At 39.1% G+C, this 70,782-nt stretch overlaps 13 protein-coding genes across 13 annotated transcripts in view; 9 read left to right on the top strand and 4 right to left on the bottom strand.

Moving 5' to 3' along the window:
- The window catches only part of LOC117057766 (vomeronasal type-2 receptor 26-like), a 17,079-nt gene extending 11,008 nt beyond the window's left edge, over nt 1-6,071 (bottom strand). Inside the window, exons 1-3 of the mRNA XM_033168605.1 lie at nt 5,914-6,071; nt 4,460-4,751; nt 575-1,426 (exon numbers count right to left, since the gene is read on the bottom strand). Coding sequence (XP_033024496.1) covers nt 575-1,426; nt 4,460-4,751; nt 5,914-6,071 — 1,302 coding nt within the window. The remainder of the gene's footprint in view (nt 1-574; nt 1,427-4,459; nt 4,752-5,913) is intronic.
- A 1,306-nt stretch (nt 6,072-7,377) lies between these two features.
- On the bottom strand, nt 7,378-8,331 carry LOC117057765 (olfactory receptor 6C65-like). The gene has a single exon (XM_033168604.1). The coding sequence runs from the start codon at nt 8,329-8,331 to the stop codon at nt 7,378-7,380; it is 954 nt and encodes a 317-aa protein (XP_033024495.1).
- A 2,737-nt stretch (nt 8,332-11,068) lies between these two features.
- Nucleotides 11,069-12,021, bottom strand: LOC117057763 (olfactory receptor 6M1-like). Its single transcript, XM_033168603.1, has one exon. The coding sequence runs from the start codon at nt 12,011-12,013 to the stop codon at nt 11,069-11,071; it is 945 nt and encodes a 314-aa protein (XP_033024494.1). The 5' UTR covers nt 12,014-12,021.
- Nucleotides 12,022-15,921: 3,900 nt separating this feature from the next.
- Nucleotides 15,922-17,931, bottom strand: LOC117057762 (major histocompatibility complex class I-related gene protein-like; the record flags this gene model as incomplete). Its single annotated transcript, XM_033168602.1, is given in 3 exon segments — nt 15,922-15,980; nt 17,390-17,697; nt 17,699-17,931. Coding segments are annotated over 3 exon segments (600 nt in total), but the record flags the coding sequence as incomplete, so codon positions are not given.
- Nucleotides 17,932-19,627: 1,696 nt separating this feature from the next.
- Nucleotides 19,628-20,575, top strand: LOC117057761 (olfactory receptor 6M1-like). Its single transcript, XM_033168601.1, has one exon. The coding sequence runs from the start codon at nt 19,628-19,630 to the stop codon at nt 20,573-20,575; it is 948 nt and encodes a 315-aa protein (XP_033024492.1).
- Nucleotides 20,576-26,509: 5,934 nt separating this feature from the next.
- On the top strand, nt 26,510-27,448 carry LOC117057760 (olfactory receptor 2G3-like). Its single transcript, XM_033168600.1, has one exon. It carries the CDS (start codon nt 26,510-26,512, stop codon nt 27,446-27,448), a length of 939 nt encoding a protein of 312 aa, XP_033024491.1.
- A 3,562-nt stretch (nt 27,449-31,010) lies between these two features.
- LOC117057759 (vomeronasal type-2 receptor 116-like) lies at nt 31,011-34,266 on the top strand. The gene is made up of 3 exons (XM_033168599.1): nt 31,011-31,208; nt 32,364-33,260; nt 34,018-34,266. Exons 1-3 carry the CDS (start codon nt 31,011-31,013, stop codon nt 34,264-34,266), a joined length of 1,344 nt encoding a protein of 447 aa, XP_033024490.1.
- A 42-nt stretch (nt 34,267-34,308) lies between these two features.
- On the top strand, nt 34,309-36,598 carry LOC117057758 (vomeronasal type-2 receptor 26-like). The gene is made up of 2 exons (XM_033168598.1): nt 34,309-34,321; nt 35,694-36,598. Exons 1-2 carry the CDS (start codon nt 34,309-34,311, stop codon nt 36,596-36,598), a joined length of 918 nt encoding a protein of 305 aa, XP_033024489.1.
- Nucleotides 36,599-39,367: 2,769 nt separating this feature from the next.
- On the top strand, nt 39,368-40,372 carry LOC117058690 (olfactory receptor 6M1-like). Its single transcript, XM_033170024.1, has one exon. It carries the CDS (start codon nt 39,370-39,372, stop codon nt 40,324-40,326), a length of 957 nt encoding a protein of 318 aa, XP_033025915.1. The 5' UTR covers nt 39,368-39,369; the 3' UTR covers nt 40,327-40,372.
- A 4,257-nt stretch (nt 40,373-44,629) lies between these two features.
- Nucleotides 44,630-45,577, top strand: LOC117057757 (olfactory receptor 4D1-like). The gene has a single exon (XM_033168597.1). The coding sequence runs from the start codon at nt 44,630-44,632 to the stop codon at nt 45,575-45,577; it is 948 nt and encodes a 315-aa protein (XP_033024488.1).
- Nucleotides 45,578-49,803: 4,226 nt separating this feature from the next.
- Nucleotides 49,804-50,769, top strand: LOC117057756 (olfactory receptor 4D1-like). The gene has a single exon (XM_033168595.1). It carries the CDS (start codon nt 49,804-49,806, stop codon nt 50,767-50,769), a length of 966 nt encoding a protein of 321 aa, XP_033024486.1.
- Nucleotides 50,770-54,408: 3,639 nt separating this feature from the next.
- Nucleotides 54,409-55,341, top strand: LOC117057755 (olfactory receptor 4D1-like). The gene has a single exon (XM_033168594.1). The coding sequence runs from the start codon at nt 54,409-54,411 to the stop codon at nt 55,339-55,341; it is 933 nt and encodes a 310-aa protein (XP_033024485.1).
- A 4,427-nt stretch (nt 55,342-59,768) lies between these two features.
- On the top strand, nt 59,769-60,761 carry LOC117057754 (olfactory receptor 6M1-like). The gene has a single exon (XM_033168593.1). The coding sequence runs from the start codon at nt 59,769-59,771 to the stop codon at nt 60,759-60,761; it is 993 nt and encodes a 330-aa protein (XP_033024484.1).
- The last annotated feature ends 10,021 nt before the right edge of the window (nt 60,762-70,782 follow it).

Genomic DNA, 70,782 nt, shown 5'->3' with positions numbered 1-70,782 from the left:
AACACCTAGAGGGCACCCTGTTGGCTATACAATGGTGAAGACAAATTGGTATAGCCCTATCTACATATCAAGATTTTGGGTGGGTGACTAGAGTACAAATTATATAAAACCTTAAAATTAATATTTTGAATGGCTGCTTTCATTGCCCTTTCAGTCTTCTGGGTACTTAATATTAATATTAATATTATTTATTTATTTATTTATTTATTTATTTATTTATTTATTTATTTATTTATTTATTTCTACCCCACTCATCTGGCTGGGTTTCCCCAGCCACTCTGGGCAGCTTCCAAAAGAAGGTTAAAAATACATTAAAACATCAGTCATTGAAAACTTCCCTAAACAGGGCTGCCTTCAGATGTCTTCAAGCTGCTTATAGTCATTTTCAAAGTCCTAATTTCTCCTATAGCCCCAACTAGCCTGGACAATGATCGAGGATGAATTGATTTTCAGTTCAAATTAGGGAGGGCATCAAGCTGGGCAAGGCTGCTGTAAATTGACTTTGGTCACATCATCACCATCAGGATCAGGATCATCAATCAATAAAAGAATAATAAATATTGAATCATGTTACCTGCTGCTGCACATTCCTCAGTTCCAATCTGCCTCTTTCCCCCGACTTTATGTGCTTGGAGGTGGATAAGTGCATTTCATGTAAAACATGTGCTATGACATGAACAGCATTGTAGGCACTATAGCTCTGACCAGACATGCTCATTTCAAACACAGCTCCTGGCAGAGACTCCAGGTGTTCCTCTGTTGAACATCTTATCTCACTGGTCCTATCAGAGTAGATAACTCCACAGTGAAATACTTTCTTGTAGAATTCTTTCATGAACGCGTCTTTTGGATGATAACGCTGAGGATTAAAGGCCTTAAGAAAATCTTGGAAACCTGGCACAACAGTTGTGTGAATTGTGAAAGCCAGAGCACCATGGAAATGTTTTAGAGACCAGAAACCCTGAGAGTCCACTGCAGTAAAGTCCCACTGGGCATTCATGATCCAAACTTTCCCTACGAGAGCCATTTGAGCACCTTGATAATTCGAATCTATCCAGAAAGTAAATAGCATTAGGGATTGGGAATCCCCACATACAACAACCACATTGGCTTTGGTTTGAGAGAATGTGTGATACATTTTTGCCTCTTCCTTTCCTATATCTGTGCTAGTGGCAGAGGTTATCATCAAGATACTTTGAGTGAAAGCCATGCAAAGATTATGCTGAGTGAGCAATCCCTTCAGAGTCTGCACAAATGTTTCTCCACTGTGATCATCTGGAGCAACGAGACCAACCCATTTCCATGAGAAATGTAGGAGTAACTGGATTACCCCTTTAATCTGCATGACTTCATTGGGTACCATCCGATAGAAGAAAGGGAATCGGGTTTTATCACTTAGCACTGGATCAAATGAACCATAACTGAGCTGGGGGAGAACACAGGGCACATGTTAGGTGTTGATTTAAAATTCTTTATCTGCAGTCCTTCCAGAAACAGTATTTCCCATCCAAATAACTGTAAGGCAAAACTAGATGAGGTGCTCAAGATCTGTATTAGCAGAATGAGGGTTTATCACTTCTCTCCTCATCTCCACTATCTAGAAGTTGCTGTTAGCATTTATGAAAATATATAGGGTTTCTATTGTGTATGAAGAGCATTTTTAAGAGTGGGGGGCGGGGTTAGAAAAGTAGAAGCAGGAAAGGTGCAGTAACTGGGAAGCGCCAAGAAAGACATGTACTGGGATCAGAATATCTGTCTTGTGCTTTACCATATTAGAATGGGCTTTAGGACATGTATTCAAGTCTACCATGTGCTCATTGCTTTCTTTTTAGTGTGGGGGGGGCACTTGCAAAATTAAATGTGATTTCCTCTTCAGTTAGACAGAAGCCAACCGATTATTGGTAACATTAATGACTCACAGCAGCAATCCATAGATGTCCCTGAAGTGTTTTGAGAGTAAGGTAGGCATTAGAAAAGTAGAAGCAGGAAAAGTGCAGTAACTGGGAATGGGAAACAGCAATTATTTAGGATCCCGTTGATTCATTTTGCCTAGCTTATTTCTGACTTCATTATTGGCTAAAACCCCACGAGGTAGCAGCAGCCTGGTTGCCTCACAAAAATTGTCGAGAAGGATACCTGAACATTTTGTTTTCAATGAGGACTAGAGACTTGCATTTTCCCCCAAATGAAATCTCAGGGACGGCTTTTTTGCCACTTGGTCTAATTTTATTTTATACACAAATGCAGTGGCTCAGAAGCATCAGGTACCACAGGTCTATGTCAGTGTCGGCACTGGCTACAGTTCAAGATTACTTTTTACATTCTTTTTAGAAATAACAACAACAACAACAACAACAACAACAACAACAACATGTTTTCACTTAGACCATGGAACCCTTTGTAATTATGGGCCACACATTCTTTGCCACTCAGTATGAGTAGTTACTGACTCAGTAGATCACATAGCTGCATTATGTGACAATTGTGTCAACTAATCTTTTTGAAACATTTTTTTTTATTTCACTTATTCCTTTTATATTTGCCTGTCATTATTAAAACCCAACAAAAGTGTTTGGAAAGGAAGGAAGGAAGGAAGGCTCAAGTGCATCCATGGGCACTGGGTTGGTGATCCCTGTATTAGACATTACTAGTGAATACCCATAGATGAAGCATACTACATTGACAGCTTTGGAGTTACTATAGGTTTGTCCACAACCACTCACTAGTAAAGCCTTATTTGTAACCACAGAGAAAGTTAGCCACATAAACACATTCACTACTGGAACTGGAAAATACTAAAGTGAATTGGGTTGGTGCTATATTTAACAAAATCTAATATACAGTATTTAAATATTTATAAATGTAAAATATGGTTGGCAAAGATTCACAGGTTCAAAAGGCTTTTCTGAATAATACCATGTTTAGAAGATGCCTGAAAGCAAACTGAGATTACTGTACATCTGCCAATCCTCTGTTTCAAAGGAGTTCCACAGGGCCATTTCGATGTGTTTGATGGTATATAGTCACTGAATGTTCAAAAGGTACCATCCTCAGTCCTGGGCATCTAAAGTTCAAGTGACTCATGACAAACACCTCTTTAAGAATTTGCTGAGCTGCTGCCACTCAGAATAGACACAAAAGATCAATAGCTGGTTCACTATATACACATGGCATTCACAGGAATTTTGAGCGGGAGACTAGATTGGGGAAGCAATGCTGGAAAAAAGGATAAAGCTAATTTCTCACACAAAGGGAGAATCGTGTCTACATTTTGTTTCACATCTCAGGTTCTAAAAATACTAGAAACTAACTCTCTCTCTCTCTCTCTCTCTCTCTCTCTCTCTCTCTCTCTCTCTCTCTCAACAAAGGGCTCATTGAGAATTGATCTCGCCGTATCACTTTCCCCTGGAGAAAACTTGATCTTTATCACTCAACTGGAGCAAATGTCAGACAGGTTTTCTCTGGATTAACATTTGCTCCAATTTATCTCTAGAGAGTGGGTTTTCCCAGCGAAAGTGGTAAAGCAAGGGCAAAACCACTCACACCTGTGCCTAGAAAGCATGGGACAAGCGGAAAACCACTCAAACTCATGATTTCTTGGCACATGACAAGTGGAAGTTTGGATGAGTGGAAAGCTGGGAATCTGAGGATAATACTTTACAATGGAGGAGGGATTGTCCCCTGTGGACATTTATGTGCATAAGAATGACACATTGCTCATAAATCAAGAAACCATACTCGGGGGGGGGGGGGAGTTCTCACCCACAGCTAGCACCCCGAGTCCAAGTAGGGGCTTAAATTGCAAGACATAGAAGACCATGAATCCCAGTGTTAACTTCTGTTGACTCAAAATGGTAAGGAAACAAAAAAATTGTGAAACTGGCCCTTTGATCTCTAATGTAATAATGTATGTTGCTAATTTCAAAGGGGTTTGATTTTGTGCAGTTCCATGGCACTTGGTTTTGCCTTTGACAAAAGTCTAGCTAGCTGTCTATCTATCTCCATGTATCCATCTCTGTCACTAATCTTTTGGAAGGTCTGTTAAGGTAATTACAAGCACAACATATATATAGCTGCAATGAATCATGTGAAAAGAGCTGAAACATCCAGGACGGGGGAGGGAAATATAGTGAAAATTTTGCCAATGTTCTTGAAAGACTTGCAGGTTGTTTGCTTACATGAAATTCTGTTTCAGCCAATATAAACAATATAAGCAAAGCCATGTGTTTGTGTGTATACATACAATTAGCAGCAACACATATAAAATGTGTACAAAGAAATGAGGCTGAATGCTTATTATCTTGCCATCAGAATGAATGCTCAATTATGACTGCAAATCTAACTATTACAGTGCTTTGTCTAAGCAAATCAGGATGAATGTTTAATAAATGAATCATTTTGATGAATGAATAGTTCTCTAAAAGTACATTACCCCTCTTCCCAATCCAAAAATCCATACCTGAGCCATTTTGTAGGTGCTTGCAATATTTGATATTTCAATGGAGTTTTCAGATGCAAGTCCCCCAACAATGGCAAACACACTGTTCTTTGTATCACAGTTATAATTATTGGTCCTAAAACCTCCTGATGTGAGCAACTGCATTGTTGTGAAATAAGTGAGTCTTCCATTGCAGAAGTTGTCAAGTAGACGGAAACCCAGAGTGATGTTAGGTAAAAGCTTTGGATTCTTGTTGACTTCAATAATGGCATACCAAAAAGCCAGGAAATGTTGGAGATTCTTAGGTAGTATCCTACAACATGGATTGGACTGATAGTTACAAATTTTTCAGCTGGTAACTACTTTAAGAAAAAAACATGAGACATGACAGTATTTCTAATATGTGTTTCCAATGAAAGAGCCAGAACTAACAAGATGAGATTACATTGACCATGCAACCTTAATTGCATTCAAATGTGAACATCTGAGTGTAATGACATTTGCATACGTATATAGTTCTGAGTTACTGAATTGCTAGTATAAGTATTCAATAAACAATGAACCATACAAGAGAGCCAGTGTGGTGTAGTGATTAAGAGCGGTAGACTCGTTATCTGGGGAACCGGGTTCGCGTCTCCGCTCCTCCACATGCAGCTGCTGGGTGACCTTGGGCTAGTCACACTTCTTTGAAGTCTCTCAGCCCCACTCACCTCACAGAGTGTTTGTTGTGGGGGAGGAAGGGAAAGGAGAATGTTAGCCGCTTTGAGACTCCTTCGGGTAGTGAAAAGCGGGATATCAAATCCAAACTCTTCTTCTTCTACAAAATTATATTTTCTTATTCATTGCAAAAACACTAAGTCCAAAGTCTCAAAATTTAACAAAAACAAACAAACAAACCCCAAAGTAAATGCTTTTCTAGGGTTCAGTTTCCTTGGAATGGATGTCAGCAGAGACTGTATTGTCTTTGAGATATACACATAACAAGCAATATGAACATAGGAGTGAGGGGCTCAAAGCATTAACAACCAAAAACATATTGCTCCTTCCATTGTTACAGCTTCTTTGGATCCAGCTCAGACAGCAGCATAGCAACCCCTGCCAGTGCCCGGGGTGGAGTTTTTTTTTTTTTTTTTTAAGAGATCAGCCAAAGTGGTTTAGCTTTTTGAGGGATGGTCAGTGGCTCTGCCATTATCTTTTTGAGAATATCTGCATATAGATTTTGGCATACTCTCTGAGTCAGCAAGCATATTAAAATGATTTCTATTTCATTTTTTAAAAAATGAACCAGAGTATGACAGGGCATCTTCTTGTGATTAAGCCCTTTGGAAATAAAATAGATTTTAAAAATGGATACCAATTTTTGAAACACCTGTGCAAGTGGGGGGTGAGGGGCTTCTTTTGTATTTATTCAAATGTAGCCAATGACATATTTTTAATGTTATTTTTTTTTAATAAAAAAAATGCACAGTCCTTACCTTGTCAGATAAATACCAGCATCAACAGCAGGTTCCTGAAAGTTGTTGAATTCAAATGCAGCTGAACGGAATGAAAAAACACCACCAATGGTATGACCCCCTCGCTCATATTTCTCAACCATTAGCAAATCTCTTTTTGAAGTGTGGCCACATATCATACTTTGCTGAACTGTGTGAGGAGTTAGGAGTAGCAACAGAAGGAGTAGCATAACTGTTTTGTAGGCCAGCAAAGCACTTCACCCAACAATGGCCAAAATTGGATAGAAGTCGCTAGCACATAGAATTACAACCTAAGCTACAGCAGACGTCACAGAAAGAAGTCTTTTCCCCTTCCAAGCTGAACTTACTTACTGTATTTCTTGAAACTGGTGCCTCATTTAGCCTAACGCCATGACCTATGGACTGCACAGCACTTTTTCCTTCAGTAAACTAGCTACAGGAGTGAGGTTAATAGATCATTTAATTGCAGCACAGCACCAAAGTCAAAGCAAGTAATAGTCTACCAATATCTGCAACAGTGTAGTCAAACTTAGACACACACGCCTCCACCCAATACAGTACTGGTTCTTTTTAGGCCACAGAAATCTTAGATTTACAGTATCAACACTGTCTATTCCGATAGTCTTGACAATGTATTTCAAATGCCTTATTTATACAAGTTAACAGTTGGCAGGTATTGTATCAAATACACACAAAATATTTTGCAAGTAGCATCTGTGTATCCACAGGTCTCAGAAAGCAGGTGGCGCGGAGAGAAGCAATTATTTCAATAATTGCAGGGGTGGTAATACTCTCCCAACAATTGTGCTTCCAGGTGTAGCAATGTAGCTGGAAAACTATCTGCAAAATCTCAGCTGTACTTTTTTGTTTTGAAAGGGGGGGAAGTAGTGTAAGACATAGGATTGGTCTTGTGAAGGGAAGCCGAGAAAGACATGTCCTGGGATCAGAATATCTGTCTTGTGCTTTACCATATTAGAATGGGCTTTAGGACATGTATCCAAGTCTACCTCAGATTTTTTGAATTTCATACATAGGCATTTCAAAATATTTGAAATAAATAAATAGTGGTAACTATTGATCACAGTTATAATATTTATTTATTTATTTATTTTATTTTATTTATAAAAGCATTTATGTACAGCTAAATCACAAAACATATCAAAGTGATTTACAACATGAGAAAGGTAAAAACAATACAGTACAATAAATGCATTTTTAATTAAAAGAAAATAGAGGGTCGTGAAATATCTGTAATCTAATCTGAAGTTTTCAGTAGTCTAAATTATGTAGTGCACGAAGATCTCCCCCCTCTAAGTGAATAAGTTACACATGAACCCCTAATTAATATAAACTATACCTGAAAAGTTGAAATCTTGTGGATTATCTAATAACAACAGACAATTGAAAGGAAACTCCCTCCCCCTTTCATTTAATTTCACCCTTATGTTTTCTATTTGAAAACCATTATCCCAAGTTTGGGTTATTCTTTGAGTAGACTGCATGCTTAATAAAAAGTGACTTGAGGGCAGCTTTCACCTGCTGATTTCTCAGACTGAAGATGAATGGACTCATCAGGGGTGTCAGCACTGTATTGATCAAAGATACCATTTTATTAATTGATGGGTTGCTGCCTGAGGGCCGTACATACATGAAGATGCAGCTGCCGTAGCCAAGACTGACAATAATAAAGTGGGAGGAACAGGTGGAGAATGCCTTGTGGCGCCCAGAGACAGACGGGATCCTGAGAATGGTTTTTATTATGTAAATGTAGGACACCACTGTGAAAATAAAGGATCCCATCACGGTGACTGAGGATGAGAAGAAACTCAGTAGCTCCACAAGACTAGTGTCAGCACAAGCCAGCTTCATCAAGGCCACACTGTCACAGAAAAAGTGATCAATATGATTGTTGTTACAGAAAGGTAGATTTATAACCAGGATGGTAGGAAGGATGGTAGCCAAAAAGGCAACAGTACAAGATCCAATAACTAGCCATGGACAGAGCTGAGTACTCATAATTGATGTGTAGCGCAATGGGTTGCAAATGGCCACATAGCGGTCGTATGACATGACTGCTAATAGGACAAAGTCACTGCTTCCCAAGAAGAAGAAGAAATAGCACTGAGAAAGGCAAGCTGGGTACGAAATTGTTGTGAAGCCTAGCAAAAGACTAACCAGCACCTTTGGCACTACAGTGGTTGTAATTAGAATCTCTAAGCAGGAAAGATTCCATAAGAAGAAGTACATGGGTGTGTGTAGGTGATGATCATGAATGATAATCATGATGATCATGAGGTTTCCAGATAAGGTGAGCAGATAGCATGTAAGGAGGATGACTCCCATGAGATGTTCCAGTCGATGCAGTTCTGGAAAGTTAAGGAAGATGAAGTCTGTAATAACAGTTTGATTCTCTGTCATGGTTTCAAGGGTTCCTGAGAGAAGGAAGTAGAATTGGTGGGTGGGAGCATTAATTATTCATTGACTACATTGATATAAGGCTTCACAAAAGTAAAATGATACAAAACCACAAATAAAAAAAATATCATGGAATGAAATGCAATATCATATAATAACATAAAATGACAACTTGAAATTTATTTTTTTCTGGCACATAGAAATATAGCAAGGGATAAAAAAGACAAAGAGAAGTAGGCCTGGTGACAGGACACACCCAAGGAAACACAACATAATCATATGTTCATGTTCATGTTTGTTATTAAAGAATCATATTTAAAATTAATATTATTGGAAGGCAAAATGAATATGTATGTTTCTGTGTACATGTGTGTGTTGTTGTTGGTTTGGTGTGTGTGTGTGTTTAATCTATTGGTTCCTATTTCTTCCAAGAGGGGAAAAATTGGAGCAGTAAGACGAGGCAAATGGAGAAAAAGAAGGTGAGTTGAATAACGAAAAAGGGAAAGCTGAGAAGCATATAAAAACAGTGTTATATTGAACTATTAGGGTAGGGGTACAGCTCAGTGGTAGACCAAATGTTTTGCATGCATTATGTCCTAGATGCAATCCCTGGAATCTTAAATAGATTTGAGAAAGACACCTGCCTGAAATGCTGGAGAGACACTGTGATCCAGTGTAAAGGTTGGTGGTGGGTTTTTTTGTTTTTTGTTTTGTAAGAATATGCAAGTTCCTGAATCAGTCACTGCGAGTTGATACGATTTTGCTACCTGTAGTGGACCCAAAGGCTCTCCTCCTGCTAGCCTTGTTTTACCTTTGAGACCTATCTCCCCACTGTGGAAGGATGTGTGGAATTGGCCTCCACGGTCACTTACGAACTCACTGTTAAGACTGTGTCCATGGAAGACAATCTTACTTGACTATGAGTGATCAGCAAAGAAGGAGGAGGAGGAGAACGAGAACAAGAACGAGAACAAGACCTTTGAGACATTCATTGCTGTCCTTATGTATCCATATCCTTTATCAATGCTGCCCTTATCTTCATCCCTGCAATATGTTATTTTATCCTGCTGTATGGAGGCTACATAGGCGTCTTCCTGCTAGAGGATTCCAAAATTTTCTATTCAGATCAAAAAAACTGAACTCTCAACACCCAACCCACTTTGCTAAAAAATATTTAAAAAATAAATGTATTTGTAACTGACATGATATCATAGATTTTAATTGTTATAAAGCATTTTGTATTTTAAAGGTATTTTAATATTTGATGGAAGCTGCCCAGATGGGCGGGGTACAAATAATAAATTATTATTATTATTATTATTATTATTATTATTATTATTATTATTATTATTATTTTGTGACTCACATAAATCATGCTTTGTGCTTCGCAGATGTTCCTTTACCATTAAACCAAATCTTCAGGAAAAAAGATCAGCTGCATTTCCAGGCGATACATTCTACAGATGTTGGGGGCACAGAGAGATCAGAGGAATATTCATTTGTGTTCCTGCCGTTGGTGTTGTAGAATTGGATTTGATCTTTTTGGAACCTCTCACATTTCAGAGGTACTTCAGATTAAGCTGTTTTAGTAGCTTATTCAGTCAATAGAAAATAGCTTGTTCAGATGACCTCCCTGGTGCACATATGATAACTGACCTACAAAGGTTTCATATTCTTTCTAAGAGTAATTTCAGATGGTGCTAAACATTTTCTTGCTTTCACTCAGCTACTACAGCTCACCAAATGATCCTTTAACAACTATACCCTTCCAGCTGATTAAATAAAATTTGTTCATAAAATGATTCTCATGAGTCTGTCAGAATCACCACAGGGACTAAATAAAATGTTATGCAATACACTAAGAGCTGATGTGCAACATGTTCCATTAAAATCAATAGGATTTTAACAGCATAGTCCTATATATGTCTAATTAGAGATAAGCCCATAGGAATGTGCATGGCAGGGATAGGGGACATTTTTCAGTGTGAGGGCCACATTATCTTCTGAGCAACTTTCCAGAGGCTACATGCTGAATTAGTTGGTTCTGAATCAGCTGATTTCAGTTCAGGATTTGGGCTTTGGCTGAAGCCAATACAGAACCCTACAATAAACAGGTCATCTGAAAGCAACCTTAGTCCTAAAATATTCATTTAATTTTGACTTGGATTTAACATTACAATCCCGCCACATTTTTTCTGGTATTTTCCCCTCTCTTGGAGTTTTAAAAATTAATATACTGTATTTAAAGTACTTCTCATATTTCCATGGCTGCTAACACAATAAGATCCAACCAAGAATTTATTAATTGATTTATTGTGGCTAAAAATATATTGTCTTCAACATTTCTACCCTTAATCTTGATTTTAAACAAAAATACAAGAGATGCTTTACAAATTGTCATCTTTTTGTTGGATGGTTCCATTATTACAGATTCTACAGAACATCTAAAAACAAATTTGAGGGAATATAGACATAAAAATTTTAATAATTTGAAATATGTTTTGTTTGTTGTAAAGTCTAGGATGCTGTGATGAAGAAACTTGGGTAAAATCCATGATCAGTCATAAAGCACATTGGGCAGCCTCAGGCCATTTACAATTTCTCAACCTAAACTACACCACAAGACTACTGGGGGTGGGTGGAGGGATTAAACTGAAAACCTTGTATCCTACAATTATCACCTTGAAGAAAATTAAGGAATGTGGGTGGAATAAATGTAAATTTACAGCCCTTTTCAATCTCATTCTTTTCTTTTCTTTATGTACTTGTTAACCGAGTCCCTAAAAACTTCCTGGACTTTCTGGTTTCTAAATGTAAAGATAATGGGGTTGAGCAAGGGTGTGACTGCCGTTGTGACCAGAGAGGCAATTTTGTTGAAGCTCATAGAATTGGCTTGGGAAGGCCGAACATAAATGAAGACAGAGGTGCCATAGCCAATTGTAACCACGGTGAAATGGGAGGCACAAGTTGAGAATGCCTTCTGCCTTCCTGTTGCAGAAGGAATCCTGAGAATGGTGCTTATAATATAAAAGTAAGAGATGAGTGTCAGTAAAAGAGAACCCAGAAGAATGGGAAGTGAGACAAGGAAGTCAATAAACTCCACAAGGCTGATGTCAGTACAGGCTAAGTGGAGCAAAGGGGCACTGTCACAGAAAAAGTGATCGATCACATTAGGGCCGCAGTAAGGCAAGCCCAACTTCATCACCGTGGGAACAAGTATGGAGAAGAATCCACTCATCCAAGAACCTACAACAAGATTGATACAAACCTTCCCACTCATGATTGTGCTGTAGCGAAGTGGGTAGCATATAGCTGCGTATCGATCATAGGACATCATAGCCAGTAGAACATATTCAGAGGTGCCAAACAAGAAATAGAAATATGACTGACCCAGGCACCCATAGAAAGAGATGGATTTCCTTTCCAGTAGGAAGTTCTGCATCATTTTGGGCACCACTGTCAGAGTTGCAAAAATTTCAATAATAGACAAGTTGCAGAGGAAGAAATACATGGGGGAATGTAGGCGGTAATCAATTATTATAAGAGTTATGATTATGGTGTTCCCAATCATTGTTGCCATCAGAATGATGAAGAATATCAGAAAGAGGAGGATCTCTATCTCCCAAGGATTTGGAAAACCAGTTAGGATGAACTCAGTTACATGTGTTGCATTTTTCCTTTCCATGTTTCATCATATTTATCTCTCCACCTAGATAAAGAGAAAGCATCTTGTTACAAATGGTATCGGAACCACAGTGCTACATCTCAGATGCCTCCAGACTGCCACCATTTTGCAGGACAGCCAGCTGACTGATTTCCTGGACCTGACTTTTACTGGCTTTTTCCTGCTTTGCTGTATGAGAGAAAATAAATAGCTTAAGGATGGAGAACCTCTGGCTTTCCAGAAGTTTCACTCCAACATCCAATAGCCATGCCCATCATAACCAATAGGGATAATGGGAACTGTTGTCCAACAACAACTGTTGGGGGGTCAGTCATTCCCCATCCCTACCTTATCTTATGCTTGGTTCCCAGAAGTATATTCCTCAGTTGCTTACAGCATTTAGGAATGTCTTGAGTCACTTATAAGGGACATAATGTCACAGAATGATCCAATTATTAAATGTATATTTTGACTTTTCTCCAAAGAGCTCAAGGTGATGAACATCCTCCCCCCCCCTTTATCTTCACAGTCACTTTTAGACATAGATTAGGCTGTAAAATGGTTACTTGCCTCAATGCCAACCCAATAAGCTTTGTGGCTGAACAGGAATTTAAATGCAGATCTCCCTTGTCTAAATCCAATACTAACCACCAAACTTCCAGATATTATATTTAGTGTACACATTCAGTTAATAGTCATCAATACATTTGTTCATGCAAACATACACATTGCTTCATTGATCTACATTTAATTGCTGCTTAATTGATGACTAGTAGCTGGACATGTCATTTGGAAAACATTGCACTGGGGTGATGTTAGGGCATACATTCCCCCCCCCCCTGTTGCAATATGTTTAAACATGAAAGTCACTCATTAGAGATGTGAATATTGGGTGAGGAGTTTATATGTGTGTTAGCTGGCTCCAAGTGTACATTACTTGTATAACGTACACATGCACATTAAATCAAGCTTAATTTGTAAACCAGTCATCAAATTTCCCTGTTTGTGCATTTGATCCTGTGTACTATTATTTCTCTATTTATTGTGATATAGATAATGAAAGTGTCTGGACAACAAGTGCTTAATGCACACACAGTTCCAGTTTATAATGTTGCTCCAACACTAACTTATCTGATGCATATGAAACACTGTAACAAAATGTCCTGATGTATGTGTATATGCACTAGCAGCGTTTGTACATATAAGGCTAGAGAGGGCAAATTTCATATATTTGTGCTATAAGTTTTTAATATCAGAGTTTGCTTGCTGTTAAGTGGGTATAAAATTACACACTAGGACACAGGTTTTAACACTGCAGAGGTTCCCAAAACTTGAGAAAAGCATTAACTTCCTTTGGAAACCTCTTTACTTTTGCAGTGAGTTCTTCCGATCCAGATATCTCCCTAACCTCAAATAAACAGGCAGTAGTGACATGTGAGTCACATGAAGAAGGATGGGCAGCTACCATTTCGATCAACCAAACCTTTCCTTCTGACATCTACATTAAGACATCAACCCCACACTACAGGATGCTAGTGCCTCTTACATTTACTTAGTTGGGAGACAAGGAAGCCCAGTAATTTTGATGGGTTTTACCTCCAACTACTTGTCTACATGATGGCAGTCTGCCAGAGACTGAATCTTAGAATATTTACATGGAAATCATGTGGTCTGCCACTGAGCTATATCACCTCATATGCTAGTATGAGCATCAGATAGAGAAAGAGACAGAGAGACAAAGAGACAGAGATAGATGATAGATTTTTGTAATTACTCACTTTATTGTCGACTGAGTCATCCATTCTTACATGTCCATCAAAGATGAAAAATAAAATTGTTTGCAGTATGATGGCTACTGCCAGACCATTACGGACCATTTCTTGTAAGGAAAATCATGTGTTAAGGGTTTCCTATAGGTTCTGTAATAACAGGTACATGAACAAGTTAAGCACACAATAAAAAGGACAATAAAATAAGTCTGGAATTTAGCATGTCTGTATTTCTTGTTGAAACATGGACAGTTAAGTGGCATAAATGCATGAGTTCTGTGTGGAAAGGAGCACTAAAGTTCATCTAGGTTTAACATATTTTTTTATCCACTAGCAATCTAAAACCCCATGTGTCTAGCAATGAATCCTGCTAAGAGTAAAGTCTGCTCTGACCTCCACAAAGCACTAGAGCACCTTGCTAAAAAGACTGGTTCCAACACCAACTGTTTTGAAAAACTAACCTATTTGATTTTAAAATTAGTTCCTGCAACGGCAAGGAAAATGGCAACCTCAGCCCTTCTTCCTGTCTCTCTATGTGCATCAAAAGATGTCTATTCAACCCCCACACAACCTGAATAAATAAACAAACTAATTAATAAAAGTCATTGGAGGCCCAGTTAGTATGGATATTACTCTTGGGGCGATGCTGGGGTGTGTGATGCATACTTCAAAATATTCTAGACTAGAGTTATGAAGTGGGAAGCATAACAAGGCCATCAATGCTGACCAAGGGTGACCAAGATAGGGAGTTAGTGGCAAGAATGTGGTCTCCTGAGTCTAAGGCATCATCAGCATTCAGAAGGTATCATTGCGTGACCAGCCCCCAGGGATCATAAAAAAGAAATAAAGACTCTGACAAGGTTATGGAATTAAAAAATCAGGCCACAACTTTATTAAACTTCTGAATGTAGGAAGACCTTGGCTTAGGCCTTGGGTGTGTATCCCTCCCAGCCCCTCAGCTGGGGGGAACTGGGGCTCATCAGGGTAAATGGGATATGGGGGCACTCTGTGAGATGTTAGTGTAGCAGGCAGCCAAGCCCATATCCCACGCAGGGTAGTTCACTGACGACTTTTCAGTGTATGGCCAGTGATACCTATTATATAACCCCTTTAAGAGAGGACCCTGGAATCACCGCTGCAGGGGGGTGAATCACCACTTCAACCCCCCACCCCCATTATAGGGAAGAAAAGACTAAAGGATTCCACCCAAGGCCATAACCACCAAAGTTGTGACGAATTGCTACAGCGAAGACAAAACATACCAATGCAGGAAAATTTCTTCCCAGTCCTTCAACAGCAACCAGTCAAAGACCATGGCAGTGCCCACTAAACAGGAAGAAAAAGTTAACTTGCAAACGAGAAAACATTAAACAAAGGGAGGGTAGGGAGGGTGAATCTCCAGAGCCGACTGCCTGGCTATCGCCGGCTCCACCCCCTAATTATAAATGGGGCTGGACCCACCTCCCAGCAAGAAACTTGATTACTGAGGCTGGGCGTGAACCTCCAAATAGTAACACTGAGAGGCATGCCAGCCCCCTCTCTACTAGAAAGTTCCCTGGGAACTTTAGCACCACACGCAATCCCGCAAAGTCCTCCCACATTATAAAATGTGAATGCTCATTTCATCTGAGTTACACAGACCTCATGAAGGAGTTTTAGCTCGTTGCAAGCAGATTCTTTTGCATGCAAGGAAGCTCCTCATGAAGGAACAGCACCATTTAGAATTGGACAGCTGCTAAGTGATAGAATCAGATTCAGCACAGTGTTGGTGGATTTCCTCCTGGCTTTTTTATATGGTTGTAAAAACAAAACAAAACAAACCTTTAATGTAACCCAAATGGCTTTGGGGATGGATTTTGGGTGAAGTGGGTGGACTCCAAACTAGACCAAGGCAAATCAGCCCAATCTTGGAGGAGGAAGGGCATAGACAAGGGCTTCAGGGCAGATTGAATTTTTTGTGCACAGCTCTAGCATGCAGCACCCATTTGTTTGCAAAATTCCCTGTCCCAACAGACAATCAGAAGTCTGTTTCTGCTTGCATGTAGTCCCTAATTGCTATTAGGATCCTTGCCCCGTGTTGCAGTCATGGGATTGTTTTTTTTATCACATGACGCTGTATGTTTTCATTCCACATAGTGGGAAGTGACAGAGGCAGGATGTTTATATTACTGTGTTCCGGAATGTAGGACTATTGTCTTTTGTCTCTTTCTCCTTGCTGCCTGATGAGAAAGAGGAAGGAGCTAAGTCAGAATGCTCCAAGTGTATTATATGTAAATAAAGTAGTTTACCCAATATTGCTGTGCTACTGAGTACAGAGGGCCTTCTCGATAGTGGCACCCACCCTGTGGAACACCCTCCAATCAGATGTCAAGGAAATAAACAGTTGTCTGACTTTTAGAAGACATCTGAAGACAACCCTGTTTAGAGACGTTTTTAATGCTTGATATTCTGTTGGGAGCCAAGCAGAGTGGATGGGGAAACCCAGCCAGATGGGTGGGGTATAAAATAATAATAATAATAATAATAATAATAATAATAATAATAATAATAATGGAGTCCCATTAATGCTTCACTGTGCTATATTTTTATAGAATAAAAGCAGCATTGAACAGATTAAAATGTTCAAAATTATATTTAGAAATGTACTTTTCTCTATGTCAAAGTTATTTTAGAATTATCCCACCCACTATTACATTCCTCTATAGGTTCATGCAGGAAGCATTGTGTCAAAGTACCTTCCAAGTGGATTTATGTATATTGTTACATGAACAAGATATTAAATGGCTGCTTTGGCTAATCAGAAATGTCAACCAGAAAAATATATGTTGTTAATTAGTAAAACTTTACATGTGCAAGTATTAATGCCAAATGCCCTCTATTGTAGATTAATACTGTTTAATTCAATAGATAAACATTTCTAACAACTTCTAAGAACTAATTAGCTGCAAAACTGTATTTCCTTCTTTGCCATCTTACCCAGGAGTGTCGATGCTTTCATTATTCCCAAGATATATTTTCTACCTAATTTCAAAATAATAAAAGGCAAAGAATTGTATCCCCCCTCTCTCTATATACAACTTTTTTAAAAAAATCCAAGAAGTGCTTAACCCACATTCCCTGACTCATTATTTCCCTGTGGAAACACACAACTGAATTCTTATTTAAAATGTGGGTCATATTAATTAATCTCCTGATAATTAAGTTCTGCTGAAATTCTTATGTTCATGCCTACTGCAATATTTTCTATTAACACAAGAGGTGATTGATTTTTGTGTGGATGGTGGTGGGAACAGGGGCAGAGGAAGGGGGTGTGGTGGAGGTGGTCCACCGCAGGTGTCACCACTGAGGGGGTGACAAAATGATGGGTGACACTCACCATGGGGTCTGCAGCATGCCCGAGCCACGCGTCTCTCCTGGGAGAGTCCACAGGCTCCATGCTATCCCAAAGTGTCCACCTGCTCCCCCCCCCCCAGCTGTAGGGCAGCTGAGTGGGAGGAGGCAGGCAGACTCTATGGAGGCCCCGCAGAGTGCTCTGCCCCGGCTTGCCCCACCCCGCGGGCAACTGGTCCTGCTCCCATGGTGCCTTGACCTGACCCTGGGCGCAGGGCACATGCAACGCCCCAGGCACCCAATCGGCTTGCTCCGCTGCTGGGTGGGACATCCTGAGCCATGTCCTGAGGCTCCTTTAGGCTGTCATGTTCCACATGGCACAAGTAGTGGTCCCTCTCCTTGGGGTCATTCTTGATGCCAAGCAAAGCGTAGTAGGTCCTGTCTGAATTGGGTGTGACCACTCCACAGAAGGTGCCCTCCTGTCAGATCTCCCCATCCTTCACCCAGTTGGCATCAGTCTCCTTGGTATAGAAGCTGTGGGCTTGGCAGAGGAGGGTCTTCACGCCATTATAGTCAGACTTTCTGGTCACCATCACCTCTGGCTGTCTTGCCATAGTCCATGAGTTTCTTAAATGACTCCATGCATTCCTCCTCTAAGTAGCCTTTCCAGGTCAGCGTGGTATTGCGTTCACACTCCCCCTCCCCCTTGGTCACCTGGGCTGACACCTCGGCTGCTGTCCAGGTCAAGGTCTTCTTGCCCAGGCTAATGAAGTTCTTCACATCATAGCCATACTTCATGAACCGTTCTCCAGGCCTATTTCCTCCCAGCTCACAGCCAAATATGCATTGTCAGCTGTGAAGTCCCTCACTCTGGTTAAAGTGATTCTGCAATGTTTGTTCACTTCTTTAAAGAAAACCAAAAGGTTTATTTTTAGTCATGTGATGAAATGTTGTGATCACCTTCTCCTCAAATTTATATGTGCCCTGGGTGCATATATACACACATATTCTTCCATTCCCTTTTCCCCTGGGGATGTTGTTGGGGTAGCAAGCAACATTCCCTAAGGAAAAGGTGAAACAGTAAAAAGTTTGAAACAACAGAATCCAACAGTACTTATAATAGACTGGGGCAGGAAAACTATTTCATCTTCAGAAGGGCTGTGTTATTCTCTCTACTTTGTGTAGGGGTCAATTTTTTATTTTTTGTTTATTAACAATTAGCATTTGCTTTCATTCTTTAAAATCTGCAGCGGGAAAACTTTGTTATTACTTTGGTGTCGACCTTATATTTGATAAATGTGGAAGTGTAGATACATTCAGGAAACATATGCAGTTTGCAATAATAAAAACGAACCCCTTTGTGGATGAGACACATTATTCTGGACACATTATTTGACGTCGACATACACCTAGAAATCTTACCAGTGATCTTTCCTATGCATCCAAAAGAACACTTGAGCATTTGCAAGGTAAGATAATTGTGATACGTCTCTTTGCTTACTCTCACAATATACACCTGTACCAACCATTTATCAACTGAATGCTTACAGACATCCAAAACTGGGCTATTGTTTTCTAGAAAATGCATATGATAATATAGATTTTATTTATTATTCATTTCACATATGTCTGGGTCACCTTTGCTCCAATATAGCTCCAATATGCTTTAAACTATTGCATTGATATTTATTCATTGATGCATGAAGTGTTCATTTGATGGTTTCACAGAATCAACTACTTTTTCCACAGCTAATTTCACAATACAGTTAAGATTGCTTTTGTAGATGGGAGTAAAATGAAACTTGAAGAGCTCAACATTTTGAAACAAGAATTTTTGTATGATAGCAATAAATTTTATAAATCACTTTGAGGTTTGTTTTTACAATCAAGTGATGTATAAATTTTATGAAATAAATAAACTGCATATGAACTAAACTGATTCTCAAGGAAACCCACCTGTTGCAAAACTGATACTTTTCTTTGTCTCTTTTTACTCTGATAATTTACTTATTACTAAAATCTTGTGCAATAAAAGCTATTGCATTATATAGTCTGGGATAGAAAACTTAATGTCATACGCAGAACAACTTTATCTATGATTACTTGTAGTACAACCTATTGTGATGCTTGCTCACAAGTAAATTTGCATTCACTTGCAACTCAATATTTTAGACATATTTCAATCCTTTAATAGTATTTATACTGTAGCTTGTTAAAATCTTCTACGTATACGATACATTGCACACACACACACACACACACACACTTTTGTTACCTGATCATCAGGTAATAAGGAGGGCAAAATATGTTTCATCACTTCAGTCTTTACACTTACATGCTTTGCAGAAACATAAACATCACCCCATCCTTACAAAACAAGATCAAGTAATACATTTGCTTTTCATTATGGCACTTGTTTATGTAATATAACTCAGTGTGGAATATGGGTCTACTGTTTATTCTTTGCAATTGAGTTTACAATGCTAGTATTGATTATCATCCCTTCCCTTCCTTCCTTCATTCAGGATGCCATAACATGGAAACAGAGAATGTGACAAATGTCAGTGAATTTCTTCTGCTTGGATTTATGTATGAACCAAATGTGGAGATCATCCTCTTCATAGTTTTCCTTCTCATTTACCTGGTGACAGTGCTGGGGAATGCACTCATCATTGTACTCATCTGCACTGATCATCGCCTTCACTCCCCTATGTATTTCTTCCTCAGCAACTTGTCCTTAATCGAGATACTCATGACAACTTGTGTAGTGCCTAAAATGTTAGCCAATCTCCTGGCTGAAAGAAAAACTATTTCATTTGGTGGTTGCTTTGCTCAGTCATACTTCTATTTCTTCATGGGTTCTACAGAGTTCATCCTTTTTGCTGCGATGTCCTTTGACCGCTACATGGCCATCTGCTACCCACTTAGGTACCCCACTCTCATGACTGGGAAAGTTTGTGTCAATATGGTGATTGGCTCTTGGATCGGTGGGTTCTTGTCTGTGTTCTTGTCAACAGTGCTGAAAGTGAGGTTGCCTTACTGTGGACCTAATGTCATTAATCACTACTTCTGTGACAGTGCCCCTTTGCTCCACCTCGCCTGCATTGACATCAGCTTTATTGAGTTCATAGATTTCATTGGGTCTTTGCTTCTACTGCTTGGCTCTCTCTCATTCACTGCTATCTCTTATGTCTACATAATCAGTACCATCCTCAAAATCCCTTCTGCAAAGGGAAGGGAGAAGGCCTTCGCCACCTGTGCATCCCACTTCACTGTTGTTTCCATGGGCTATGGAATCTCCATCTTTGTTTATGTAAGGCCATCTCAGAGTGACATCATGAGCATGAACAAAGCATTAGCCATTTTCTCTGGCATCTTGACACCTTTATTGAACCCTTTCATCTTTAGTCTAAGGAATGAACAAATGAAAGAGGTGTTAAAAGATGTCCTAAAGAAGCTAACCTCCAGAATAAAAGATGACTAGTGTGCTATATACACTTTCAGAATATACACCTTACATGGAAGTTCACATTTTCAATATAACAGCACAGATTGTATTGTCTATAGAGCATATTGACTGGGTTTAATGTCTGTGGAGAATTGCCTTCTCCTACACTAATCTACAGAGAAACTTCTTCTCTAAAGATGTTCCCCACCATCTGAGGTTATGCAGGTTGTGAACAGAGAGTGAGAGTCTTTTCAGTTGCAGCACTACACCCTTATTCATGACCAAGCTCTTCAGCTATGGTCCAGAGAATATTGATTTACTGCCAGGTCCTCCTATTCCTGTTCTTCTGTTCCTTGCAGCTGGATCCTCCTCCTCTCAAGTAGATCCTTTCCCCCAAGTGTTCCTTTGGTAATAGAGCAAGCAGGCAAACTGTTGTTTGTTAAGGGTGCTGGGAACTTAGTTCTGTGAGGAGTGACTTACAGTTCACAGGATTCTTTGGGAGAAAGCAATTCACTTTAAAGGTATGGTGTGAATATGAAGGGAGGGGAGAGACGTTGGTTTCACATGTTTTGCCCCACACTCCAAGAGCCTTCATAATGTAACTTCTTCCAGAAGAACTGTGAGGGAAAAGAAACTGTGTTTTTCATCAGTGAATGGCTGTTTCTGCTTGCTTTTTCCCATACTCTAGCAATAAGAATTTTATAAGGGATCCATTTCTAGATTAAGACTGAAGTTACTTTCTGGACTTTGTGGATCAGGAGTAAATGAAAGGTAGGAGGTTACTAGGCACTGATGCCATCTGTTTTGATGCATTTGGAGGTGAAACTACTTGACTAGCTGAACTTTGTACTCTTAAATTTTCATGTACGTTACATGAACTGTTATTTTTGTTGAATATTAATTATCATCATGATTATTATTTTGTGTCCTGAGGTATTGTTATGTTTTGTAAATGTGCTCCTTCATCTGCCCCAGCTACAACAAAACATGTCTCTCCCATATTAGTCTCTACAGCATGTTTACTTTTGTCTCCTGAGACAAAAGGATGCCAACAACAAAATGTGCTCTTATATTTAGATATTTTTGTGAACTGCTTCAAGCACAGATGTATTTGTAGAATATGTGGTTTATAAATAAATCGACTATCACTATACTAATTACCTGGAACTCTATGCTCTGGTTTCAGAGCTTTGTTCAGACACCGTAGGGATGTGTAACTAGGGGTGGTTGGATCAGTATATTTCTAGTCTGTATCACCATTGCATATATTAATTCAATTCTGCATTAAATTGTGATTATGCTTACATATATAAATAAATTCATGTCAAAATGTAAAGTTTAGCATTTAACAAGTGTATTTTTCTCACAAAATGCATTTTTCTAAATATAGTTTAAAATGAACATTTGATAATGCATTTGATCATTCATCCTATTCATTCAAGCCACACCCACCTGTCCTGCATGTGGAGTCATATGTGATATCAGCTGAGGGACAGCTATAGGTTGAACTTGGACAAAAATGGCTTTGCAGGCACTGCTGATCAGTTGATCGTAGGGCTGTCTTTTGGGGTGCCTTGGTTTTTACTTTTTGAAATATGGCAATTCTAGCTGATTTGTGGTGTCTGCTTAGCCCCCTTGCACTGTGCTTCCCAGATAACTGACACCCAGCTGACATTTGATGCTTAGGAAGTACTGCACAATAAGCTTTGCAAGCCTCCTTTGGAAAGAAAATCATTCCCTGTTTTTAAAAGGAGCATTTTCTTCCCTTTGCAAAGGAAGTAGTTTATATTCAAAGTTCTTCCCCCAGCAAATATGTGAATTTTCAAATAAATAATGCATTAAAAAAGACTTGATTGATAGACTTAGGTGTGAGCCTGTTTGAGTTTGGCTAATTGGGGGATATCTGATCCTTGTGTCAACCCCATAATCATGCCTGTGATGCTCACATCTAGAAATATTTATTTTTAAAGTTTGTGTGCCACCCCTCCCCCCCAATCTCTGCCAAGTGGTAGCAAGATTCCAGGGGGTTCCATGTGCTCACCCAGGGTTGTGTCTGGGAAATCAAGGCATAGTAGAGACTAATGAATTTAAGAAATATGGTTTATTGTACAAATACATCTGGGCTTGGGGAGAATTTACAACATTACATCTCAGGAGGATCCTTTCCTTCACTGTAGCCCATCATTGGATTCCCAGACATCTCCATGCCTCTGTCCCAGCTTGCCTTCAGCCAGCCCACCAAGATGATTCTTCCCAGCAGCTTGTGGAGTCCTGCCTCTTCTTCTTCAACCTCTATTTACTCACCCCACTTTTCTAGACATCTTTTGTTTTTTTCCAAAAGGGCACATTTTTCATGCATGACATCATGCCTCCTGTAACTGTCCCCTCTCAACTCTGCTATTTACCCTGAGCTGAGACAGAGGGTCAATGGCTGGCCATTGTCCAGTAATTACACTTTGATGGCCCTTCTTCCCAGGTGATTTTTTGGTTTAGTCTGGCACCTTCCCTTTCATACTCCAAACATAATCTTAATTCTGCCATATAATAATTACTAACATTCCCTAACTGTAGCAGTTATGGGTGTTCTTGCTCCCCCCCAACTCTGTTTCTTCAGATATGTAACAATATAATATGGCCCTAGAAATCTCTTTAAAAGTTGACCATTTTAACCTTCCATTACCATGTAGGTTTTTTTTTGTTTTTCTAAGGGAGTGGGAAGTTCTGCTGAGTCCATTTCATAGTAAAAAGTAAGATGTGCAAAGTTAATTGGAGCCTGGGGATTTTCTAACTACTAATAAAGCCATCATATATATGAAAATATAGAAGTTTTTTTTATCATCCTCTTCTGCATTCATGTGGTATGAACTGTATACAAGTAGGTCATACTATTCAATACTATTCAGCTTATAGGCTTAAGATCAAACACAATAGGAATTAAACACACTATGAGACTACCTTTACTGTGCTTGGATGTAGGTGGAGCTGAAGGGAGCTTCCTGGCTGGTTCCCATTATTTACAATTATTGAATCTCCAGAAGAGAGGGGTACTGTACCATGGGAATGTCAATGTCACACCCTACAAGTGTCCCTATTTTCCAGGGACATCCCTGATTTAGAGAAGCTGCTCTGGTTTCTGATTCGATCCCGGAATGTCCCGCTTTTCCTTAGGACGTCTCTATTTTCATTGGAGAAATATTGGGGGGTATGGAGTTATTTGACTCCTGAGCCATCTAAAGGCAATCCTGTATAGAGAAGTGTGTTTTTTTGTTTTTGTTTTTAGATGTTTAATGTTTTATTATGTTTTTATACATGTTGGAAGCTGCCCAGAGTGGCTGGGGCAACCCACTAAGATGTGTGGGGTATAAATAGTAAAAAAAATCAATGTGGAATGATAATTCCATTCTCCTATTTTCATTGGGGAAATGTTGGAGGTCATGCAATGTAGCTCTTCATGCTGTTATCTTGGTTTATATCCCCCAGGAACAAATAAACATATTGGATTGTCTCTAATTCTGTCCTTCATCTCACACAATGTTCTTTGATTTGGCAGAGGTTTTTGTGAAAATGGGCAGAGGGAAGGCCACCCTTTCTCTGGCAACCTGCCATGGTAATCTGTGGAGTCTCTGAGCCCTTTGGAGTAGAGGTTGGAAGGAACAGGGGCTGCCGAGGCAAAAGAGTGCCAGTGACAATTTCTTTCACCCTTTCTATAAATTTCAGCTTGGTCAAAAAATTTATGTGAACAAGACAAAACTAGATACAATCCTTGATTTAAAAGAAAACAAAAAATGAAAGGAGCAAAACATATTCTGATATTGCTATCACTGTGAACTGGGAATGATAACTAGGCTCTACTTTCAAAATTGAAGGCAGTGGGTCTCTGAATAACATTTACTGGGAAAATGGAGAAAATGCTGTTGTACTTAGATTCTGTCTCTGGCCCTGCTTCCTATTTTTATTTAGTTATTATTATTAAAATTACACTTCACCTTTCTTTCCAAAATAGTCCAGATATCAGATAGACCAGGCATGTCCAATAGGTAGATTGTGATCTACCGGTAGATCACTGGTCATCTGCGGTAGATTACTGGCAGATCTCTGGCTCCCCCCAACAATGCTCCCCTAAAAAAAAGCTCAACAACTTTGACCTGAACCCCCCCAAAAGGGGGTAGATCACTGCCAGTTTTTAACTCTGTGAGTAGATCACAGTCTCTTGGAAGTTGGCCACCCCTGAGATAGACTGAGATGTGAGAACAGAATGCTGGATTAGATCCAGCAGGGCTGTTTCGTTTTTTATGCTCTTAAAAGACTTTGCTTCTTTGAGAACTCAGTTCTGGTTCATTTTCTACACCCTACATCTATATTTCATCTCCATTCTTTATTATTATTATAATCATCATCACATCTCAATAGAAAATTTGCATGGCAGCAAGAGTGTCATTTATACACCTTCCAAGTACGGGTCACCAATGCTTCAATTTGTCAGTGAATTTCCACACCAGCATTACTGTCAATGTAACATCAAGGCCAATGAGCAATGAATGTACATATTATGATTAAGGTAGGTTAAGGTACTATAAGGAGAGTGTTTCAATTAGCCTTTTCTCTCTCCCCTCACCCCCACCATACACCTGGAAATTAAAGTGAAATCCATGGGATTTATTCCCAATAAAACTTAGAATTCAAATAAAAATAATTGAGGTTACAAGTGCATGGAGCAAAAGTGGTGTGGAGATAATGGAATGTATTCTAGAAAGAAAAGAATATTAATCTATTGGTATTAAGCACATCTCTTCAAATGTGCTTTTTGTCTGTGTTGGAGGGGAGCTTGTAGTATTAAATAAATATGGTAAGCTTTGCTAGGCAAGAGAAACATGTAGCCTTTAATACGAGTGTGGTGGGCAAACATAAGCATAGACTGGCCAGCTTGATACTGCTTTTACCAGTCATGTTGAATTGTGATAATACTGCAGCTTTTTGTAGTTTTATTGGACTTCATTGGGTTATTTATATGTTCCCGTTTTATCATTTTATTTTAGATCCCAGCCTGTCTGCCCACTTAACCTAGTCTGCATTGAGTATATACATAGAAAACTAGTTTAAGGATATAATCCAATATCTACCTCCATGGGAAGAAACACCTTCTTCTGTTGACCTCTGTTAACTGCTGTTAATCAAGAAGGAAGGAAGGGAAGAAGGAATCTTATTTATACTCAGATGGGGAAAAGTGAACGTAATGAGATTTATTTCTATTCTTATGATTAGGCTGCATGCAAGTAAGGAATGGAACAATATTTAAAATTATTATTAAGGCGTATAACAAAAAAACAACAATAAATAAGATTAGTAAACTATTAAAATAAAATTTCTAAATCATAAATGAGTTGCCTTCCAGATGTTGGGCTAAAATGCCCACCAATCCTGACTATTTGCTGATGGGAAGTTTAATCCAACAATACCTGAAAGCCAACCTGTACCATCGTTGCTCAAAATAACTTGTTTTTTTTTTAATGTAACTTTTTACATTTGTCTCTATTTCTTCCTAGCTCTGCTCTGCTTTTATATCTACAAAATTTCTAGTGCCTGTATGATCAAAGAACTCTTTTTTGTTTCATATATTGTTGATCACAATTTTATGGTTATTGTTGCATAGATCACAATTTTATATTTTTTATCATAAACAATAAGTTACACCAGGAGGAAAACAATCTTACTGATCTTATCCAGACTTAGAATATGCAGAAGAGCATAAAACTGAAAACTACAACTTGACAAACTGATGGAGATATGCCTAGTGAAGTTCTAGAACAACATTGCATAAATTGTATTTTCCATTTAATGAATGATACTTTAGATGTAGGACTTAGGTTTAGGATATATGATGATACATCTATATTCTCATATTCTAAAAGGTAGTTTTGTCTGCTCTTCTCCAGGTCCCCCCATCCCAATAGTTGGAATCGATGAGGCATTATGAGACCAACAAATGAAACAGATGTTTGGGAGTTTATACTTCTGGGTTTTTCTAATCATCCAAAAATGGAACCTTTACTCTTTGCAATCTTCTTCTTTCTATATGCTGCAACCCTTCTTGGGAACATTAGCATAATTTGCTTGGCCACAGCAGATCCCCAACTGCATACTCCCATGTATTTTTTCCTTCAACACTTGGCATTTCTGAACCTTTGCTACACCACTGCTGTAGTCCCTAAAATGTTGGCCAACCTGATATCCACCAAGAAAACTATATCGTATCAATTGTGCATGCTGCAAACCTATATCTCCCTCTTTATGGGAGCAGCAGAATGTCTCATTCTAGCAGTGATGGCATTTGACCGCTATGTAGCTGTGTGTCATCCCTTGCGTTACACCACAATAATGAGCTACCGTGTTTGTGTGAAGGCTGCAGCAGCATCTTGGACCATCAGTTTTCTAGTCTCTGTGGTTCCACTCTACTTATCCTTGCCCCCTCTTTGTGGACCCTATGTTATTAATCATGTTTTCTGTGAGGCTCCCATTCTGCTGCACATGATCTGTACTAATACTACCTTAAATGAACTTCTGATGTTGATAGGGGGTGCAGGCACATTAATGCTGCCCTTCATCCTGGTTCTGGTGTCCTACAGCTACATCATTGCTGCTATCATAAGACTCCGTACCACTAGTGGCAGACACAAAGCTTTTTCCACATGCTCTTCCCATCTAACAGTAGTGACCATCTATTATGGCACAGGAATGTTCATGTACATGAGGCCAAAATCATTTTACTCCCCGGAGAATGATAAAATGATTTCTATATTTTATGCAGTAATCAATCCTATGCTAAATCCCATTATATATAGTTTCAGGAACAAGGAAGTCAAAGATGCATTAATGAGAGCTTTGGGAAGGAATGTACTGAACAAGACATAAAAGCAATGTATTGTTAACAATGGAAGAGTGTTCATCAATGGTACTGTATTTTAAAATATGCATTAAATTGCTAATAAACCAAATAAGAATTTCATTATAAAGCATATTGTGTACTGCCATAAAATGACCCAGGGCCATCAATAATATAGATATAATGAAGGACATGTTAAATTAAGGAGGGCTAATGGTGCTGTGGTTTAAACCACAGAGCCTAGGGCTTGCTGATCAGAAGGTTGGCGGTTCGAATCCCCATGACGGGGTGAGCTCCTGTTGCTCGGTTCCAGCTCCTGCCCACCTAGCAGTTCGAAAGCACATCAAAGTGCAAGTAGTTAAATAGGTACCGCTCCAGCAGGAAGGTAAATGGCGTTTCCATGCGCTGCTCTGGTTTGCCAGAAGCGGCTTAGTCATGCTGGCCACATGACCTGGAAGCTGTACACCAGCTCCCTCGGCCATTAACGCGAGATGAGCACCACAACCCCAGAGTCAGACACGACTGGGCCTAATGGTCAGGGGTCCCTTTACCTTTACCTAATGGATTCTTAAATTCCTGGGCTCTGGGGTGGGAGATGGTGTCATTCTTGTTTTTGGACCTGAAACCACTTATCCACAAAGCTTGTGATCTATCAGTATTCAGCTTCAAAAAAAATTGGCCCTCAGACAGCCCATCAGGGCCTCCAGACACTGTTCTAGCACTTGCAAAGCCTCTTGTATCATATAATATGAAGAGATAGAATTGGGTGTCACCCACACATTAGGAATACTTCACACTAAGTCTCCAGATGATGCCTGGGTTTCATATAGAATAGATAAAAGTAGCATGGGAAATAAAATTGAATGTTTGCTTGACACCACTACATAAACACAAGAGTTGAAATAAAAGTCTTGCATGCCTATTCATTGGTAGCAGTCCAGCAGGTAGGAGTGGAACACCTCCAAAACAGTGTGTCCTACTTCCAACCCATTGGACAACAGACCTGGCTAGAACTGATGTGGGCTGGAGTCCAGCAGCCTCTGAAAGTTCACTAGTTCTACACACTTGTAATACATAGATGTCTCAAATGATATAACTTTTTATAGTAGGGAGCAGATGTTACCAACATGGCTTTTTTATTACATAGACATACAGTTATCACACCAGGGAACTGTTCGCAAACTCTATAATTAGTAAAATCGCCATAATTTCCTCAACCCCCATTTCATGGAGAGACAGTAACATCATCAACAAAAATTCAGATAAGAAACACTCCTTCCTGTGCTGTGTCATGAGAACTGGGTGTTGATCAATAAAAGAGGTACGGTGGTTAACCATAATTTGTTATTTTTGCTTTGCTATTTAACAGAACATTTTAGATTCTGTGGGTCAGTCTTAGAACGATTATAGTAGGGAGTCTTGTGGAGAATGCCAGTTTGCAGCTTCGGGATAGAGAGAGATGGATTTTCAATCAGGTGGTTACTCATCCTGTTATTTTTGCTGCTGCTGCTCCCTTCTCTTGTGTCCCAGGATACCAAATGGAAGCCTAGTAATACGATTAGTGTCCAAGACAATTTGTATCAACCAGGAGAAGCCATCATTGGTGGGATATTCTCTTTGGTATATCCCCAGTATCCTGAGAGAAACTGGAATGAACCTCCTCGTAGAAGTCATGAAATATATACGTAAGTTCTTTGTAGCTTAGTAGCAGGAAGTGTATTTGCCAGATGATTAACAGGGTTGCCATTTGTTGTATGAATTTAAGGAGGGGCTTAATTGCAAAGGCATTCCTTTTCTGTTCATTCTATGTATAGGTGAATTTATATGAAATATTACATTAAATTTCAGGAAACGTATCTTGAAATATTTATATTCTTGGTGAGTGTCCCATTGTCATTTCACTCTGCCTGTAGAGTTCCATTCCACAATCATCTTTTAAGAAATAAATCCAGATCACGACAAGAAGTATAATTTATCTCAACAGAAGCGAATTCTGCTATCTTTAATTCAATGCCTTAAATGCCATGGGGGGTGGGGCGGGTTGAGATCCAGGCCAGAGTGGCTTCCAGAAGGTCCTGTTTAATGAATATTCACCATGATTTGTTCATTCTAGAGAATACATTACTTTTACCATTTAATGAACACTCACATTTATTTGTTTGAGGCAAAGAGATGTTATCCTACACTTTTCAGTACATTTTCACATTCACTTTGCTTATCACAAGAAGTCTGATTTTTTGGTGCACTAGATTTGGATTACAAGAGCTCCAAATAAACTCCAATTGTGCAAGTTTATTTTGCCAGGATGTTATTGAATGCCATCTGATATAGTGGCAGTCTGGAAATGTCCTAAATTAGAAAATCTAATATGTCATTTGTTTCAATAGAGTTGGGTATGTTTAATTTTAATCAGTGAGATTTTGAAATTTTCTTTAATGGTCTTTTTCCGAGATAAGGAGGAAGGTGGGGTTTATATTACTTCTGGACTCTAAATACAGAAGCAGAAATAAATCCCATTCTGACCAATTTCAAACCACTGGTGTTTGCTGGGCAGTGGTAATCTTTTGAATTAACACACAAATGATATCAGTTAACCAATTCTGGTTAAATCACAATTTATGTCACAGATCTTCTTGTTCTGTCAGAAGCCGCTTTTCTTTTTCCTATTACAGGTGGTTAGCTATGTTGGTCTGCCATAGTCAAAACAAAATAAAAAATAAAAAAACCTTAGAGACCAGCTAAGTTTGTTCTTGGTATGAGCTTTCGTGTGCATGCACACTTCTTCAGATACACTGAAACAGAAGACACCAGACCCTTATATATAGTGAGAGAGTGGGGAGCGGTATTACTTGGAAGAGTAGTGGGAATGGGTGATTGGCTGATAGATGAAGGGAAACCTGTTGACGACTGTTAACGACAGCAATTGGTCTTACAGGAAAAAGCAAGGGGTGAGATGGCTAAAGATAGCTTTGTCATGTATAATGAGATAAGAAACCAATGTCTTTGTTCAGACCAGGTCTCTCCATGGTTTTAAGTTTGGTAATTAATTGCAATTCAGCAACTTCTCTTTCCAGTCTATTTCTGAAATTCCTTGGTAGTAAGACAGCTACTTTGAGATCTTGTATAGAATGTCCTGTGAGACTGAAGTGTTCTCCTACTGGTTTCTCTGTCTTGTGATTCCTGATATCAGATTTATGTCCATTTATCCTTTGGCGTAGGGTTTGGCCTGTTTGTCCAATATAGAGAGCTGAAGGGCACTGTTGGCATTTGATGGCATACACAATGTTAGAAGATGAGCAATTAAGTAGTCCTGAGATGGTATGTTTGATGTTGTTGGGGCCAGTAACGGTGTTGTCTGGGTGTATGTGGCAGCAAAGTTGGCATTCATATTTCCCTGAGACTTTTCACCTCCCTTTCTCAATCCAGAAATGAATGTGCAGGAAATATTTGGTAAAAGTAAGCTTGACTCTCTGTCAATCTCATTGTAGTTCGGTGCTGAATAATTATCAGCATGCTCTCGGTTTGTTGTTTGCCGTTCATGAGATCAATAAGAATCCAAATCTTTTGCCCAATATTACTCTGGGTTCCCATATGTATGACAACCTTTATGATGAAAAGATGACATATGATATCATGCTGGACTTACTATTCACACAACAAGAAAACGTGCAAAAGAACGGACCTAAAAGGAAATATATGAATGAGGATGTGTTTGCTGTCATTGCTGGTCTTGATACAAAAAATGCCTACCAGGTGGGAACAGTTTCAAGTGTCTTTAAGATTCCGCAGGTATGTGTGTATTTTTCTTTGTGTGGTGCCCTTTTCTTCTTGATTATCCACTGAGCTAATCTAATTTACCTCTGTAATATCAGAACATGGAGATTTAATATAAAGAATTTTTAAACAACTGACTGAGCTATCACAAGATGTAATTAAAATACATCTTGTATTAAAATAGAGAGTGGTGCATGCTCTGGTTATCTCTCGCTTGAACTACTGCAATGCGCCTGGACTACTGCAATGCGCTACCTTTGAGGAGGACCCGGAAACTACAACTAATCCAGAATGTGGCAGCTAAACTGGTGACTGGGAGCGGCCGCTTAGACCACATAACACCGGTCTTGAAAGACCTACATTGGCTTCCAATATGTTTCCGAGCACAATTCAAAGTGTTGGTGCTGATCTTTAATGCCCTAAATGGCCTCAATCCAGTATACCTGAAGGAGCGTCTCCACCCCCATCGTTCTGCCCGGACACTGAGGTCAAGTGCCGAGGGCCTTCTGGCGGTTCCCTCGTTGCGAGAAGCCAAGTTACAGGGAACCAGACAGAGGGCCTTTTTGGTAGTGGCACCTGCCCTGTAGAACACCCTCCCACCAGATGTCAAAGAGAAAAACAACTACCAGACTTTTAGGAGACATCTGAAAGCAGCCCTGTTTAGGGAAGCTTTTAATGTTTAATAGATTATTGTATTTTAACTTTCTGTTGGAAGCCGCCCAGAGTGGCTAGGGAAACCCAGCCAGATAGGAGGTATAAATAAATTATTATTATTATTATTATTATTATTATTATTATTATTATTATTATTACTATGAGAGGGGAAGGCTATACACTTTGTCTTGGTCAGAGGAGAGAAAGTTGAAATTACCCACTCACCCCCGATCCTGAAATGCAATCCCATATCTTTATAGAAGCAAGTCTTATTGAGTTCAAGGGGCTGCACTCCCAAGTGAGTGTGTGAGAGATTTCACCCTTGATCCTTTCTTTTTGTCTAAAGAACTGAAGCTTTTAATTTTCTTTATTCTTTCTGAAACTTAAGTTTGCACCACTTCATGATTATGCCGGCTGGGAAGTATTATGCCAACATTACTTGCTAATATTAGTTATGCAGTGGGAGAAAATTATGCATTTCATATATTGAAAGTTAATTGTATAATTAGATGCTAGGAGCTCCCAACAACAGCTCAGACATGTGCTATTTCTTTGCTGTCATCACCACTGTTTTTTCTCCATCAGTTTAACTATGGTGCATATGAGTCTACACTTAGAGGTACAACAGATTTCCCATTTTTGTATCGAATGTCACCAAGAGAAACTCTTCAACCCATTGGAATTACTCAGCTACTTTTGCATTTCAGATGGACATGGGTTGGGCCCATTGTTTCAAATGATGATGATGGAGAAAGCTTTGGTCAGATCCTGACATCTCTGCTTCTGCAGCATGGCATTTGTGTTGCCAGCCAGTATAAAGTAGGAGAATCAAAATATGTGTGGCATGAAACGTATCGCAACTATATGTCAAAGTTATATACGGAACTTTTCTTAAGTGAGATAAATGTGGTAATAGTCAGTGGAGACTACAATTCAATGAGTGGATTACAAGACCTCATGGGACGAAATTGGGAGATCAATCCTGGGAAAGTTTGGATCATAACTGCTCGGTGGGATTTCAAACAGCATATTGGTTTATTTGTAACACCTCCAGAAACGTACAAAGGTGCTTTTTCTTTTTCAGTCCACAAAAAGCCTGTGCCAGGTTTCCGTGAGTTTCTTGGGAGCTTTATGTCTGATAAGCAAGTGATTCGCTTTTTCATGGATTTCTGGTCAACTGCTTTTATTTGTTATTTTTATGAAGACAGCTTTTCACGTTGTTCACAAAGTAAGATGTGCACAGGCAAAGAGAAACTGGAATATCTGTCTGAGTATACATTTGATATGGATATGACTGGGGAGACCTATGGTATCTACAATGCTGCCTATGCTGTAGCCCATGCTTTACATGCCATCCATGAGTCCAGACCAAGAAGAGACAGAAGTGAACAGCTGGATATTCAATCATGGCAGGTAAATACATCGCCATAATAAAGTCCATGAGCTTGACATGATGTCTAATGTGCAAAACTGTTTACTTAGAGAACCAAATACAAATAAACAAATATGTCAATGTTTTGTATGTTGGTGAGTTTATAAGAGAATTAGGGAAGTCTGCTATGCTGTATTTGTGTGCACAGTAGACTTCTTAAGATGCTGCTTCCTGAAAAGGGAACAGAACTATTCTGGCCTAAAGGGATGAAGATTTATTCCTACTATGCATTGGATTTGGCTGATCCCCGAGCCACATTGTGGCTATTTGGAGGCATTGGTTGAGTTGGTTTGTGACAGCCACAAACCACTGTAGATTAGGTTGGATGGGCCAGAATGATCTAGGGCTGTCAGGGGTGGGGGGTGATTGAGTATCAAGAAAAGAAGGGAAGGAAGGAAGGAAGGAAGGAAGGAAGGAAGGAAGGAAGGAAGGCAGGCAACAAGTGAAAAAACCAGTGGAAAAGCCAAAACCTACCAGACCACTGGCTGATTCTTCCCAAGAGAAAGTAGGAGCCCAATGCCACCTGACTTTCCTTCCTGCCTGATACCCCTTCCTTGAAGCACCACCCTGTAGGATTGTTGCCTTTATGCAACAGCTGTGGAACTGAGTCATAAATCCTGCTCTTTCAAAATGTTCTATCTGTCTATGCAGATGTACGTCCTGTTGAGTTCAATGAGACAGAATTCCAGAATAAATAATGGACAATTTCAGAATTTTTCTTTCTTTCTTCAAATTCAGCTGAATTCCATACTGAAAAACATACATTTTAACAATGGTGCAGGGCACGAAGTATTGATTGAATATGGAGAAGTTTCAGCTGGCTATGATATCATCAACTGGCTCATTTCCCCTAATTTCTCTGTCATTAAACCCAAGTTTGCAAGTATTTCCCCAAACCATGAGTTCACCCTCACTGGCATAGATGTTGTGTGGAACGACAGACTTAAACAGGTAGGAAAATACTTAGCAGCTTATAGTCACAACTGAATGAAAATATGTTACTGCCCAGATGCTGCAGCACTGTTGCCCATGGGTCTTAGAGGTAAGATTAATCTTATTGTAAGTAGGGACAGAGCAGAAATCCACAGACCTTGCATTCCAAAGAGGACTCAGCTGATTCAATCTGGGTGGATCATGAGCCAAAATGGATCATGAATCCTATAAATCTGCAGTCCTATGAGTCCCTGTTTTTGTTTGTTTCTAACCAGTTGCTCGTAGGAGCCATGAGGGCACTGGGCTTCTTTCCTATGTGTGCTTTAAATAGAGCAAGTCACCCAGCAGCAATGGGACTTGACGGTGTTCTGCTGCTTTCAGACTCAAGTGTAGTGTGAAAACTTGACTGTGTACACAATCTATTGTAATTAGGACTGCAAGAAACTCCAAAATTTGCCCACCCTCCTAAAATTACTCTTCAATCGTCATATTGAGCCATTGGTGGTTGTTTGTCCATTCCCACTGATATTTCCCCTGAAAATGTACTGTCAATGACTTTAAATAATTATTTAGCTGATTAGAGCAAGAAGTTCTTGGGTTATCAGGTAGAATAGAAATATAGCTGTATTTGTATGAAAATTTGGATGTGGCAAAATATCCGTTTTCTAATCATTAGATACCACCAAGTTCTAGGTGTGTTGAGAGCTGTCACCATGGACAGCAAAGGATGGTTCAAGAAGGGAAACCAAGTTGTTGTTATGGCTGTAATCCATGCCCAGAAGACATGTTTTCTAATGAGACAGGTAGGTGATATACAGACTGAGAGGAGATACAATAGCCAAATATCTAAAGGGCTGTAACATGGAAGCAGCAGCAAGGTTGTTTTCTCCTTTCCCAGAGAGTAGTACCCAAACCAATGTCTTCGAGTTACATGAAAAGAGATTCCAGCTAAACAAGCTGTCTGATAGTGGAATGAAATCTCTTGGAAGGTGGTGGACTCTTGTTCCTTGGAGGTTTTTATGCAGAGATTGGTTGGTCATCTGTCATGGATGCTTTAGTTGAGATTCCTGCATTGCATAGGGTTGGGCAAGATGATTCTCATGGTTCTTTCCATCTCTACACTACTATAAACTGAATTCTATAATTACATGAGTTGAGTGTAATTAAATATGTACACAAACGGGAAATATCTTCAAAGAAATTGACCACACATATTTAGGTGCACTTATGCACATAAATGCTCCTATTGACTAAAATTTCTATCTTATCCATGGATATTCAGAATAAAATTTTACTATGTTTCGGGGACTTACCACTAGGCAAAGTTTGTATAACTTGGACTGGAAGCATCTTCTTTCAGTTAGATGTGAAACGGGGAGTCATTATTATCTAGCATTAAACTGACACACCTTCAGCTTTGTGCAAACTAATAGAGGTATAGCAATTGCAACAGTTACTGACACTTTCTTGGTCCCTTTCAGATGCAGTTCATTGTCTGAAATGCCCAGAAGATCAATATCCAAACAGGAACAAAAACAAATGTGTTCAAAAGGTTCTGAGCTTCCTTGCCTATCATGAGCCCTTGGGCATTGTTTTGGTTGTCCTTGCTATCTTTTTTGCTGCATTAACAGTTTTGGTAATACACATTTTTCTAAAGAACTGGACTACCCCTATTGTCAAAGCCAACAACCGGAACCTCACCTGTGTTCTGCTTGCCTCCATTTTCCTTTGCTACCTTTCTTCCCTTCTCTTCATTGGCAAGCCTGGGAAGCTGGGCTGCTTGCTCCGGCAAACAGCATTTGGCATCATTTTCTCTGTTGTAGTTTCTTGTGTGTTGGCAAAAACCATCATGGTGGTCCTGGCCTTCCTGGCCACAAAGCCAGGCAACAGCATGAGGAAATGGCTAGGGCAGAAAGTAGCCACCTCCATTGTTATTTTGTGCTCACTCATTCAAGCAGATATTTGCATTGTGTGGCTGTTAACTTCTCCTCCCTTCCCCAATGCTGACATGGACTCACAGGCTGGATATATTATATTGGAATGTAATGAAGGTTCCATCACCATGTTCTACTGTGTCTTGGGCTACTTGGGCATTCTGGCCATGATCAGCTTCACCGTAGCCTTCCTGGCCAGGAAACTGCCAGATACATTCAACGAAGCCAAGTTCATCACTTTCAGCATGCTGGTGTTTTGCAGTGTTTGGATCTCCTTCATTCCGGGTTACTTGAGCACCAAGGGGAAATACATAGTGGCTGTGGAAGTTTTTGCCATCTTGGCCTCCAACACTGGCCTCTTGCTTTGCATATTTCTTCCAAAATGCTACATCATTGTTCTAAGATCTGATCTGAACACAAGAAAGGTCCTAATAGAAAAAAAGAGTTATTAACCCTAAGTGATTAGTTGACTTTATGTTCATTGCAGGACTGATAACATATCACAAAAAAATCAGAAATTGGCTACTGTTTGAGACACAAGTCAAATTTCCATTTTGTAGGAGTCAAACCTTATTTCCATTGGGCAGATTGCCATCATTTTCTTTGGCAGCATCATAATATATTTTCAAGCATCTCCTTGGAATAGGGCAGAAAATGACAACCACACTGGCTTGGTGTAGCTTTACAAAAATTCACTTTCCCCCTTGAAGTGAAATAGAGGGGTATTGATTTGAAACTCTCATTCCAGCCAACCTATCAAACTTATAATATTCAGTTCTGAACTTTCAGTTTCAAAAATTCAGTCCCCTTAATGGTATATTTATCTGTTCACATTATATTTAATGAAGCCCATGTGATGTATTTGCAAATTTATATCGCACTTTGTGTGAGGCTGCCCATGGGCTTGTTCTGGAAGCTCCAGCTGGTGCTTAATACAGCAGCTAGACTGCTGATTGGGGCAGACACCTGGGGAAAACCGCTCCTTAGTGCTCAAGCAGACCAAACAGCATTTTGGAGTTTCTCCAGATTGAAGTTTGCTCCAGTTTAGAGTTAAATAATGGGTTTTTAGTGGAGCAAGGGGGAAACTACTCAGACCCATAATTCTAGGCACAGGACAAGTGGAAGAGCCCTTAATATTGATTCAATCCATAATAATTGTACATTTTGTACTTTTAAAAAAGTATATGAAATTCTTAATCTCTGGATAGCGGTTTTTTTAATTGCTTCCCAGAGGTTCATTGTATGTTTTTAGAAGATGAAATAATGGATTTGTCAGTGATAATATAAGGAAACCTGCTATCTTTTCATCCTCTTTGCAGACTCAGAGTATTGTGAAATATAGGCCAATGTTGTCTTTCTATGGATGAAGTTGAATAGAAACAAGCAGGCATTGTGGTGTACATTTTTATCATCCTCATCATTAGCATTAATTCGGCTTGAATCATTAAATAGTAGTATTTTGAAATAATTAATACACTGAATATCAGTTACACAAACAGACAGACAGACAAAAAAAGAAAAAAGAAAACCTGATGAGAAATACAGAGAAGTTTCCAAATAATTGGGTATAGGGAGGGTTTGGTTCCATTAATCTGATATTCTCCTTCTGTTAGAACTTCTACGGGGACATATTTGGAATATCCAAAAGTAAGACTCTCACTGTTTGTCCCTCCAATTTTTTCCTGCTGGGATTTGTAAAGGTAAGCATCCTAAATCCTGCCATGGGAATAATATCTCTTTCTTTATCATCAGATGACTTTTAGAGATTTATGCAGAGTTATTAGAGGTAGATTGAGAAAATGCTATGATAGAAAAGAGGCGCCTGAGGTTGGATACACAAACTCTGCCCAAAAGTAGCATCATATACCAATTTTGGCTTCTCTCACTTTCTCTGTTCTCCACGTTTCCACATTAGTTTCCATTTTAAAAGATCTCTTGAAATTGTATCACAACTTTAGTGTTCATTTCTCCTAATATAAACAATTTTATGTGAAACTTTGCTCAATATACAGGTACTTTTTATAATGTATTTTATGCTATTTTCACTAATATATGCATTTCCATGCACTATTTACCTTAGTAAATGCTTTTTTGTTTTTGTTTTTTTGCAAATGGCACTTGACTGATTACCTGCATTGCGAAATTCAAAAACATGTGAATTATGAAGGATGGATGTGTTTCAGTTGAATATAGTTTTGGGAAATGTGAATTAGGTACGTGTGCTTTGAACATGAACTGAATTATTCCCCCACCACCACTGCCACTTTAACCATGAGGCTGGGGCAACATAGCTTTTGTATAGATTTTTAGGTTGTAAAACATTTAGTACATAAATACTATTTCTTTGGCAAGTGGAGTTTTAGACTCCACTGGTCCTGGCTGTATTGCTCCACTCAGTAACTCATCAGGAATTAAGCAGAATGTTGTAGGGAGAGGGAAGAGAAAAACAATATTAATAGTGTGTTTCACAACTGAAGTAACATTCCTGATAATTTAATGAGGACCTCATAACAGCACTACATCCAGAGTCTAAAATTACCCCCTGGGTTTCCCCATACACTTTAACACATGTATTTCTTTGATGACCCAAATCATCAATTTGAAACATGAGAAAACTTTCTGTTCTTGAGTTAGAAATATATTTTAAATAAAACATGATTTTTAAAAATGTTTCCTTAATTTTATAATTTCCAAGAAATCCACCTACTACAGAGCCAATGTACAAGAGCATCCATCAACACCTAAGAGGTTGGTTTCAAAAATATATCAGCTGACCCTCTCATAAGAACATAAGAAGAGTCCTAATGGTTCACAATATGAGTTCATCAAATTTGGCATTGAGTTCCTGGTTCGACATTCAATAATAGCAGCCTCATTTCTCTTCTGAGATACAAAGAAGCTGACTGAGAAAACACCCAGAAATCAAACGGGGAAAGGATGTTGAAGAGAGGGTAGGGGCTGATTGCTGGTGGGATATTTCCATTATACTGAATGGGAGCAAAACAGAGCTTCAGATTTCATACAAGATTTTGCTCCAAATAACAAATCAAAGCAGAACACAGAATCAGAACAACTGTTTTGGATGCAGCACCAATCAGGCTGCTTCCAAATGCTATAAATATGGACTAAGAGTGAATCTTGTGGTTGCTGCACATGCGTAGTGAACCACTCTGTTTCTTTCTTTTCCTATATTTTCATAATATATTGTTTCCTATAGAATAGAATGCATGAAAATATGGAGAAATATAATAAGACTATTGTGACTGAATTCATCCTTTTGGGATTTGAGACAATCCGCTCTGTTGAGATTCTGATCTTCATTACCTTCCTAATTATATATGCATTGACCATTACCAGTAATGTTACATTAATTGCACTAGTCCTGGCCAATCACCAACTTCAATTGCCCATGTATATTTTCTTGATTAACCTTTCATTCCTGGAACTCATAATCACATCAACTGTCATGCCTAAAATGCTAATAAATTTTATCACGGGGAAGAAGACCATCTCCTTTGTGGGCTGCCTTACTCAGTCCTACTTCTATTTCCTCATGGGCTCAACTGAATTCTTCATTCTGGCTGTAATGTCATTTGATCGCTACGTTGCAATATGCTACCCATTGCGCTATGCATCCATCATGAACAGCAATGCCTGTTTCCAGCTCCTTTTGGGATCATGGATTGGTGGCTTTCTGATTATTCTAGTTCCCAGCATTGTAACAGCTGGCCTTCCATTCTGTGGCCCAAATATAGTCAACCACTTCTTCTGTGACAGCGCCCCCTTGCTCAAGCTTGTCTGTGCTGACACATCATTGGCTGAAAAGGTTGATTTTGGGACATCTTGCATATTGCTTCTGGGTTCACTTCTTATAACAGTTGTGTCCTATATTTATATTATTGTTGCTGTCTTGAAGATACCATCAACACAAGGTCGACAGAAGGCTTTCTCAACCTGTGTTTCTCATATCACTGTGGTATCATTGTATTATGGGAGCTCAATTGTCATTTATGTCCGTCCGACCAAAGGGAACGTTCTGGATTTCAACAAGATAGGCACAGTACTGAACACAATAGTGACACCCATGCTAAACCCTTTCATATATTGTCTCAGGAATGAGAAGGTGAAGGATTGCCTGAAACTTTCGTTCAGTAAAATCATAATGTTTCTTAAGAAATGAATGTTACAGGATATTCCATCAAATGGAGTTTTAGGATTCTTTTATTTAAATGGGAGAGAGTCAGTATAAGACAGCAAGTAGTGTGTTGGACATAGGACATGAAGATCAGGTTCAAATCTCCACCTAGACAGAGAACTAACGGGTTCCTTAATTTCTGTTACTCCTGCCTACTTCTGAAGGTTGTTGCAAAGATGAAATGTAGTTAACCATGTATGTGTGCCTTCCCATTCTGTGTGTAACCTGGAAGAAGTTTGAAAGTGGACATTTTTGTTAAAAAAGGGGGGGGAATAAACAGGTGCTTTTACTCCTCTGTTTCCATGGAATTAAAGTGGCTAAATTTGACTGACTCGTGCCTTTTGTGATTTAAGGGGGAGGGTTTAAGGGGCATATTTTAATCTAAGTCTTTCTTGTTTACTAGAGTTATACACCAGCTCTTCATTTGGGTGCTAAATATAAGTGTTTTAAATAAAGGGGAAAGCCTTACAGTATCGTGATCTTTTGCAACTTCAAGGCCAAATCAAGAGACAGGAATAAAAGCTGGGTTGAACTTGGACCTCCTTATTTAAACCCATAACAAAGCTCCTACAGAGGAGAGGGAAACAACAAATGTAGCTTCCTTTCAGATGAGAAAACAAAATTGTATTTTGCACAGTTTTGTGGGGCTAGTCTTATTTTCCCAACTCAGTATCCTTCTATATATGTTGATGGACTCCAACTCTCTGTCCATTGGACATGTTGGCTAGAGCTTACTGGAGTGGGTAACCAACAAGATCAGAAGGGTGCCAGGGGTAATGAAAGAAAAGGGTAATGATTTATGGACTGAGCCAATAAATTAAATCATGGCACCAATATATTCTGTATAGGCGTGGAACTGCCAAAGAAGCATCCCTAATTTTAGAAGAGCATTATATTCTGTCAAAACTCATTGAGGTGCAACTGTGTGGTTCTGCGCATTTTCACAGAAATTTCCATTTTTCATATCAGCACACCTGAGAATTATCATAAAATACAAAGGGAGAGGGAACCTTTAAAAATATATGCACTTGTTAATGAAGTCCCTTGAGGTCCAAGGCAAAAATCCTGAAAGCAATAACTTGGGTATTTGGGGAAGCTCAGTGCTGCTCTCTAAAAAGGTAAGAGAATAAGAAGACCACAATGTGCTCATTGAGTGTTTTCCTACCCCATAATGTCATTTGAAAACAGTTATTTGTTATCTCTCTGTACACTGAAGACAGCCTCTGCTAACTCCATTGTATGAGGAAGCATTATAGATTACTTTGTAAAAACTGTGATGGATGAACACTGGAAAATGGAATATTTGAGAATGAGTGTATTGCATCATTGATCTAGGAAATAGGGACCTAGATATGATGCTGGAAGCTCTCAGTTGTGTGCCTTGTTCACTTTCAAAACTGCTTTTGAGAAGAATATTGTTGTGAGGTAGTTCTTTTTTTGCAGGGTAGGGTGGATAGACTGTATGCCTGAGTCTCTTCTAATTCCTGGATCCAACCAGGATCCCATTGCTGGAACAGCCAGACATGATTCTTGGTAATTGCCCCTGAGTATGAGTTGTTAAGGAAGTGGCTCTCACCAGGAGGCACCCTCCCTCAACTATCTGGTAGTAACCAAGACAAAAACCAGAGTTAAGGTGTGAGAGAGCTACAAGCTAGAAGCAGGAAGCTGCAGGCTAGGCAGCTCAGGGACAGAGCCATGCCTGATTTCTGCTGGAATCCAAGGCTGTGGCTATGGGAGAAACAATACCTTACTGGGGTGTTAATGCTACATCATAGGCTCAGGTTGCATATATATGTAAAAACAACCATATATCATAAAGACACCACAGTCTCCACTGTCCCTCATTCCAAGGAAGCCAAAACCTAGGTAAGCACCACTTAGAGATTGGTGGTACAGTGGTACCTCTGGTTGCAGATATGATCCGTTCCAGGGTGCCATTTGCACCCCGAAAAGTCCGCAACCAGAGCGGCACTTTTGTGCATGCGCAGAAGCGTGAAGTGCCCATAATGCTTCTGTGCATGTGCGAACTGCGCAGAACGCTTTTGCGCATGCGCGCACAGCGAAACCCAGAAGTAAACACTTCCGGGTTTGCCACGTTCTTAACATGAAAAAACGCAACTTGAAGCATCTGTAACATGAGGTATGACTGTACATACAACAATATAGCAGAATCCAAAGTCTCTGCAAACAAATGTATATCAGTTCATCTCTCTTCTCCTGCATTGGAAACTTGGAGCGTTTTCAGCTTGGTCTTGTTTATGAAATGCTGCTTCACTATACTGTTGAAAGAAAATAGCATTCCAAAATGTAACTCTCAGCTAATGAAATCTATCCAAAAGATTTTTGTCTTCAAAAGTTTGCTTTCTCTTTCTGCTTCTCACACATTTGTTAAGAAAATGCACAATGGAAATTGACGTAAAAAGGTTTTATATTGTTATGGTCTCTAAAGCTGCTAAAGAAATATGCTGAGCTGAAGCAGACAATCTAAAGTCAAAACAAGAGAGATAATTTGTTGGAACCATGATAGAGGTGGATTTTAAACTCAGCCACTGCAAAGCCGCTTCTAAATCTTCTGTGAAGTAGCTGAAACAGGTAAGACAACAGAACATCTCCTTTTCGCTAATTAGACAATCATCTGAACCTCATTTTGTCAACTGGAAATTGCAATCTATGGCAAGGATGAGGAACATTGTGCTTTCCAGAACAGCTGTTGTTGGTCTGTAGCTGTACCATCCCTGACAAATAGTGAGGCAAGCTGAAGTTGATGAAAACTGGACTCCATCAATATCTGTAGGGCCACTGGACCTCTAATCCTGAGCTTGAGGTACAAGTTAGGGGTAATTCTGTATTTCTCATGTTTTTGAATCCCAGAGAAAACTGAATCACCTCTCACAGTTTGCATTAAGATGAGCAAACCAAATTTTGTCATGCAATGCTCTCACATTAGCCCAACTTGGTGTTCTTTGGATGTTGATGGACTCTTAACTCTCTGACCATTGGATATGCTGGGCTGATGGAAGTGGGAATCCAACATTGGAAGAACACCAGGTTGTGAAAGTCTGGAGTAAGGATTTGTGGACTGGACCGCTAGATTAAATGATGGCATAAGAATAGAGCTAGTATTAGGTTTCTCAGGTTTCTTCCAAATATGTATCTCTGTAGTTCCCATCATCAAGTGTGTCAATGCAGGATCTTTTCCTTTCCTGGAACATAGTTCTGCTTCTCTAAATATCCTGTGGCCCCTGCTCCTTCAAGTAGCCTAATTTATAGTATCACAACAACTTGCCTAATATAGTCTATCAATATTGAGGAACTACTTACACACACAAAGGTGGATTCTGGAAAGGGCTAGAACTACCTTTAGTTGGAATGAGATATCTGTCTTATGTGGCATATGCTGAGGGGCAGGGAGTGGTGGTGAGTGGTTGAAGTAAATAATTTCACACCTGCCCTATGGTCTCTAAACTAGTGTACTGTCCTGAGGTGTGGTGATGAACACAGCCCCATAGCCGGATATGAAATTAGATTCAATGGTTGGATTGTGATACTGGAATGTAGATCATCTTGTCCTTCACCCCAGGCAAATATATATACCGGTAGATAGATAGATAGATAGATAGATAGATAGATAGGGCTGGCCTAGATTTGGGGCAATTATTGGTGCTCTTTAAACTGGTATTCTTCAACATTTTAAGATCCAAGATCCAACTTTATTCCATGTATTTGGGGATCTACATCTTTTTGTTATATATCAATATGGTTGTGCTGCTGCTGCTGTTGTTGCAACCTACCTTAGGTTCAGCTGTAACCCAGTACAGTGGAACCTTGGTTCCCAAACAGCTTCGTTCCCGAACAAATCGGCTCCTGAATGCTGCAAACCCAGAAGTAAGTGTTCCAGTTTGTGAACGTTTTTCGGAAGATGAACATCCAACGTGGCTTCCGCTTGAGTGCAGGAAGCTCCTGCAGCCAATTGGAAGCTGCGCCTTGGTTATCGAATGGTTTCAGGAGATGAACAGACTCCCAGAATGGATTAAGTTCAAGAACCAAGGTACCACTGTAGTGGGTCCAGGCCCACTTCATAAATGCCAGTGCTTTAAATAATACTGGAAGGCCTTTTTGTTTCACTGCTGTAACTAACACTGAATTTCCCATTGACAATGAACATTTGATAGAAATAAAGCATGGACATAGAGAAACTTTCTTTTTCCAAATATTTTTTGTTATTATTGAAAAAGTAAATGCTCTCACTATGAATACTTCCTTTGCAGCTATATTGTAAGGACACCAAATGGCTCTGAAGAAGTATAATACAACAGTGACAGAATTCATTCTCTTGGGTTTCTCTCAGAGTGCAAAGATTCAGTCCATCCTCTTCTTTATCTTTCTCACCATGTACATCATAACCTGGCTTGGGAACCTCACCATTATAATTACAGTGATTTACACACCCCACCTCCACACACCTATGTACTTTTTTTTATCCAACCTGGCTGTAATAGACATCAGTGATTGCACAGTAACTGCACTCAAAATGCTATGGGACCTCATCTCGCATACAAATTCCATCTCCTACAACTGGTGCATTGCCCAAATGTTCTTCTTCCATTGCACTGGAGGTGCTGTGGTCTTCTTCCTAGTTGTCATGGCTATTGACAGGTACATAGCTATCTATAAACCACTGCGATATTTACTTATTATGAACCAAGGAGCTTGCACAGGCTTGGTTATTGGCGCATGGTTGGGTGGCTTTGCTCACTCTATTGTCCAGGTAGCACTAGTACTTCAGTTACCATTCTGTGGGCCCAACATATTGGACAACTTTTACTGTGATGTTCCGCAAGTAATCAAACTGGCTTGCACAGACACATACATTACAGAGATACTGATGGTTTGTAACAGTGGACTGCTTCTCACACTGATCTTTTTTATCTTACTTGTGTCATATACTATGATTTTGGTGAAGATTAGAATGCATGTCACTGAAGGGAAGCACAAAGCCCTGTCGACGTGTTCTGCACAGGTCATAGTAATGAGCTTACATTTTGTTCCAGCAATGTTCATTTATGACCGCCCTTTCTGGGTATCTCCAGTGGACAAAATAACCTCAGTCTTATACACTGCAATCACTCCAGTGCTAAATCCAATAATCTTCACTCTGAGGAACACTGAAATGAAAAACAGCATTAGAAAACTGGTTGGGAATAATATGTTATTCAAAATAACTGAATCAAAATGACATCTTTCTCATAGAGACTGCTGTTCTCAGAACCCTAACCCACACAAGTCAAATAACCCGCACAATATTGCGGCTCCAAAAGACACTTTTTTTGAGGGGGGGTGTGACCCAAAAACATAGGCCCAACAAGCACTTTGGAGGGAAGGAGAGATTGCAGTGCCCAAAATAGTCTCGGTTTTACAGGGACAGTTGAAGGTGTTATCGTATTATAGTTATATGGTGTTATAGTGTTGTACTGTTCCAATTTGAAAATTCACTGAGAATGGGTACTCTTAGATTTGCCACTCAATTTTAGCTGAAGTAAACATCCATCATGGCTATATATTTTCCTTCTCAGAGGAAATATCTGAATAGTTTCAAGAGAAGTTGTTTTCGGCAAGAACCCACACTTTGTCATCTACAGTGGGTGACTTTTTGCCAGAGGTGCAGAAAGGAAGGTAGTCACTGGGGCTGCACTGTCTGCATGTGAGATTAAAATTACATTTTATTATTGTACACATTTAAACAGCATGTTATATATGTTCTTTGCCCTCCCTCATGTGTCTAAGTCCAATTTTGGATGTTGGTATCTGCATATATATATTTGTTTTTAGTATATTCTTTATAACAACATATATAGCTTTGTAATTAAAAATGGTTTTAAGTTACCGGTACACTGTGTCACAACTTTTAATTTTTGGCATGGGAGAAGCATGGGCCATAATCCATAGCCAAATAAGGGAACCCTGATAAGGGGTCTTGGGTGGAGTCATGTACAGTTTCAGCTTCAACTCAGGGGAGCTGAGAATGGTTGCCTCACACCAACATCATGGTTTGGGCCCCGTCAAGCATAGCCTTAGCAATGTGAGCTTTCCCCTTTGAGTCCTAAGTCACCAGACTGGGGTGTGTGAGAGGCATCAGCCAGCAGCTAAGCTGATGGATACCAGGATCTCTGCCCGTATGCCATGCCAACACATGATATGATAACAACTGATAAAGTTGTTGCCTTGTTTTACCCCAGCCTTGGCCTCTGTCTCTTTGTCCCATTCACTAGCAATCATGCAACGGTGACACAGTATGTATGAAATGACTTAATGTTGTGAGTTCCTGCATTCCTAAGTTGCCACTGAGTTTTACCTAAAGCAGCTTTTTTTTTTTTTAATCAAGTGTAGGACCTCCTGTTAGCATGGAACAGGGATCTAAAGAATTTTGAACAAAGACAAAATGGCTTTCAAGAAAGCTATGCAGTTTTTGTGTACTGCACACACACGTACTATTTCCCTCTAAAAAGTGTAAACATGGTTCTCCTCCTTGCACCTATTTGCACAAGAATATTTAAAGCATATTATTCCCTTGAAATAATCCTGTGAAGTGTAGTTTGATAAGGGTTTTGGAATTGTAGCTCTGTGAGGAGTAAACTACAGTTCACAAGATTATTTCATGGAAATAATGTGCTTTAAATATATGCTGTTCACATTGCCCCTGTAAGATGGTTTAGGCTGACATTAATTGACCCAAGGTCCTCCAGTTATATAATAATAATAATAATAATAATAATAATAATAATAATAATAATAATAATAAATAAATAAATAAATAAAAATTATACCCTGCCCATCTGGCTGGGTTTCCCCATATATGAGTATGGATTTGAATATGAATATGCACCTTCCAGGTCATAGTCCAAACATTCTGACTGGTTCTCTAACTGTTAAACTTCTTTTCCACAATGGCTTGGCTGTATTTTTTTAAAAATATTTATTTAGGTAAATTATATGCCACTTTGTATTTCTATTAAAATCTCTTAAGTGGTTCAAAATACCCTAAAATATCACAGATGAAAGTCAATTAAAAAAAAACCCACTAAAATTTCCACAGAGCAGGTAACAAATTGAAAAGATACCTTCTTAAACAGAAACAACTAATAAATGTGGACCAAGGTAAGTGCAGAACACAGAAATACTGCAGCTATGTATTACTTATAAGTTCAATTCTAGGTCTATGTCTTGCTCACAAAAAAAGGAAAAAGGAAAGAAACAATGTCTGTTGTAATGTCTGTGCCAATGTTTAGCTGATTGTAGCTTTAAAAATCTTTAATGATCCCCTTTGTGGTTTTGTTTCTGATTCACAGTGCAGATACAAAATAATAATAATAATAAAATTCCTTCCAGTAGCACCTTAGAGACCAACTAAGTTTGTTCTTGGTATGAGCTTTCGTGTGCATGCACACTTCTTCAGATACAGTTATTCTCCAAAGTCTGATAAAGCTTGAGTGCAGTGGCTGGAGACTTCCATTGTTTATTTGATTAATAACAATGCAGCTGGATTCACAGACAAGCCCTTTGGGGAATTATTTTGCATTATTATTACCTTCGCTGTACTAAGTTGCTTTGGGCACATAATTCAATAGTTTTGTTGTTTATGATGGTGGTGATGGTTTTTTGTTTTAGGTATCACAGGATGTCTGGAGTTGTTACTGATTTCTGTATAGGGAGAAGCCTACTTAACTTCACTCTCTCTGATATACTGAAAGTTTCATTTATTAAAGCTGGAACTATGAAATTACAGAGAATCAAGAACAGAACACTTTTTTGTAACTTCTGATCCTAGCATACTTCTGAAAGAATCATGAGGTGCTTGACTGAAAAGGGACACGAGGTTTTTTTTGGAAGGTCCCACTACCAAAGAACTAGTCCTTATTTCCTGGCGTTTACTACTTCATAAGTTGTCTAATGACATGTAAAGGTATGTTGAACATAAAGATGATTTATAGGACATATATTGAAAATGAAATCCCTTTCCATTGAATTACATTCTCAATTTGCAGCAAGCCTCCTTTCCAAGGAGGGAAAGTCATAGCCAGCACCAGCAAGGTATGCAAAATCCATTTTCTCTCTTTTTATTCAGAGACAATAAGCCCCAGTTGCCTATTCAGGAGATTGTAGAGCTATTCTCCACTTGGTCACCAAAGACAATAACTTTAAAGATCTCAGAGTGATATGTTGTGCACTCTAGCAACTGGGACCCATCTGCTATTACCGTATTTTCCAGGGCGTATAAGACGACTGGGCGTATAAGACGACCCCCAACTTTTCCAGTTAAAATATAGAGTTTGAGATATACTCGACCACAGATTTTCCATCCGGCGTATAAAACAACTCCCAACTTTTGAGAAGATTTTGCTGGATTAAAAAGTAGTCTTATACGCCAGAATATACAGTAAGTGCTTTTAAGAGGTGCCCACCAAGAGAAAGGATCTGTGCTTCTAGAAAGAAAATGGAAGTATTCCTGTATCAGCTTGGTCTTTTCTAACTGTAATCAGAAAATGCTCTGCTAATGGGAATGTTGTGGCATCAACAGCATATTGAAATTATGGTGGGTTCAGAAATATAGTTGTAAAAAATTAAATATTCTGGTCTAAAACTGTGCCCCTGAGGGAAAAAAAACCTTTCAACAATATTTTTGTTTCTAGTTTGAAGATTAAACTTGCTATATACAAATATAGGTTAGTATATTCATATAATATAGGTTAGTGTATTCATTTTAGCATATTAGGCAGAATATTTAAAATATTTGATGGAGATGAGGAAGACCAACATAGGGAATGTAGTTTATACTCATGTTTCCATTATCTTTACAATTCCCCAAAATGTAAACAATATAATGGCTACATAATGGAATATGTGTGAGCCAACTAACCAAGTGTTCTATCAGAGATAGAACTGATACAATGTACAGTTCCCTTACATCTATAGACATTGTTACAGATGACATTGTTACAACAACAACAACAACAACAACAACAACAACAACAACAACAACAACAAGGAAGAAAAACCCATGAGTACAGAATCCTGTTTATAAGAGTGTTCAAAAGAAATACAGTAACAGGAGTGCCAAGAGTTGCCATCCTATTAGGAGTAGAAGCAACAGTAGTAGCAGCTCTACTCATTGCAGAGTTAGCAATATTTTAAGTATTAAAGGAATTGTAAAATATTATGATATTATAGTTAGTGTGTTGGTCTTTAGAATATAACATGATCTGTGCCTCTAACCTTCAAGCCACAATAGGAAACTATAGGTTATCTGTTGACATGATCTAACAGAAGCCCAATTTCCAAACATCACAGTGATCATTAACACTACCAATATAAAGGTATTGATGATGATTTTTATTGCCCCTTAGTGATCATCGCCAAAAAAAAAAAACCCCTTCTTTTTTTTACATCATTCAACAGGATGGTCACATGGAAAACAACAGCACAGCAGTGACAGGATTCATCCTCCTGGGGCTTTCTCAGAATCCAAGAGTACAGACTGTTCTCTTCTTCCTTTTCCTCACTGTCTACAGCACAACATGGATTGGAAACCTCACCATTATAATCAGCGTTATAAGAACACCCAACCTTCACACACCGATGTATTTTCTGTTAGCCAACCTGGCTGTCATAGACATCAGTGAGTCATCAGTCACATCACTAAAAATGTTGTGGGACCTATTCTTCCATACAAATACCATTTCTTACAATTGGTGCATTGCACAGATCTTCTTCATCCATTTAACTGGGGGTGCTGTGGTCTTCTTACTTGTGGCGATGGCAGTAGACCGGTACATAGCCATCTACAAGCCGCTACGATATTTAGTAATCATGAACAGAGGAGTTTGTATAGGTTTGGTAGCTGGGTCGTGGTTGGGTGGCTTTGCTCACTCCATTGTCCAGATTGGAATTCTCATTCAGCTGCCGTTCTGCCAATCCAACATCCTGGATAATTTCTTCTGTGACATTCCACAGCTCATCAAACTGGCATGTGCTGATACCTATATCCCAGAGTTGCTGATGGTTTGCAACAGTGGACTGCTCCTCACGTTGATCTTCTTCATCTTGCTTGTGTCATACACTGTCATCTTGGTGAAGATCAGAGCACATGTCACAGAAGGGAAGCACAAAGCTCTTTCCACCTGTGCGGCACAAATCATGGTCATGAGCTTAAACTTTGTTCCGGGAATGTTTGTTTATGACCGGCCTTTCAAGGTATTTCCAGGAGACAAGGTTGCATCAGTCCTGTATAGTCTTTTAACACCAATGCTGAACTCAATGATATTTACTCTGCGTAACACTGAGATGAAAAACACAATTAGAAAGCTCACAAGAAATTTTCTGCTTTCTGAAAGGACAAAACCATCACTGTGTGTTCATGAAAGAGAGACCTAGAACTTAAGCACCTTTTCTATATATACTGCATTTTCTTAATTTATTTTGCGTTCTATTCCCATGCATATGAAGTTGACTTCAATCACCCCCAGGAGCTCTCTCTGTGTGTCCCTGCCCTTAAAGACCTTTTGTACTGCCTATTCCACCTACGTAATGGGCAGTGAGCCATATTGGCAGCAAGTCTAGGCTGCTACAGCCTATGTGATGCTCCTGCATCACTCATATGTTTTATGCTTGGGGCTGGGGCAGACATCCCTGTTTAACAGCTGGGCATCCACACCGCTCCCTCTTCTCTTTGCAGCAGCACCTGCCTGTCCGAGCTATCAATGTGACTTGCTGGTTGCTTTGGAGCTGAGTAGGATTTTTTTTTTGCTGATCCACCTTTTTGTGGTATTTGTTGTTTTTCACCTACTCTGTACTGAATAATTGGGTGGTGGGCATTAGATGGTCTGGTGTGCTATTAATTTGGGGTTGCCATTGCAAAACCTTGGCTTTTAAAAGGAAAATCATCAAAAATAACACTTCTGATATGGGCTGCCATACGCCCGAGTCTTCCCAGACGTTTCAGCTGCTTTTCCAAAATTCTGACCCGACGATATTTTCGATGTTTGAATCCTAGCTATGTCCAGGAAATTCTGAACATATGGCAGCCCTGTATTGATTAGACGAACCAGGTCTTTAATTTGGTCACTTTGGGAAGTTCAGGTGTGGGAAGGGGAGTAGTTGTGTTTTAGCCTGGGGACAAGGCTGGATTAACTATTAAGCAAAATTAGCACCAAGGAGCTGGGCGGGGGCACAGAAATTATGTAAGATTAGTTCTGAGGATCTGATCAAAAACTTTGCAATTCTAAAAAGAAGACTATACAAAACCAAACAGCATTTTCCATCATACAATAGGTTTCATTTCATTTCAAAAAATAAAATTTTATTTCGTGGTTTATTATTGTTTATATTTTGAATTAGATATATATATGGGGGCACCAACATCTTTTAAGTGTTTAGGGCCTCTAAAGGTCTTAATGTGGCACTACCTGGGGAACCTCTTATATATGGGGTTCCAACTTGAATAAAATATTGTGGGGGTCCAGGCAAGCCCTGCCATGCATAATCGATCACATGATACAGTGCACACACACTATTTGAATGGGAATGCCCATTAACTTTCTGGGGGCATAGCCCCCTCAAATATTTTATTGTGGGGGGTGAAGCCCCCATGGCCCCTAGCAGTTAGCTCTATGACACACAGACACAAAAATAACATAAGAGATGGAGGAAAAGGAATGGGGGATCATACAATACATCAATATATCATCTAACATAACATTTATGGGCGGGGGAACCAACACACTCGCTATATAAGTAGTAAATAAGAAAAAACAACATTAACTTCTTCACCTTCTTGGTGTGGCCTAGGGATGGGATGAAGTCTGGATAGTGATGCCTCCAGTTCTTGCATCAGGGGTTTTGTTGCCCTAAGCTAAAGGTTTTTTTCAGGTTCTGGTTTGCTCCTGAACCAATAGTGTTTCCTCTGCTGCAGTTTTAATGGTATAAATAAATAAAGTGACCCTAGTTCGAACTATATGTATTTATTTATTTATGTGTTGTTTACTATTTCTGTGATATCTTCAAAGCAGCAAGAAAAGTAAATGTGTTTAATAAATATTGACATTTATTGGATTGGAAAACGTCTTCTGGATGAATGACTAAATAAGTAAATTCTGCATGAATGACTAAATAAACTTAAAATATCATTTTTCTGAAAATTGAACTAACCATGTGATGTTTTTATGTCAGATTTAGTGAATCTGAATCATTATTGCATATTGTACATGCATGATGATAGCACTAATTTCCAAAAGGATGACACCATCACTATTACTGGGAAACCCTGCCAGATTGGTGGGGTATAAATAATAAATTATTATTAAATTATTATGTGTTTATCAGAGAGGCCAATAGAGCTCTGCAATCTACACTATAGTGTTACTAATGTAGTTTTTTCCAATCATTATTATTGTTTGTAGAGTTCCAAATCACTATATGTCTGAATCAAAAACACTGCTGTTGCTTCTTGAAATTATTTTGCATAGGTTTCTACTTTGACTTTATCAAATTGGTTTGCACATCTTATTGACATTATATATATTTTTAAATCACATTTATTTATTTTGTTTTGTTTATTGTTAGGGTTCCAAGTCCCTGGATGTGTGGGTGAAGAGCAATTCTGGAGGCATCAGGAGTATTTATTTATTCATTTTCATTTACACTTATTCATTTAGATTTTATAAACCAAATCTTGTGGACTGTGCCCCTGACTCAGCTTATCTCATGACATTAGCTGAGCCTCTGTTGAATAAATCCCATATTGGACCTTAATGATCTCCCCTGTGTTTTGATTCCCCAGTTTCTCCTAGTACAGCCTTCTTCACATAATGCTGAAACTCATAAGCAATTTCATAGCATCTCTATTATTTGCAGACATATGAATAGGAGTGACTCCATGTCCAACACCAGAGCCCACCTTTGGATACAAATCCTTTGTCATCTCATATTATTACTAGGAGACAATAGCCATTGATTCTCCATTCAGGAGACTGTAGGGTTATTCTCCATCAAAGGTAATACTTTAGATGCAGGTTTCTGGAGTCACCATTTCATTATAGCTCTTTTCTTACTCTTGTCTCTGTGTTCATTTCTGGTTTTAAAAGCAAAATCACTGAAGGTTAATTTGTTCAATATAGAAGATAAGAAGACATACTCAGAGTAATATGCTATAGACTCTAACTAATGGAACAAAATAATTTTGGAACGAAGAAAAATGGGGCTTGATCATTCTGCCTTCATGATTTCTAATGCTCATCTTCTCATGGATTACTGATGATTTAAAAAGATAACGATGAGTTGAATACTATATGTTGGTGATGTTTTAATAGACTTTTTGCCCTAAACTACATTATTCGTCTGAACAGATGCTCATCGAGGAGAAATAACTGGGCTTCTCTAGGATGACAGATATTCAACTTGTTTTGTTATTAGAAATGGAAAGTTCCCAGCTAATTGGACTGTTGTGGTATAAAATGTGGAAATTTATTTATGTATTCTATTTCACAACATTTAGATACTGCTTGATTGTAGGGGGAGAAACCCTGAAAGTTGTTTCCAAAATGACAGCATACTAAAATTATCACTAACATATGTACATCATGATTTAAAACATACAGAAAGTTAAAACCACCATATAATAGACTAAACCAAATTAGAATTCATACAAATTTGCTACAAAAACTGCCATAAGATTATGTCAATATGGTACATGACCCTTGCAAAAATAAAAATAAAAATTTAACGCAGTCCCTATCCCTTTACTGGGGAGTAAGACCAATTTACTTCAATGTGATTTACTTCTCCATAGACATGGTTGGGATTTGCCAACTTTTTAACTGTGGAAAATGTTTACATTTTTTAGTGATGCTGGACAGATGAAGTGATACTTCATTAAGTCCAATTGTCTATCTACAACACAAATTATGATTTCATTGTTGTGGGGGACCTGTAATGGGTATGTCAAGAGTTGGTTGAGGAAGTAATTTGATGACATGACTTTTAGTGGTCCTTAGTGAGCCTCACTAGGATGCTCACATGGAGAAGAACAGCACAGCAGTAACAGAATTTGTCCTCCTGGGCTTCTCTCAGAATCCCAGAATACAGTCCCTTCTCTTCTTCTTTTTCCTCACTGTGTACAGCACAACTTGGTTGGGAAATCTCACCATTATAGTCACTGTGATCATCACCCCCAGCCTGCATACACCCATGTACTTTTTGCTAGCCAACCTGGCTGTCGTAGACATCAGTGAATCAACAGTCACATCACTGAAAATATTATGGGATCTCTTCTCCCATACTCATACCATCTCTTACAATTGGTGTATTGCACAGATCTTCTTTTTCCATTTAACTGGGGGTGCCGTGGTCTTCTTACTTGTGGTGATGGCAGTGGACAGATACATAGCCATCTACAAGCCGCTGCGATATTTAGTTATCATGAACAGAGGAGTTTGTATAGGTTTGGTAGCTGGGTCGTGGTTGGGTGGCTTTGCTCACTCCATTGTCCAGATTGGAATTATCATTCAGCTGCCTTTCTGCCAATCCAACATCCTGGATAATTTCTTCTGTGACGTTCCACAGCTCATCAAACTGGCATGTGCTGATACCTATATCCCAGAGTTGCTGATGGTTTGCAACAGTGGACTGCTCCTCACGTTGATCTTCTTCATCTTGCTTGTGTCATACACTGTCATCTTGGTGAAGATCAGAGCACATGTCACAGAAGGGAAGCACAAAGCTCTTTCCACCTGTGCGGCACAAATCATGGTCATGAGCTTAAACTTTGTTCCGGGAATGTTTGTTTATGACCGGCCTTTCAAGGTATTTCCAGGAGACAAGGTTGCCTCCGTCCTGTACAGTCTTTTAGCACCAATGCTGAACTCAATGATATTTACTCTGCGTAACACTGAGATGAAAAGCAATGTTGGGAAAATAATAAGAAAACTTTTGCTTTTCAAAAGGACTTAATCATCACTGTGTGTTCATCACAGACACCCATAGGGGATGCAAGCTCTGGAACATTTTAAATAAAATATTTTTCAAATAATTTTATACTTTGTAGGCTTCCAAACAGTGATTCATCTGAAATCTAAAAGATCCATTTTGCTTCTTTGGATTATTTTAGAGAAATGATTCTGCTTGCATAATATAATAGTTATTGTCAGTGCTGTTTTTCTAGACAAAAATGATGCTATAATTCACCATGAACACCTCACTTGTTTTCCTATAATGGCAATGATACCTACCTGAGAGGCACCAGAACTCAGAGGTGTTGGAACTGGTCCACACTCAAGGATGGGAGTAGCATTGTCAAGCATATAAAGGGACAGATCTTGCTGAAGTAGAGGCAGCATGGTTTCTGCAAGCATAAGACTTGTCTTAAGAAACCTTTAAACTTATTTGACAATGTCAAGAAGCATACAGACAGAGGCAATACAGTAAACTTTGTGTACTTATTTAAATAACAATAATACTTCACCAAATATTACTGAGTAAACTTAGCAGGATAAAAAAGAAGAAGAGAGAACCTATTTGTAAAATATGTGTTTAATGTGCATAAAAGTTCTGTGGAGGTTTGAATTTAAAGAATGTCTGCCTTGCAGATATAAATAGACTGTTCTCCCAAATGAAGGAAGGTAGCAACTGGAATCCCCCAATGTTTGTTATTAAACACGTGCTTTTGAACTTGTACATAAATGATCTAGTGTTAGCAGTGAGCAGTGGCTGTTGATACCAGAATGTTCAGAGTGATTAAAACAAAATAAATGGTAAGGAGTTTCAAAGGAATATCTTTACAATGGGCATTAAAATGGGTAAATGGGCAGTAGAATGGTAGATTCCTGGGTGGCTTTAAAACAGGCTTAGAAAATTTTCTGGGCTATGGCTATGTTCTGTCTCCGCAGCTGCTAGAAACTATTGTTGTGGTGAGCACTGCTTCACTCAGTTCCTGCTTATAAGCTTCTGGCTGGCCACTGTCAGAATCAGAGGTGCCAGGTTGTCCCCAAGATTGAGCAGGTCTGGCATGCCTTGTGTGTGTGTGACATCACACACATGGCACATGGCACAATGTGATGTCACACACGGGACACGCTGTGCAGCTCTCTCACGTAAGGGGGAACAACTAAAAAACTTTTAAAAAAATTAATTGATTGTCATATGTACAGGAAATTCCAGACATGTCTTAAAATTCAAAATTCCTCCCTGGAGTCTGTTATAGGTCTCTGATTTCCTGGCCTATCCAGAATTTCCCAGGCATATGGCAAGCCTAATGCACCAGAGATTTCTTAACCCATACGAGCACACCTCTGCACACACATACCATCCAGGTAAACAAGGAGCATTATAATAGTTCAGGGATACATGAGCTAGGCCAATGCACTTCTGGAGTGTCCATGTGGCCTGAGAGTGTGGATGTTGTGGCCTGGGTAGTCTTGAGCTGGGGTGGCCCATCCCGTTTCACCTCCTGGGAATAGACTGCTGTTTCCCACCCCTCACTTCTGCTGCATGCCAAACTCAGCAAGAGGGGTGGCATTCTGCAAGACATTGAAGCTTATCTTCTCCAACCAAGGGGCGGGGAAGATGAGCAGCAATGCCCTCCCATTTTGCTGAACTTGGCAGGAGAGGAGGTGTTCTAGTGGTGGTGGAAGTGATGAGGTGGGCGTTGTCTCTTTTGCTTCTGCCACCTGTGGTGGGAGCTTCACCCCGCCTCACGGATTTGCTGTTGAGAACCAGACAGAGAGGCTTACATAGGTGCATTTGGCTCAGAGGTTCCCCACTGTTAACTTACTTTACTTCCTTACTTATTATGTTTTTCTTCCACCTTTTCTTCCAATGAGCTCAAGGTGGTATACATGGTTCTCTCCCTTGCCCCCCAAACCTCCCCAAAACCCTGTGAGGTAGGTTAGGCAGAGAGACACCCAGTAAGCTTCATGGCTAAGTGGGAATTAGAACCTCGGTCTCCCATGCCTTCGTACAACACTCTAAATCAGGGGTGGCCAACTCCCAAGAGACTGCGATCTACTCACGGACTTAAAGACTGGCAGTGATCTACTCCCTTTGGGGGGGTTCAGGTCAAAGTTGTTGAGGAGGAAAGCCCCAGTTTTGGGGGGGTACAGGGCAATAATATTTAGGGGAGCCAAACTTCTTGAGCTTCTTTGGGGGGAAGCCAGTGATCTACCACAGACACCTAGTGATCTACCGGTAGATCACGATCTACCTGTTGGACGTGCCTGCTCTAAATCACTACCCCAAACTGGCTCCTGGCAATAAATGAACATGTTATTTATCAGTCTGGAGGCTTCAATACATATAGGCAATGTTCAGCAGACAACATGCTTTTCATTTGGTTTTCATAATAATTATTTTTATTACATTGAATCAATATTTTGCCAGCTTTTTCAGTTATAATGGTAATATGTAGCAACATGAAAACGATACTAATAAAGAAATAATAATAATAATAATCCTTGTGTTTGCATTTCCTCTTTGCCTCTTGTGGTTGAAATAATTGATATATAATACCTTCAAGGACCACAGTGATTCAATTAAACTGCTAATTGAATATCAGTTACACCTTTAGGGTAGAATGAAATTATTTGCCATCAGGAAAATGAAGAGAAGAGTAGTGATGAGAATAAATGCCATTTTTGAATCTTATTAATACATTGAATCTTTTTAATAGCTATGTTAGGAAACATTTTAAATAATTGTATGATGGGGTACTGCATACAGGATTAAGCACTGGGCTGATCTGTAAATCCCTAATACAAAAATATTTCATTATTCACTCCATGTTATAAAATTCTGCATATAAGTCCTTTGGAATTGAGTCAGGAATGTTTTGTCATAATTTGACCCTTAGGGATATATACCTATTGTATGATGTTATAAAATTCTGCATATAAGTGCTTTGGAATTGAGTCAGGAATGTTTTGTCATAATTTGACCCTTAGGGATATATACCTATTGTATGATGAACAACCTTTCCCATATATTCTGTAGAAAATAGAAGTGTACTGATTCAATCTCTACCAGCAAGGAAAGAACATAAGAGTATGACACAGGTAGGTGGCTTCTTAATTTCTCTAATACTTAAATTGAAACTTTTGAAAATTTAAGGAGTATGAAGTATTATTTTCCTCTCAGACCCATGCCCAGTCTGCTTCAAATGTTAAAACTATTTCATGGCCCACAGAACCGAAGAACACAAAACTGACAAATTACTTATTGCTGTCAAATTGGAAATAGGTGTTTGGTTTTCATCTCTGCAGCTATCTAAACGAGGCAAGACAGAGAACACATAGGCGGATGGGATCATCCACATTGTTGTCATTGGTGTTAATGTCTTTGATAAGCTGAGTTAATTTTTATTTTTACAAACACATCAATGAGTATAAGAGAAAGAAAGGGATAAGGATGGGAGATAAGGATTTCCATGAGACACTGCAGGAATGGATTACAGAGGAAAGACCTGAGAGGCAAACATTATTCTCTTTTCTTTCCTACATCCCTTGTTATCTGTACTCATGTGCCATCCACTTTCTTTTCCCCATTGTGTCGGCCTAAAATTTATTCTAATAGGGAAGGAGAGGGAATTTCCTTTTTAAACAAAACAAAACAATTTTACAAAACTATGTATACTTTGGGCTGTATCTAAAGTTGCATGGAGGGAGCTGCACTTGCAGAACTGGACTTCCCATTCTTCTCTTATCACTATGAGGTCTCAAAATCTGCTCTGATGGAGCCTTCAGTGCTCTGAAGCAGATGCTGAGGGGGTGGAGGGGCTACAGAGGAAAGGAGGGTTGCAAGCTGAAGTTTGTAATGTTAGCAGAACAGCAGCATTATAAAAAATATTTCAACATTACATACAATTTCATATAATTTTGGATAAATTAAATGATAACCAGAACTGAGTCAAAGTTGAGCACATTTGTGTGCTTTTGATTTCAAAGTGGAATATTTAGGAAATTGAAAACTTTTTTTTTCATTTGGAAATTAATGGGATATAAACATTTTAAAAATTATTTAAAGTTTTTAATATAAGAACAAAGACCAGGTTCAAGACATTGCATAATGGGGATCAATTTTTATATTGAATTATGCCAACTGCACAACTGTCATGATCTATAGTAATAAAATATTTAAAAAGGTTCAAATTAGTAGTCCTCTTTACACCCCCTTTTCACTTTGTCTCTGGGTTTATACAAGCATAGATGATTTTTCTCATGCTTATTTCCATGCATTATCCCACAGGAATCACCATCCAGCATCTTTTGTGCTTAAATAACTTATGGTGTCCCTACCATTGTATCATGTAGAGATTTCAACACAGAAGAAGAATTGTTCATCTTACTGCGCTCCATTTATTCAAGTGACTATATTAGATGTACAGCATAATGGGGAACCAGACAAGGACTGTGAATGAATTTATTCTCCTAGGATTCATTGGGATTAAAAGAGTTGAACCTCTACTCTTCACTTTACTCTTCATCACCTACACTGTTGCTATGGTAGGCAACTTTATCATTATTACCTTGGTGTGGTGTGAGAACAGCCTTCACAGCCCAATGTACATATTCATTGCTAACCTGTCTTTTTTAGAGATTATATTCACCACCACAGTTATCCCTAAAATGCTATTCAATTTCATGAGTCAAAGAAAATCTATCTCTGTCCATAGTTGCATCCTGCAGGCTTACATGTATTTCTCAACAGGTTCCTCAGAGTTCTTCCTTTTGGCTATCATGTCATTTGATCGCTATCTGGCCATTTGCAACCCTCTGAGATATGCAGCCATCATGAGAACATATGTATGTTTTCAACTTATAGCTGCCTCCTGGATGTGGGGCTTCTTTGCAATACTACCACCTACAATCCTGATAGGCCAGTTGCAATTTTGTGGACCCAATTCTATCAACCATTTCTTTTGTGATGCTGACCCAATTCTCAAGCTGGCCTGCTCTGATGTAAGGAAAATTGAAATTATTAATTTTGTCAATTCAGCTTTGCTCCTCCTAGGCTCATTACTGGTGACAAGTGTATCCTATATATCCATTATTGCAACAGTGCTGAGGATCCCCTCAGCAAAAGGACGGCAGAAAGCATTCTCTACGTGTGCCTCTCACCTAATTGTGGTGACACTGGTCTATGGGAGTTCTATTTTCATTTATGTTCAGCCACAAAAAAATCACTCATCGAACCTCAACAAGGTAGCCAGCATACTGAACACAATGATAACTCCATTGCTGAATCCCTTCATTTATAGCCTGAGAAACAAAAAAGTCAAGGGGGCCCTGGACCATTTAGTCAGAAGAAAGTTTTCCCCCTTAATTAACTTCAGAGTCCTGAAAAAGGAAGAAGCATCCCAACACGGTGTAGGTATTAAATGACATTTGAAGTCAATGAAGATTATGTAGGGGTTTACATGCATGCATTAGAATGGGAAAGAAATATGGATCAGCTGAAAGTTCTGGAAATATACTGTAGGTCATTCTTTTTGGAAATATTGAACCTTAATTATAGCTTTCAAACTAACTATTGTAAGTCTGTGGTGTTTAAAACTTAAACTCCTCTTTCAGGGATGACACTCACAGGATATTCTTTGAACAGCCACTATCTTTCAACTCTAGATCAGTAAGTTGCTACAAAAACTATCCACTCATGACTCATGACACTTTGAGTTTGTTTGGAAACAGTAGCCTACAAATATGGTAGTTATTAACAATTTCTATAATGGGAAATCTAAAAAAAACAAAACCCTGAAAACTATAATATGTTATTATTCGAAGGAGAAAATGAACCATCATTAGAAGCTGTTTTCCCAGGCCAGGCACATCCAACAGGTAGATAGTGATCTACTGGTAGATTACTGGACATCTGTGGTAGATCACTGGTAGATCACTGGCTCCCCCCAAAGAAGCTCAACAACTTTTGCTCCCCTAAAAAAGCTCTTTTTTTGCCCTGCAGCCCCCACAACGGCCCTTCCTCCTCCCCCAGAAAGCTCAACAACTTTGACTTAGATCACTGCCAGTTTTATCTCTGTAAGTAGATCACAGTCTCTTGGCAGTTGGCAACCCCTGTTCTGGGCTAATGAAAATAATGTAACTGTTTCTGAGTGGCATCAAGTTTAATGTTTCAAATTGTACTTTAAATATGATTTATATATCTCCAACAATATTTTTTTTCCCTACAACACGTTTAGCTCTCTAGAGGCAGCGGTGAGTTCCTTGAAAGTATTCCTGATAATTTTTAATTTTAGAGTGGAAGAATTAAGGAACAATTCCATTTTTTGTGACAACACAGTTTTCTGTTTGGCTAGACTGTCATTTTTCTAACATAAGTGGGATCTGAGGCAAAATATTTTGGCGTGGAATGTTCCTGTTTCGGCTTCCAGCCAACCACCGAACCATGCCCTATTCCAGGGTACTCCATTAGAATCATAGAATCATAGAGTTGGAAGAGACCACAAGGGCCATCCAGTCCAACCCCCTGCCCAGTCCAACATCCCTACTAGTTTTCTGGTTCCCAACCCCACCACCAACTTGGGCCAATGGAAATTCTTCCCAATGCAAATAGTGTCATAGACTCATATCTGATCAAGACTACAGCATGAAGCAAATGGTTAAAGGTCAACACCCAAACATAAGGGTCTGATCTAGTTGTGGTTTGCTTTTTGTTTTAGTTTTTTTAAAAAAAATATTTTTACTAATTTTCCAAACTATTCCAATCAAATCAAATGACTTTAATTTAATACAATTTCGTAAAACCAGGTTTCCCACTTCTGATGCAATCATATGTCCAAGATATTCCTGTTTTATTGCTTCTTTTATTATTTAGTCTCCAGTTGACATCCTGCACTGGTCGTCAAGCCATTCTTCCAGCTGTCCACGTTTTCACCTTACAAACAGCAACCTCGGTTAAATCTTACGTATATATTTATTATCCATTTCATGTGTGTAATCTTCATCTTCATTTTTGTTCTAGACCTGGTGTGTTGAAAGAGTTCAGTTCTTTCTCTTGTTGTTTGCAGTGTTTGTCTGAGTGGTACAAGGTCACATTTGGTTCCATTCCACTGTTATCAATCTAACATGTGAACCACAGCCATAAATAAATTGCTGAGTGAACTTTCCAGGATTCACCATTAAATTCCCCTCTGCAATTCTCTCTCAGCACACAACACACAGAAAAAAAGAGATAATGATGATAATGATAATGAATTCATGCTGTTGCTAATTGCAAGTTCACGTTATATTTAGTTTGGCACACAATCAGAGATGGAAAACGGATTCTTCAGTCTTCAGCAGTGTGCAAACGTATGTGTGACTGAGGAAATGAAATGGGTTTATCCTGCCTGACAAACACCTACAATAAAACAATAAAGAGGGTGGTGTACAATAGACACAAGATAATATCACCAAGGAACTATCTGTAAACAAACAATAAACGGCCATAAAAAGGCAAAAGTAGTTTCTTTCCAAAATAGATTTTATCTTAAATAATTGAGAATGCAGTAAATAAAGAGTCCACTTGTGGTATATCAGTTGTTCAGTGCTCATTTTTTTCTCTTTCCAAAAAAGTAAAAACCAGGACACCCCAAAAGTTGTTGAGCCTTATTCTACTTCCCAAAAAGCCAAAAAAAATGATGGACTACAGCCCTACTGTGTGGTCCATCTCACCAAGTCTCTCTGCTCTGTTTCCCTTCCCTCCCCTGCCTTATACTTAGCCTTCCCCTGCCTTATACTTAGCCTTCTTCCACTTCCGGTTAGGTGCCGGTCAATGGCGGACGGGAGCCGTACAGCTCCGTCCTTTGTGAGGCTATAGGGACTACCGTGTCTGCGCCGCGGGTCCCTTGAAGCCACGGGAAGAGCGTCCCGTGGACCTGTGTCTTGTGGGTCCCAGACGTGCCGTCTCCGCTCCTGGTCGACCCTCGTAAGGGGGGAAATCGGGCGAGCGGAGCGCCGGCACGGGACTGAAGAGACGGCCGCCTCCTCTGGGCTAAGCAGCGATCCCGCCAGACTCGAGCACCCGGCACTTCCGACATAGAAACTTCCAAAGAAACTCTGTAAGTAAAAGTTTTGGACTATTTGACAAGTTTGGAGAACACTGCTTACAGAGGAAATTTTAAAAGGAAGCCTGTTCCCTTTGATCTGTTTGCGCGAGCTTGGTAGCGCTAAAAGATCAAAGCCGCGACTAACGGAAAAGTTTTGCGAACTCTGCCAAACTTTTTAAAAGTTGATTAAAAGTTGTTTTAAGGATGTTTAGAGACTTAAAAACAGTTGATATGGCAAAAGAAGACACCGCTCGCCCTCTGGATTAGGATTCCGGGTTGGTAGCGGGCTGCAAAATATTGTTGCCATTTTTTCTTTGTTACTGTTTCAGTGACTGTTTACCAGTGGAGACATTTTAACTTCTTTGCAGCCAGATACAAGTAACTGTATGGACTTGGTGGTAACACTGCAAGTGAGAAACAGTTACTGACTTGGGCTATTTAAAATAAACTCTTCTTGGCTATAAGGAAGTTTATAAATTTGGAAAATTTGAACTCTTTGCCTAAAAGTTGGATTTTTGGACTGGTGTGGGGCTTCTGGCTCAGCAGACTCTTTGTTCTCAGAAGTGAGCTGCTGGCCACCTGGTGTTTACTTTTGGGACTGTTGGTCTTCTGCTGTGAATGTCTGAGATAGTTACCACAGCAACTGGAGTGACCTTGAGACTACAATTGCAGAGCCCACAAGAAATGCAAGATAGCACTAGATCTAAAACAAGCAGCTCTACACAAAGGAAAAGTTCTGTTTCCCTAACCCTACAGGAACAAATGGAGAAATTGGTTGCCAGTGTGGCAGAAATAGCAGCAGGACTTAATAGTGTGACTGAAGGGTTGAAGCAGACGCAAGAATCAGTGAATACAATTGGTGCATCAGTGAATACAACAGTTAATTCGGCAATAGAAAAACTCCAAGTGGATATAAAAGCTGATATTAAAAACTCCACCCAGATTTTGGAGAAATCAATTGGCCAAATTGAGGAAAATGTAAGGAGGAACAGAGAAGAAATTAATAAAATTGGGCAGGAGGTGACAACTTTGAAAAAAGATTCTGAGGAAATTAAAGTGGTCAGAGAAAAAATAAAAAAGGTGGAGGAGAAATTGGACAATTTAGATTTGGAGCAGATAGAGCAAATTGGAACAAGACAAAGAACTGTAGAAGAATCTCTTGCTTTTCTTCAACTCCACCAGAGAGAGGGAAACATCCGTCTAAGGGGTCTTCCAGAATTGGAAGGGGAAGACCTAAAAGCCTATATTGTGGAGCAATTTTCAACATACTGGGAGTTAGAAGAGGTAAACGTCTCAGCACGCATAGTGAAGGCCTTCAGATTTGGACCTAGAGGTTCCAGAGGAAAGAAAAGCACCAAAACAGTCAGTGACTGTTTGATTGTGCTACATGATAGACACGACAGAGACTACTTTCTGGACCTACATTATAGAAACAACCTGGTGGTACAGCAGAATAAAGTAATTTTTTATAAGGACATCCCCAAATTTTTCCTGGACAAAAGAGCTCCTTACAACGACTTGGTTACTGAGCTAAGAAGAAGAAAGATCTCCTTCAGTTGGGAATTCCCAGAAGGCCTGGCATTTACGTTTGAAGGAAAAAAGATAAGAATAAAGTCCTTGGCGGAGAAGCAAAAATTCTTGGACAAACATCTGGAACAATTTAAAGGTACTCCACTTGATCCAGCACAGCTCTACAAGTTCCCAGAAGCATTTCCACCGCCGGGAGTACCAGGGCCAAGTCAGAAGGATCCAGAGGAAGGCAAGAAAGGAGAGGCAACTGGAGGAGAAGAATAAATAAAGGAAAATGGCGCTCAAGCTAATAACTTGGAATGTTCGGGGATTGAACCAGAGACCAAAGAGACGCAGAGTGTTTTATAGTATAGAAAAGAAGAATTTGGATATAATATGTTTACAGGAGACCCACATAGTTCGACGTCATAGAAGATTACTACAGAACAAAAAATTAGGCCAAGAGTTTATATCATCGGACAAGGTCAAGAAGAGAGGAGTAGTGATATATGCAAAGGAGAAATATAGCCCAAGACAGCTATTTAAAGATGAAGAAGGGAGATACATCGCAATTGAAATCAACGTACAAGGCGAAAAATTTTTGATTCTGGGACTTTATGCACCAAATGATGGAAAGTCGATTTTTTACAAAAAAATACATGACTTGCTGTTGGATTATTTGGACTATAAGGTAGTTTGCCTTGGAGATTTTAACGGTGCAGTTTCCACATTAATGGATAGATCCCAAAGAACCAAATTAACGAATGATGGGAAACTCCCAAAGACTTTTTTTGAAATGGTGGATAATTTGAATTTGGTGGACTCTTGGAGACTAAAAAACCCCACTGAAACAGAGGCAACCTATTTCAGTGAACCCCAGCAGTCATGGTCGAGGATAGATTACATCTGGATCTCGAATGAATTGGCTCCAAAAATACAAAAGGCAGAAATTGGTCCAAAAACGTTTTCAGATCACAATCCGGTACAGTTAAATTTAAAAATGATTTCCAAGGATTCTTTTAGATGGAGAATGGATGACGCTTTGATGAGAGACACCAAGCTAGTAGAAAGAGCGGCGAAAAAGATGAAAGAATATTTTCAAATTAACTGGAGTTCCGAAGTGGAGAAAAGGATTGCCTGGGATGCAAGTAAAGCGGTAATGAGAGGATTCCTCATAAGTGAAAAAGCAAAAAAGAAGAAACAACAAAATGCAGAAATGGAGAGACTGTTGAAATTAATCAAAGAAAAGGAAAAAGAATTAAGAGGACATCCCAGATGTGTTAAAATTCAAAAAGAAATCAAATACTTGCAATCCCAATATGCGAATATTATGAATCAGGACATTGAATGGAAAGTGAAAATGATGAAGCAAAGAACATTTGAATCTGCCAATAAATGTGGAAAACTACTAGCTTGGCAATTAAAGAAAAGACAAAAGGCAAATGTCATCAGCAGTTTGGTAGTAAACGGAAAAAACGTGGAGAAACCGGAGGAAATCAGATGGTGTTTTCAGAAATTTTATAAGCAACTGTACAAGGAGGAGAAGATAGATGAAGTAGAGATAGACCGATTTCTGGAAAAGAATGGATTGCAAAAAGTCCCAGAGGAAAAACTAATAACTCTCAACCACCCAATTTCGACACAAGAGATAGAGGATGCAATAAACAACATGCAATTGGGGAAGGCCCCAGGACCGGATGGATTAACAGCAAAGTACTATAAGACATTGAAAGACTGGCTATCGCAGCCGTTAAGAGAAATTTCCAACAAAATATTAGAAGGAGATAGGGCACCAGAGACGTGGAAAGAAGCCTTTATCACACTGATTCCAAAACCAGATACGGATAAGACTCTAATGAAAAACTATCGTCCAATATCCCTTTTGAATGTGGATTATAAAATTTTCGCAAATGTTTTGGCTACAAGGTTGAAAAGAGTGCTGAAAGACTATATACATAGAGACCAAGCAGGTTTCTTACCAGGAAGACAAATAAGTAATAACACGAGAATTATTGTGGATATTTTAGAAAAACTGGAGAGAGACATAAATACAGATGCGGCACTTTTGTTTGTTGATGCAGAGAAAGCATTTGACAAAGTATCTTGGACATTTATGAAAAAGAATTTGGAAAAGATGGGAGTTGGAGAAAATTTTTTAAATGGCATTAAGGCCATCTATACAGAACAAAGAGCAAAGGTAATAGTAAACAGTGTGATATCGGAGGAGATCGAAGTTGAGAAAGGAACAAGACAAGGGTGCCCTATCTCCCCTTTACTTTTTATTACGGTCCTGGAAGTCCTCCTAAATATGATACGAAAAGATAAACAGATAAAAGGAATTAGAGTGGGAGAGAAAGAATATAAATTACGCGCCTTCGCAGACGATTTGATGCTATCCCTGCAGGAACCGGAAAGCAGTGTCCCCAAAGCCTTGGAACTAATTGAACAATTTGGACTTGTAGCTGGCTTCAAATTAAATAAGCAGAAAACCAAAGTTTTAGGTAAAAATCTGAGTGCAGAACAGATTCAAAGAATACAAGAAGGCACTGGCCTCAATTTTGCGAAAACTGTAAAATATCTAGGTATCAATCTCACAACTAAGAATTTGAACCTGTACAAGGACAATTATGAAAAACTGTGGATGGAGATAAAGAAAGACATGGAAATATGGACAAGATTAAAACTGTCGTTAATGGGAAGAATAGCAGTGGTTAAAATGAATGTCCTACCAAGGATGCTGTTTTTATTCCAAGCCATACCAATTTTGGATAAAATGGACTGCTTTAAGAAATGGCAAAAGGACCTATCAAAGTTTATATGGCAGGGCAAAAAGCCTAGAATTAAGTTTAAGATCTTAACAGACTCTAAAGAGAGAGGAGGCTTTGCTCTGCCGGATTTAAGACTTTACTTTGAAGCAGCGGCCTTTTGCTGGTTAAAGGATTGGTTTAAACTAGAGAATGTTGATGTGTTGGACTTGGAAGGACATGACAATATGTTCGGTTGGCATGCATACCTTTGGTATGACAAGGTTAAAATTCACAGAACTTTTAAGACTCATATAGTTAGAAAATCCCTGTATCAGGTTTGGATTAGATATAAAGATCTTTTGGAGAGAAAGACTCCTAGATGGATTTCTCCAGTGGAGGCCAAAGCCTACAAGAGACCGAACATGTCTGCAAGTTGGTTAAGATATATGGACATATTGCAGCAGGAAGGGGACTCATTTAAGTTAAAAAGCTATGACCAAGTTAAAAGTCAGGTCCCCGATTGGCTGCAATATCATCAGGTGTATGAAACATTTAAAATGGACAAAAAAGTTGGTTTTCAAGTAGAAAAATCAAAACTGGAAACAGAACTGATAGAATCGAACTTTAAGAACCTTTCCAAAATGTATAATCTTTTGCTAGAGTGGCATACGAAAGATGAACTGGTTAAATCGACAATGATAGATTGGGCGAAAGATGTAGGACATAATATTATGATGGATGACTGGGAGAGATTGTGGCAGAAAGGTATCAAATTTACTGCTTGTCATAGTTTAAGAGAAAACATAATGAAAATGGTATATAGATGGTATTTGACACCAGTTAAGATAGCTAAGATGAATACCAAAATGTCAGATGTATGTTGGAAATGTAAACATGCGAAAGGTACCTTTTTTCATATGTGGTGGTTGTGCCCAGCGGTAAATGCTTTCTGGGATAAGATTTACAATGAGCTTAAGAAGGTAATGAAAGTTACCTTTTGTAAGAAACCAGAGGCATTTCTTCTGAGCATAACCAATGAAGAGATACCCAGTCAGGATAGAGTGTTTTTTATGTATGCCACAACAGCAGCCAGAATCCTATTGGCAAGAACCTGGAAAGGTGAAGAGATACCAACGGTGGAAGAATGGCAGATGAAGATGATGGACTATATGGAACTCGCAGAACTGACCGCCAGAATCCGAGACCAGAGGGAGGAGAAGGTGTCACAGGATTGGAAAAAATTTAAAGACTATTTAGTTAAATCAGTTAAATTGAATATTTGAGCAGAATTAAATAGAAGATCGGCTTTAGTAGGTTCATGTTAGATAAAATTGTTAAGAAGAAATTTTTGTCCGAATGATTTATTTGTTAAAAATGTGTTAAGATTTGATGTTAAGATAAGATTTATAGTTGATTAGGTATTTAATTAAGTAAAGTTAAGCATACCAAAAATTTGGGCAAATGTTAATGGAATAAGATATAAAGCTACCTAGAAGATATATATGATTTTGAAGACAGTGGAGGGAATGGGGGAAGTCCCCAAACAGAGAAGATAGAAATAAGGAAAGTATGAAGATAAGTGTTAGTTTAAGGTTTGTATAAGTTTCGTTTTCTTTTTATTGTCATTGTTTGAATGTGTTTATGTATTGTGTTTTATGGTGTTAATGTTGGTGTTTATGTTATGTTTTTTCTTTTGTTTCAATGGAAAATAATAAAAATCTTATTAAAAAAAATATATACTTAGCCTTCTTCCTTTGCCTGATTAGTTCACAGCCACCCTTCTGCTCCAAAGGAGGGAAGGCAGGCACCTATTCTTCACTTCCAAAGCAGCTGAAGCTGATATGGAAAGGGGGAATCCCACTTCCTCCAATGGAGGTTTCCAGTATTCACACACAAACAAACCCCATACAAATTCCTCCCCCTTCTGCATCATAGTCTGTCAATTCAATCCCAGGATTTATGACAGCTGGATTGTGATTGGCCTTGCATATGTGATTATGCTATTCACATGTCACCCTGTTCCATGAGGATTCCCCATAAAGGGGTTCCTAGACAAACAGAATTGTGAATGAGCCCTGAAATCACAACCCAAAACTCCTGTGATTTTCTGATTTCAGAGTTGCAAATGATTTTTTTTTTTATGGAAGCAAATAACATGGAAATGATTGCTAAACTTCCGTAAGATTCTGCTAGTTTTTCAGAAGTGTCTTTTACATCATGTGAAAGATCACATAAAAACATGGAAATTATGAAACATCAGGAAAATACTGTCCGAAGCTTAAGTGTGGCATCCCAAGTGCTTAACCCCTCACTGTCACCATCCCACAATCAAGTGTACACAGCATAAATACAAGGCTTAACAAGACCCTGGTGTCCCCCCCAAAGATTATTGTGCACTTTTATTTGCTTAAGCCTTAATGAGTCACAAATTCTGTAGAAAAAGGGTGGGTTTTTGACAATTTGAGCTGTTGGCAGCAAAACAAGGAGATATTTGAAGGGGGCCAGAGAGAGGAAAACTTTGAAAATAATTTGATGGTGGGGGCAAGAAATTGCACCTATCATGTTAAATTTCCTAAGTGGTTGAGGGTCATTTTCAAACTACAACCTTTATATATATATAATATCTTCCAAACACATGCAGCCATGCAGGGCTTTTCACAAACAGGCTGAGAGCCTAGCAACACTTCATAGAATCCAGAGAATGTCACCATGTCCCATGGGGCTTTTGTAGAAAGTGCTGCTAAACCAGGGATCAGCAACCTTTTTCAGCCGTGGGCCGGTCCACCGTCCCTCAGACCATGTGGTGGGCTGGACTATATTTTTGGGGGGGAAATGAACAAATTCCTATGCCCCACAAATAACCCAAAGATGCATTTTAAATAAAATTACACATTCTATTCATGTAAAAACACGTTGATTCCCAGACCATCCATGGGCCGGATTGAGAAAGCGATTGGGCCACATCCGGCCCATGGGCCTTATGTTGCCTACCGCTGTGCTAAACAATAAGCACAAAGATCCCTCCATTTGCAAGTGCAAATAAGGCTTTTCTAAAGGTCAAAGAGCAGTACCTTTGTTATAGCCCCATTAGATCATGCAATCCTT

The sequence above is a fragment of the Lacerta agilis genome, chromosome 14 (assembly GCF_009819535.1).
Source record: "Lacerta agilis isolate rLacAgi1 chromosome 14, rLacAgi1.pri, whole genome shotgun sequence".
Classification (NCBI taxonomy): domain Eukaryota; kingdom Metazoa; phylum Chordata; class Lepidosauria; order Squamata; family Lacertidae; genus Lacerta; species Lacerta agilis.
The sequence above is the reverse complement of the archived record's forward strand: the minus strand, read 5'-3'. Positions and strand labels throughout refer to the sequence as shown.

Bases quoted from the DNA above. Each gene is read 5' to 3' on its own strand.
- LOC117057754 (XM_033168593.1), top strand. From the start codon at position 59,769: ATGGGGAACCAGACAAGGACTGTGAATGAATTTATTCTCCTAGGATTC.
- LOC117057763 (XM_033168603.1), bottom strand. From the start codon at position 12,013: ATGGAAAGGAAAAATGCAACACATGTAACTGAGTTCATCCTAACTGGT.
- LOC117058690 (XM_033170024.1), top strand. From the start codon at position 39,370: ATGCATGAAAATATGGAGAAATATAATAAGACTATTGTGACTGAATTC.
- LOC117057765 (XM_033168604.1), bottom strand. From the start codon at position 8,331: ATGACAGAGAATCAAACTGTTATTACAGACTTCATCTTCCTTAACTTT.
- LOC117057761 (XM_033168601.1), top strand. From the start codon at position 19,628: ATGGAAACAGAGAATGTGACAAATGTCAGTGAATTTCTTCTGCTTGGA.
- LOC117057756 (XM_033168595.1), top strand. From the start codon at position 49,804: ATGGAAAACAACAGCACAGCAGTGACAGGATTCATCCTCCTGGGGCTT.
- LOC117057760 (XM_033168600.1), top strand. From the start codon at position 26,510: ATGAGACCAACAAATGAAACAGATGTTTGGGAGTTTATACTTCTGGGT.
- LOC117057755 (XM_033168594.1), top strand. From the start codon at position 54,409: ATGGAGAAGAACAGCACAGCAGTAACAGAATTTGTCCTCCTGGGCTTC.
- LOC117057757 (XM_033168597.1), top strand. From the start codon at position 44,630: ATGGCTCTGAAGAAGTATAATACAACAGTGACAGAATTCATTCTCTTG.
- LOC117057759 (XM_033168599.1), top strand. From the start codon at position 31,011: ATGTATGACAACCTTTATGATGAAAAGATGACATATGATATCATGCTG. The intron at 31,209-32,363 runs GTATGTGTGTAT...ATTAGATGCTAG, and splicing joins GTGTCTTTAAGATTCCGCAG to GAGCTCCCAACAACAGCTCA. The intron at 33,261-34,017 runs GTAAATACATCG...CTTCAAATTCAG, and splicing joins TGGATATTCAATCATGGCAG to CTGAATTCCATACTGAAAAA.